Here is a 72,089-nt window from a genome sequence, read left to right as displayed (position 1 = left end):
CAGCACCAAGATACCCAAATCCAATGTTTTCAGATTTGAGAATTTCTGGGCAGAGCATGAGGATTTCTCGCAGACAGTGGGTGACAGCTGATTATCACCAACACTGAATTTGATTCAGCCAAGAACATCTCACTCAAATTCAAGAAATTAAGAGCTGATTTAAAAGATTGGAGTAGATATCTCTCCAATTTGGGGCTTCTTATAGGGAATTGTAACACAGTTATAGGTGCTCTCGATTCAATTGAAGATGCAAGAGGTCTTTTTAACCCAGAGACCAATCTGAGATCAAAGGTTAGAAAACAGCTGAAAGCTCTACTCCATTAGAAAAATATCTACTAGAAAAATAGATACACTATGAACAAAATTAGATTTGGTGATGAATGTATAAAGTTCTTTCATGCAATGGCTACAATTTCTTTTAGAAGAAACAAAATCTCACAAATTCTAAATGACACTGGGGCTTGGATCCAAGATCATGATGGAAAAGCAGGTCTCTTGTGGAGTTCCTTCAAGAACAGAATGGGAATTAGTAGAGACATCATAATGCACTTTGATCTTTAGAGTTTCACACCAACAGATAATCTACAATTGCTTGTGGAACCTTTTGAGGTAGAGAAAATAAACAATATTGTGAAGAAAATGCCCACAAACAAGGCTCCTGGGCCTGATGGTTTCGATGGACTGTTCCTGAAAAGATGCTGGCAGATTGTAAAAGAAGATTTCTATAACCTCTGCAATGATTTTTGCTCTGGAAACATCAACATGGAGGGTATTAATACTTCTTTCATTACACTAATCCCAAAGGTCACAAATCCAGAGATTGTCAATGATTATAGACCAATTTCTTTGTTGAATATTAGCCCCAAATTGGTGACCAAGCTACTGGCAGATAGACTGCAACTGGTAATAAAAGACCTGATTAACAAGAACCAATATAGATTCATCAAGTCAAGAACCATACAAGACTGTCTTGCTTGATGTTTTGAATATATCCACCGGTGCCACCATTCCAGAAGAGAAATAATCATCTTGAAGCTTGATTTTGAGAAGGTCTTTGACACCGTGGAGCATCAGGCAATCCTTGAAATCATGGAGCACATGGGCTTTCCTCGCAGATGGCTCATGTGGACTGAGCATATTCTTAAATCTGGCTCCTCAGCTGTCCTACTTAATGGACTGATTGGCAAGTTTTTTAAATGCAAAAGGGGAGTCAGACAAGGGGATCCACTTTCACCACTTCTTTTTGTGTTGGCTGTAGAACTTCTTCAGATTCTGGTGAATAGAGCTGCTTCATTGAATCTACTAACAGCACCCATCCCACAACCAAGTGAAGACTTTCCAATTGTACAATATGCAGATGATACATTACTTATAATGCAAGCTGATGCCAGACAACTCCTCTTCCTCAAGTCCTTGCTAAACTCTTTTGCTGACTCCACTGGACTAAAGGTTAATTATAAAAAATTACAAATGCTAACAATAAATGTGGGCACAAAGAATGAACCACCTGGCAAATACTTTTGGCTGTACCATTGGCACCTTTCCTTTCACCTACCTCGGTTTACCAATGGGCACTACAAAACCAAAGATGGAAGACCTTACATCAATGATGGGCAAAGTGGAAAGACGCTTGTCAGGTTGTGCTACATGGTTGTCCTATTCAGGAAGACTGGAAATGGTAAGCACAGCCATAACCCCAATTGTGACCTATGCACTTGGCACAATCAAACTGCCTAAGGGAGTCATCGACAACATTGATAGAATCAGAAAACAATGCTTGTAGAGGGGCAACACAGAAAAGAAAAGAGGGGTAATCTTGTTGCTTGGGAAACAGTCCAAAAGCCAAAGGACAAAGGAGGGCTTGGAGTTATCAACCTAAAATTGCAGAATGATGCTCTCTTGCTGAAACACCTCCACAAATTCTATAACCAAGCAGACATACCTTGGGTGCAGCTAGTTTGGCACAAATATTATCAAAATAAAGTGCCACATGCCACTAGAGAATTGGGTTCTTTCTAGTGGAAGGACGTTATGTGCCTAAATAATATCTACAGAACAATCTCAAGGTGCATTATTGGAAATGGGGCTACAACATGCTTCTGGGAGGACCAATGGGCTGAGGGAATCCTTGCAACACTCTTCCCGAGAATTGCATCCTTTGCAAAATCAAGCTCCACTTCAGTTCAAGAAATAATGCAATCCACTGACCTGGACAGTATTTTCTTCCTCCCCTTATCATCTCAAGCAACTGATGAACTTGAACAGTTACAGATACACATTCAAAACATCGACTATGATGAAGACACTTCAAATCAGTGGCAGCCAATTTGGGGAGCAGAGTACACCTCGAGAAAATTCTACAAACATGCCTTGGACAACTTAGAGTGCCATCCTGTCTTCAAATCCATTTGGAAGTCAAAATGCACCACCAGAGTCAAATCCTTTGCTTGGTTGCTATTTGTGGACAGATTGAACACAAAAACTATACTGACAAGGAGGCATATCTTTGTTCATAATGATAACCTTTGTGTGATGTGTAGCACAGGTGCTGAAGAAAAAACTGACCATCTCTTCTTCACCTGCCCTTTTGCAAGACAATGTTGGGAAAAAATCAACATTAACTAGAACCTCTCTCTTAGCTTGGAGGACAGAATTTCAGATGCGAAGCAAAGAAGTGGGCTTGACTTCTTTATAGAGGCAAGTCTAATAGCAAGTTGGGAGTTATGGAAGATAAGAAATGATAAAGTCTTTGATAGGCAGGACACTTGTTGTAACAGATGGTTTTGTAACTTCAAAAGGCAATGTCTTCTCCAATCTGTTAGATTCAAGGCAGATCTTAGATCAGACTTTTGCCTTTGGTTAGATGCTTTCAGCTAAGTACTATGTAAGACTCTCTGCTCTTCGGCTTTGGCCCCTTTTCTTCTATAAAATTGTTTTTGTACTGTGGGGAACTACCCCACAGTTTTGTTCAAAAAAAAACACCTAACACAATACAAGCAACCACATAGGATGTAGGGTATTACACGCCATGCGGCCGGAACCTGTCTAAATCCTTGTGTTCCTTGCACCATCGAGTTCCAGAGCTTGTCGATCCCTTGCCTGCAATCCTACTGCTAAGGGTATCCCTGAGCAGGCTTGGCAGCAAAACACTGACAGGGTGTCATGTTCAAGGATGGGAATGAGCTCCATATAGTTATCTGTTTAGGATGAACCTCGTAAGGTTACCCAAGTCAGAAAAATTGTGTGGAGTTATCCAAGTGATGTTACCCAGGTTGGACTTAATCCCTTAGTATTACCCAAGTTGGATGAACCCTATAGTCGACTATAAAGTAATCGCAATGATGAGTTGACTCCTGTTGGAAAATGCCAGGTGGGCTTGTGAGTATCATAGGAGTTCTTTGTCCTCAATAAACCAACACTTTATTAAGGAGAAGAAAACTGACACCTTTTGGTACAACTGGGATCAAGGATAAAACTTGTGTAAGTGCTCGATGTTCCAAGAATTGGGTACTTCATTGCCATCGGCATCAGTAATTCTGTAGGATCCTGGTCTTGTAACCTTAGAGATGACGAAAGGTCCTTCCGATCCTGAGTTGAGCTTGAGTAGTCCTATTTCATCCTGGATACGCGTAGCACCATATCTCCTATGTTGAAAGATCTTTGCTGGAAATTGCGGTCGTGGTAATGTCCGACTCCCTGAAGATATCTAGCCGACTGGGTCAAAGCATTGATCTTGCCTCCTCGACTGAATTCAATTCAAGTTGACGGGCTTCATCTGCTTCACCTTCCTGGTAGGCTTCAATTCCTGGGGATTTCCACATTATATCCACAGGCAATATAGATTCTGATCCATATGTAAGGAATAATGGAGATTGTTCATTTGCTTTGCAAGGTTGAGTCTGCAGCCCCCAGATTATGTGAGGTAGTTTCTGAATCCACTTGCCACCTTTCTTAGAGTTGGTGTTGTAGATCCTCTTCTTTAAGCCATCGAGTATCAATCCGTTAATGCGTTCCACCTGACCATTGGCTCTCAGATGGGCAACAGATGCATACTTGACATAGATGTAGGCATTGTCACAGAAGTCCCAGAAAGATTGTGAAGTAAAATTGGACCCCAAATCTGTGATGATCGTGTGAGGAAAACCAAACCGGTGTACGATGTCGGAGATGAAGTCGACTGCTCTATCTGTTGAGATCTTGACGATTGGTTTGTACTCAATTCACTTAGTAAACTTGTCAACTACCACTAGAATGTGATTGAATCCCCTCGCGTTGTAGTTAGGGGTCCAATCATATCCAGACTCCAACATGCAAAAATGGCCAAGGTGGAGGGATTGTAATCAGGTTGTGAGCTGGAACATGAGCTTGCTTACCGAAGACCTGACATCCAGGACATCTTTTAACGAGGGCTTCAACATCTGATACAACCGTTGGCTAGAAAAAACCTGATCTGTAGGCTTTTCCAACCAATGTTTTTGACGCGGCATGATTGCCGCATACTCCTTCATGAATTTCCCTTACAATGTATTTGCCTTCCTCTAGAGTGACACACCTCATGAGGATTCCGAAAGCAGAGCACTTGTACAGGTTGTCACTGACTAGAACAAATCCTTTACTCTGTCGTTTGATGCGAGCTGCTTCGATGCCTTTTGATTTGATACATGGTGGGAGCTTGAATTCCTTGATGAAGTCAATAAAGGGTGTCCTGCAATCATCCTCAATCATCAAAACCTCCCAGACTGTGGCCGAAGCCTCCATGTTGGTGGTTGGGTGATTTTGGAGTTTTACTGAAGGATGATGTAGTTCTTGTACAAAGACTCCTGGTGGAACATAGGCTCGAGTAGAACCAAGCTTGGAAAGGACATCAGCTCCCACGTTGTCATTATGATCAACATGGTGGATTTCTATTCCTAAAAACTTGTCCTCGAGTTTCCTGATATCTGCCATGTAGGCATCCATTGTTTCTTTATTGATGTCCAACTCCTTGATAACTTTCTGTATGACTAGAAATGAGTCGCCGAACACAAGTAGTCGCTTGATGCCGAGGTAAACCGCTAGGCAAAGCCCGTGCAGGAGTACCTCGTGTTCAGCTTCATTATTGGAAACTTCAAATAGAATCTGGAGCACGTACTTTGGCTATTCTCCCTTGGGGGAGATGAAAAGAACTCCAGCACCGCCCCCTTCAAGCTTGAGTGAGCTATCAAAATATATCACCCAATGCTCGGGAATATTGTGAGGTGCCAGAATCATGTTTTCCCGCCACTCTGCAAATAAGTCGACTAGTCCTTGTGACTTAATGGTTGTTCTGGGCTTGAGCTTGATCTCAAGGGCTCCCAGTTCTACTGCCCACATGGAAATTTGTCTAGTGGCATCCCGATTATGGAGGACATCCGCCAATGGGAAGTCAGTAAAAATTGAGATCTTGTATTCATCGAAATAGTGGTGAAGCATCCTGGAGGTGATGAGGATGTTGTATAAAATCATCTGAATGGAAGGGTATCTGACCTTGGATTCAGAAAGTACTTCACCGATGAAGTAGACTGGTCTCTATACACCATGAGTGCTACCTTCCTCTAGGTGTTCCACCACGATTGTTGTGCTAACTACATGATTAGTTGTGGCAATATAAAGGAGAAGTTCGTCTCCTGATAGTGGAGCCGTGAGGATCGGTGGTGACTGGAGATGCTGTTTGAGATTCTCGAGTGCCTCCACTGCCTCTAGGGTCCACTGAAATTTGTCTTGTCATTTCAGGAGCTTGAAAAAGGGCAGGCCCCGTTCTCCAAGTCTGGACAAGAACCTGTTTAGGGATCCCAGGTAGCCTGTGAGCTTCTGGACATCCTTGATTGTTGTCGGAGCATCCATAGCCATGATGGCGTTGATCTTCTTTGGGTTAGGTTAGATTCCTCGATGACTGAAGATGAATCCGAGTAGTTTTCCAGAGGGTATACCAAAGACGCACTTGGTTGGGATGAGTTTCCAGCGGAACTTGCAGAGGTTTAGATTTCTTCTAAATTAGTAATGAACTAATCCTGTGTCTTGGTTTTGACAATGACATCGTCAACATAAGCTTCAACATTGAGATGTAGCTGGTCAGCAAAACACTGCTGTATCGCCCGCTGGTAGGTAGCACCTGCATTTTTCAACCCAAAAGACATGGTCTTGTAGGCGTATGCCCCGTAAGGGGTGATGAACGCCATCCTAATCTGGTCCTCCTCTTTGAGGGCAATCTGGTGATAACCGGAGTAGTAGTCGAGAAAGGAGAGCAGGACACATCCTGCCATTGAGTTGATTACTTGATCTATGTGTGGTAGCCCAAACGGATCATTGGGTAGTGCTTGTTGAGATTCGTGTAGTTGATCCACATCCTCCATTCATTGTTGTTCTTCTTTTGGACATGTACAGGGTTGGCCAGCCACTCTGGGTGGTAAACTTCCTTTATGAACCCTGTTGCGAGTACTTTTGCCAGTTCTTTCTTGATAGCTTCTCGCTTGTCTGGGGAGAATTGTTGTAGCCACTGCTTCTTTGGCATGGCTTTAGGGTCTACCTTTAGTCCATGGTCGATCAACTCCTTGGGCACCCCTGGCATATCTGCTGGTTTCCATGCGAATACATCTCGGTTAGCCCTAAGGAAGTTGATCGACGAACTCAATTTCCTATTTGTCACCCAGCCTTGTGCTAATGGACTCATCTCCTTCTTGTAGTTGTATGGTCTTCGTGCCAACGTCACTGGTCGGTTTGACCGAAGACTGGCTTTGCTTCTTGGAGGGGATCGAGTCCTATGTTAGAGATAGCTCCTTGGCAGCTGCGAGTATTTCACTTATAGAGTTTGGAACACGGATGTTGGAAGCGTGGTTGACTTCTTCCTTGTCGCATTCGAAGGACTTGAGAAGATCTCCATGCAAGGAAAGTACCCCTATGTTGCCTGGCATCTTGAGGAGTAAGTAGACGTAGTGAGACACAACCATGAATTAGGCCAATGCTGGTCTTCCCAAATGGCATGCACTACTACACATGTCTCCTGCAATAACACAGCCCCTTTTCCAGTAATAATGGGCACTGTAGCAAGCGTTATTGCAGTGGTTGGAATGCTGATGTCATCAAGAGCGCCCGTTATTACTGTGAACACTGCAGTAATGGGCAACCATGACGTCAGCGCGCCGACTATTATAAAAAATGGAGGCGACACAATAATAACTGACAAAGCTAATGTCATGATCGCTCATTTAAAAAAAACTATTTTCAATAATGGGCACAACTTACGTCACTGACGCATGTTATTAGAAAAAGGATTTCTAATAACGGGCAAGGGTGACGTCATTCCCGCCCGTTTTTACAAATTGTGTCTACAACCACAGCCAGCGGATGATGTCATGCGAATGTTATTGAAAACAGTTTTCAGTAGCAGGCAGACGATGACATCATGGCGCCCGTTACTGCATTGCCCCCTATAAAAGAACACGTCTTCTTCCTCCTCCACGCCACCTCCCTCCCCTTGCTCCTCCGCCGTCCCACAGCTCCTCCCTCCCTTGCTCCACACCGCGCCGCCCTCTCCCCTGCTCCCTTCTCCTCCCCCATTGTAGCGAAAATGGCCTCTCATGCCATATTTCAATATAATGTTTTGGTGATTGATATAGACAACACAACACTTGGATGATCGTGAAGAAATCCAAGTCGAAAAGATCAAGACGAAGACAATTTGCTATCACCGGTTAAACCGATGATGAGCAAATTGCACTCATCGGTGCAATGAACTTAGCACCGGATTAACCGACGTTGAGTGTTTTACACTCACCGGTGTAATGGACTTGGAGGCAGAAGAAACAGCAGGAGTTTTACAGGCACCGGTTAAACCGACGATCAAGGCAAAGTGAGCGTCAGTACAGTTGTCAAGAGACTCCATTTTTTCGGGGGGGGGGGGGGTCTGAGCTTGCACTCACCGGTTAAACTGACGATGATTTCAAGAACGTCGGTGCAATTGATCAAGTAGCCGTTGGAGCAGTAACGGCTAAGTTACTGGGAAAATACACTCACCAGTTAAACCGGTGATGACAAAAAGTGAGTGTCGGATCAACCGGCATTAAGGGATTTCGTCAGCCTTTTCCCAACGGCTAGTTTGAAGGGTTGGGCTATATATATGCCACCCCATGCCTCATTTGAGATTGCTGGGGACTAAGGAAGCATAAAAGAGTTGAAGATCCTCTCCAACCACCTTAAAGCTTCATTGTACATCATATAGGCTTAAGCACACTTGTAAGAGTGCTTAGTGCTTGGTTAGGCTTAGTTCTTGAGAGAACTAGCTTGAGTGAAAGTCTTGCTGTGGCAAGCACCTTGTGTACTTGTCGTGTGACCCTCCGACTTGGTGTGGAGCGGCAACGACACTTTGTGCGGGGAAGGAGACCCCTCTTGGTGAGAAGCTCCAATAGTGAAGACGGTGCCGTTGGTGACGCTTCGAGAGAGACAGTGGCGATGGCCTTGTCTTGGTGACTTGGGGTCACTTAGCCTTTGCTTGCTTGGAGCCTTGGTGGCGAACGCAAGACGGTGATCATGCGAAGAGACTTGACATCACACTTGTTCTTGTTGGACAAGTGGCCGTGGAAGTAGGGAGGGACTTTGTGTCCTAACCGAACCACGTTAAATCGTGTGTCTTGGTGTCTTCACGGGAGTTTGCATATTCTCTCCCTTACCTCTTTACTTACCGTATTACGTTTCTGCATTTACTCTATCTTGCGTGGCTTTACTATCCTAGTTAGTTTGATTAGGATTGGCTATAGGTTGCAAGTCTTTTAGGGGTAAGTAGAGAGTAGCATAGATAAACCTTAGTCATAACTAGCATGTGTAGGACGTGTTAGGTTTATCTTATGCAAATAGATTGAGCCCTAGGATAGAAAGCGATTAGCGACCCTATTCACCTGCTCCCCCTCTAGGGTCAGACACCCCAGTGATCCTTACACCCATCCTCCGATCTCGGCGCGCCTCAAGCTCGGTAGGGCAGAGGTGGCACGATGGCGTGGTGGACGGAGTGGCACGGCGGCCCATCTCCTCCTCTCTCCTGGCGGCGGCGGCGGACCATCTCCTCCCCGGATCGCTTCCACTGGGACGGCCTGCGCGCGGCGTGGCGGACCGGGGCGGCTGGCGCGCGCCATGATGGACTAGAGTGGCCGCAACGATGCGGCTTGCGCACGGCGCGGCCCCGTGGTGGTGGCTGAGGGCGGACCACGGTGAGGGTGCTGGCGCGAGGGCGGATCTGCGTGAGGGCAAGCTCGGCTTACAGCGGAGGCTTGCGAGGGCGGTCAGGAAGCTGGATCCTGCCCCTCCCAGCCGTGACATCCTCCTCGTCGTGGATCTGTTGCAACTCCTCACGGTGAGCTTCTCCTTCTTTCCCTTTCCTCTCTGTCATACCTGGGATTTGGAATTTGGCACGTCTCATAGATTTAATTTAGCGGCCCTCACAGATTTCGTCCCATTGATTTTGCACCGTAAAAGTAGATAATTTACCTGCAAGCTAGCAGATAATTTACCTGCAAGTTGTTTGTGTTGGTGAGCTATGAGAGCACGGTTTGATTAATTTTAAATTCAGACTTTTAGCCAACAATCTCATATGCTAGTGCTTAGCCAACATAATACATTGTTTTTATTCAGACTTCTGAACCAATTGGTTACTTGAACCAATGCTCCTACAACCTCATTTTCTATTTTTCTTTGACTTTATTAAATAATTTTATATTATCTGATAATAAGTTAGTTCTATTATGATTATGTGATATGCTTTTATGAAGTATAAATGAACAATTCTTGTCTTCTGTTACCCAAAACTTGTATGCTTTGCATTGACAAGCATTGTTTTACCTTGCGAAGGAAAAAGAATTAAGGCAGGCAAGGTGATATTATTCTGTAACCTTCAAGGCACCAAAATGGTAAGCTGTCACTAAGAGAGCTCCAATGACTAGATATTGTGCATTTGATATGCTTATAGCTTTCTTTGCGATACCTAGGGATTAATAATTCAATGCAGTTATGGTAGTGTAATCAGCACTGTTTGGTAGCTATTGTGTTGTTATAGCACTGCTGCATTGTGGTAGTGTTGGCGTTCCTTATGCCCGATTAGAATAGATATTCTGCAAGCACACAGAATCACCGCTGTAGCACTTCACCTTGGAGTATTCTAGGGTATCGTATTTTTCCTCAGGGAAGCACTATGGTAAAGAGTATCGTAAATCGAATGATAACCGTACTAGCTTGATCGACCGACTGACTAGACGGGGGTAAGCCAGATAGGTAAGTGAGATAAATGGCCATGCAATGACCGAGTGACACACGGACATTCTAGTCCTTAGAGTGGTAGAGCGGGGAGGACAACGAGCGAGATAAGACACCTGATACACTTCTGAACTATCGAGCTAGTCTCTCTAGATCAGACTAAACACTTAACTAGTTCTCGGGAAAGCAGAACTTACTTCGGTGGCTGGAAGAGGAAGGACTTCAGAAAGGGATAGAGGGGAGTCCAATGGCAACCTACACTACTGCTTTGAAAACACCCAAACATGGTGGACTACAAAGGACAGATAGGGCTGTCACCACCTACCGACTACCACAACGGTTCTGTGGGGTGGAACACACTTTCTGGCTAACACTAAAGTCAGATACCACGTCTGCACTCGGTGTTAGGATTTCTCTCGAGGCCTTCGAGAGAAATCCCCCTCAACCTAGAGCACTAACTTGAGATACTCTAGTTCGGGCGAGAAAACCATAAGATAAGTTCCCGATCACTAAGAGAGATAACTTAGCCCAAGCTAAAGGACAACTTCCATGCTCAAGCTGAACCTCAGACTTGAGTAAATAGAAGACTACGGAAAGTAAAGCTGACTCAGATAAGTAAAGAAGATAACTTATATTAATAATGTCAAAAGAAAGATACAAGAGCTATACCAGACTTCCGACGACTCCGGAATCCCGAGCAAGCTCGACTCGACTCTAACTCCCAAGCTACTAACCTACTCTAGAAAGTACAAGTGAAAGAGAAGAGCTCCAATGGTGTGTGTCTTGAAGTGATGGATGGTGCTTCTATTTATAGCCCTCCCAAGGTCGGTTCTGGCGGTTATTGCAGGTAGCGTTGGTTCAAAGCAGGTAATACAATTGTGCTTAGCTTCCACGACAAGCCCCAGCCTAAGAGGCTTCCAAGTGGGGCCGGCCGGCCTCCCCTAGGCCGGCCGGCCTGGGGATGCCGCCATGTGTCCACCGCCTTTCGGACAATGGCTCTAATCCTCTCCTGGAGTCGGTTGGCCGTTGGTTTTGCTTCGCGGGTGTAAGTGCTAGGCCGGTCGGTCTAGGGGAGAACAGCCGGCCTCCCTCTGGCCCATTTCGGCCTCCTATTTTGCCGGTGTCTTGCTCCTCAGTTGTGCATTGTCCAGGGAAGTGGGTTGCTGAAATACTTCTGATCTTGGGCTGCTTTGTGGGTCTTTGGATAAATGTTAAAGCCTTTCGGTGCATCCAGTTGAACCACAGCCCAACCCTCGACTCAGAGCCTCATGAGTGTGTCTCATTGCCACTGTATCGAAGCCGGGGTCGTGTTCTTGGAGGTGTCAGGCCGGCCGGCCTAGGAGAGGCCGCCTAGCCTGGGTTTTTGCCCATTTCTGCTCATTTTTGGTACACCTACTCCTGCAATCAAAACTCATTCAAAACTTGTGGAACTCGTTAGAAATAAACAAAATATGAATGGAACATAGTGTAAAGCTCATGTTATTTCCGAGAAGTTGACGGCTTAGAATGTGAAATTATGGCCGTCAACAGGTAGCACTATAGACCCATAATGTGCTATAATTCAATGCAGTTTGAAAGTGTAATTCAAAATTGACATACTTAGGATGCTAATGCTATTGCTCAAGTTAGGCATATAAGTATACTTGGAAAATTCTGTACAAATTCATGTATGATAGTTGTTTCTTAGATATTCAGCTATCTGCTATAATTCTTGCTGGTCATTGTAATTCCAGCATTAGGTCCACGCACTAATTTCTTTTTATTTAATCTAACAGATTAATTTCACTTGGGAGACCATTCAGATAAGTATAGTAGGTAGATTTAATGGTATTTCCTTAGCTGCATTTTTGTTTTGTTCATGTATCGTCATCTAACTACTCTTAAATTGCAGAGGCTTTATGAGGGTTTCACAAAGAAGCACCTGCCGATCTACTAGCCCTTCTAGGAAGTTTGGATTCCTGTTCTAATCAGGTTAGAACATATATGCTATGCAGCTTGCAGAAATAGAGATTATGGTAGCTGAACATAAGAGGTACCTTCTCTATAATACTGATCATGCCACTGTTTTTACCATCCTTTTGACATTTACACAGTTCTGTTTTGTAGAAGTTGCATGTATAGATTTTTACTTGGTTCAGAGTAATGTGGACATACTTGGTTACTTATGGACTGGATAATTTTTTGAGAGATCAAACAAATAGTTGCAGCTAAATTGCTTGTCCTTTTACTTTCAGTTGTCGGTTGCTTCACTGCCAGATCTGTTTAGTGTATTACTATTACATCATAGTTTTCTAAAGATGGTTTATGATTTGATTTTGATGACTGGTATCTGTTTAACCATGCCATTTTCTATTAATTCTATTGACATGAGGTCTACAGGTTTTTCATGTTCCACCAATTATCCAGGTGCAGAAAAGTTACGGTTCAGTTAATCTCTTTGATTGTTATCTTACCTCTTGTGTGTTGTTTCCTATTTAATTCTCAACAACTAATAACCTGTTTGATTGCTGAATTCTGTACATGCAGTTTCCTTCAAGAAGGAAGGATGCTACATGGGAGAAGAGCTTTTGGAAAGGAATGGAAGGAACCTAGGTTCAAGAATTGGCATCAAACGAGCTATGCATGTGCTGCACTAGTATATAAAATTCTAGCTTACAACGCCTAAGCAATGTGTGTATGAATTATGTTGTCATGGTCTGCACTAGTACGAATGCATGAGCTATGACTTTGTATGAATTATGTTGTCATGGTTGCTATATGAAATATATTGTCTCTAATAAATATTGTATTTTGCTGTTGAATTATATTTGAATTTGTGGCCGGGGAACCAAATAAAATGCAAAAATTGGTTTCAGCCTGTAATTTACTACAGTAACGGCCAAGATGAAGTCATCGTGGCAGTTATTGCAGTTCGGGTCTTCAATAACGGCCACGTGACATCATTCCGTGTTACTGCGGTGGTCATTTTTAATAACGGGCAACATGACATCAACGTGTGTTACTGCAGTTGCCATTTTTAATAATGGGCATCATGACGTCGCCGCCGTTTTTGAAAATTGATTTTCAATAACGGTAACAATGACGTCATGGACCGTTACTGAAAATAGGCACTGCAATAACAGGCAGCTGTGCCCGATAGTGTAGAGAGTCGCCTGCAATGACGGGAACGTAATAGCGGCTGCTGTGCCCGTTATTGCAGTGCTTTTTTGCCCGTTATTGCAGGGCCCTATTCCAGTAGTGATGGTAGGATGATTCAAAGCTGGCTACTTCAAACTAGATGTCCTTTGTCCGGAAGTTCAGCTCCATACCAAAGGTGACAGGGAGAGTTACTAAGCCAATTGGTGTAGAGGAGTTTCCCAGAACAATGTCGTAGAAGGGGGCCTTGCTTGGAGTAAGCAGACTTATGTAACTGAGGCCCATCTTCCTTAAAGTACTCGCGAAGATTAGGTTGGGCCCACTTTCTCTGTCAATGAGTACTTGAGTAAGCTTTGTGCCTTGCACGATGGGTTCAAGTACGAGCGGGAACTTTCCTGGCTCAGAAAAGCTGGTCAATTGATCCTCCCTAGAAAAGGAGATCGGGACCTTGCTATACTTTAATGGCCTCTGGATTGCCGGCTCCATGGAAAGGATCTCGCGTAGGAGTAGTTTCTAAGCGCGCTTGGAGAAGCTTGGATCTCCCGCGAAGATGATGTTGACCACGTTGGCGCGTTGATAGAACCCATCTGGGTCTTTCTTACCATCATCCTGATCTTCCATGTCTGGTTTCTTCTTGGGCACTTCAGGCAATGGAGCACTAAGGATATTCCCGATGAGGGTGCACTCAAACATCAAGTGGTTGCTCTTCTGGTAGATTGGGCATCTTTTGTTGTGTAGGATCTTGTTGAACTGATCCTGTGGCTTGCCTGCATTCTTGACACGCGGGCTGCATTCGATAGCTGTTGGCACTTCTTAGCCTAAATGAATTACTCCGCAAGCGCACAAATCACCAGGGAGTATACCTAGATATCGAATCCAAGGAATGGTAAAGCTTCGACCAAATCCAGAACTATTCAGCCGGACACACCCAGGGTGAAAAGGTAAGAGGGAAGAGGGCCTAACTCTAGATAACTTACTACTCTGCCTAATTGACAAGCTAATTACTAACCTGATCTGCTTCGGCGGCTGGAAGAGGAAGGACTTCAGAAAGGGGTGAGAGGGGAGTCCAATGGCAACCTGCAACTACTACTATGAAAATACCCAAATGTGGTGGACTACGAGGGATGGACATGGATGTCACCACATGCTGGCTACCACAACGGTTCTGTGGGGTGGAACACAACCTAAGATAGCTAAGCACCTCGTTCACAGCTATGGAACTACTTGCTCTTACCGTGTACTTAGATAGAAAGCAACCTCAAATAAGTAGAACTTGCTACTTACGCAGACTCAGGATCCCACAGATCAAAGAAAGTAATTAAACAATTAACTAAGGCAGAAAGTAAAGCTAGCGAGAAACTGAAGTTGAGATGAGGAACTTACTCAAGATATATTCCTCTGAGGTGGATACAAAATATGGAATAAGACCGAGAGAACTCAAGTCTGCTCCTTTGGTTTGGTTTTCACCGAAGCTCTCACCTCACTCCCTATTCTAATACAAAGGGAGTAACAAGTGAACACTCTTCTCAAGTGGATAGTGTGTCTTGGGAGTGAGGAGTGGAGCTCCTTTTATAGGGTCTTGATGTTGGTGACTCGGCTGGAGCTTCACTTGTACGCAAGGATATCCTCTGCTCGACTTACATATGAATAAGGGAGGTGAGTGGCTGACATGTGGGGCCGGCCGGCCTCCCCTAGGCCGGCCGACCGGCCTAGGGTTGTCCTCAAATTTCCACCGCCTTCTCGTGGACGCTCCTGATCCAATCTTGAGGTCGGCAACAGTTGCGTAGCTCTAATGGTGATAGTTAGGGGCCGGCCGGCCTCTCCTAGGCCGGCCGGCCTGGCTCTGGTTCGCCTCAGCCGTCCTTTTTTCGGACTCGTTTGTAGTTGGTTGCATGTTGTCCCTCAAGTCGGGTCGGGTCCTATCTCTTTGGTTAGGCACTTCAGTGGGCCCAATTGGACTTGGTGTAAACCTTTCGGTCTTAACTTGTGTCAATTGTGCAAGGCACATGTTCTATGCTGGATCTTGAGTTCAGGACCATCACTGAGAAGTTGCATGACGAGTTTCGACAGGGGTAGGTCGGCCGGCATGGGAATTCTCCCTTTTTGGCTCATTTTTGTATATGTTGTACTTGAGTTCAAATATTCACCAGAGCTCGTGGAACTCGTTAATGTTAGTGATAATCATAGTAATATGGTCCTGAAAGTATGAAATCCGAAGGAATGTTGGCTGTAAAATTCATCAAAATCGACCGCCAACACACCCCTACACCTAGACTTTGCTCGTCCCAAGCAAAAAGAGTCGATATAGATCCTAAGGATCAAGCAAAGTCCAGGGTTCATGATCTCGGGTATGCATAAGAGTTATTTCAAAGCTTTCCCTTCATACCTTGGATTCTGGGTGGCTAATGCCCTTACATTCACCTATTGGTCTCCAGAATAAATCAACAAAGATCATGACCAGCTCCTGCTTCGCAGTACTTGGAAGGTTTTTGGTTCTTAAATAAATTCAAGGCATACTCCTTTGCTCAGGTCACTCATTCACTCAATCTATTCGAAACCTCATTGGCTCTCCAGAAGTTATTCCTATCTTTGAGTATATGGAGCTCAGGTAAAGGTTGTTGTATATCTACAGCATTATATTGCAAGTTCAAACCTAGAGTCTCCTAGCAGTCAAGATGTTCATCATTCGGGTCAAGTGTAAGTGTGAATTGAGATATATGTCCTTAGTGGTTTTGTGTCAAGCATCTTGCATCTTCCCCTTTTCTTCTCCTTTTTTTTACTGAACTGGCATGAACGCCATTCATATTTTTCTTTCCTTTTCAGAGGGATGAAGAGCTATTTTGCGGCCACGATTAAAGAACTTTGGAATGATGAACATGTATGTGAATGACCCAGAGAGATGAGCAATCCAAACTTTCTTTGGAGGCACTGACGTTTGAATGAGCTCACAACGTAGAAGATAGCTATAGGTTTGAACTTGTATGCATGTGTAAATGGCTCTAGAATGGGTATTGGCAAAGTTGAGCATAAGAGTTTGCCTTGTTTTGTGTTTTCGAAATGAAAACTTCCAAGACTTTGAATTAGGAACTTGCATGCCTTCATGTCATTATATCATAGAGGACAATAAGCAAATGATCAAGCAATCCTAATCATGAGGTCCAGAGATATTTCGGTACTTGCATAAGAAATAAAACTTAGCAAAGTCCAATCTCATGAAAAGATTTCAACTCTTCCTAGTCATTTCATTCAAGAATTTTTATTTGAAATTAATCAGGATGGGTTTGAATGAAAACAGGAAGGATTAGGGAGGAGAGGTACTGAACCATCACCTCACGAAGGCGCTTGGAGTATGGCTGACAGGTGGAGTTGGCTGGTCTAGGAGATGCAGGCCGGCCTGCACCTATGGCAAAAGTCCGGGATCTTTTCGTAGGCGTGCAGGCTCGGTTTTTGCTGCTCCGGAAAACTTGCGTTGGTTGAGATGGCGACGATCTTAGGCCGGCCGGCCTGGTGTAAGCCGCCCGGCTTGACTTTTGTCCTGAATTCTTTCCGTTTTCTCGGGAACATATGTAACGTCCTCCTCGTTTGAATTTGCTGCGCACTTGACAGAACATCAGAATAGGGGTGTGGTTGGCACACACATGTGCACCAAACACAAGGAACACAAGAAGGAACAAACTTTGTTTTTATTTTATTGAATTCAAATTGGGGGTGCTGCTGACTATAAGCAAATTTAACTAAACAAATGAAAGAATTGAAAGGGAAATTCAGCACCCAACCTAAACCTACGACTCGATCTAGACCTAGCATCTATTTTGGGTCCGGGGATCTGCAGAGATCCTCGTTCCCGGTCACCTTCGCAAGGCGTTTGATCTTAGAACAAACGGCCTTGCAGAGGGTGTGGACCTTATCCCCGAGTTCCATTCTATCAACCTTGGTCTCGGCTATGTGCTCATCGATGTTGTTGAGGCGTAGCCGAAGGGCGGCAAGCTTCTTGCGGAGAGATGCGATGTTGGTAGGCACGTCTTCCTCATCGTCATCGTCGTCACTAGTGTCTATATAGGCATGGATCTCCAATGGACCACGGATCGGTGGTGGCCTGAAGTGGCATCGCACCGAGTCTGGTGGGGAGTCCATACCGTTGCGATCCAGTGGAGGGGTCAGCACCTTCCCTCTGCCAACCTTGGCCCCTGTCCCGCAGTAGCGTGGTGAGCAAGGACTGGCGGGGGAGTACTCCAGAGTGTACGTGGACGAGTCCAGCTGCACTACTTGGAGTGTAGTGACTTGTGTGACACGTGCACCTCCCGAAGACGATCCCGCATGCTTTGTCACAACTTTCCTAGGGGAAAGGACCCCTATGGTAGGATGTGTCGGACTGCGCGCACGGGAACGCACAATGGCCCCTAATCCAGGGCCCTGGACAGAGCTCTCCACAGAATCTGGGGACGACCGGCCTTGGGGTGAGGCCAGCTGGCTTCCCTTAGGCCAGGCGGCCAGCTTGAGGCTGGTGCCCCTGGCCAGTCGGTGGTGGCGGTGAGAAGGCGGCAATCTCCAGAGGCTCCAAAATCTTAACGCTGCTCGATGATGCGTGGGATTGGTTGGATTTGGAAGGAGCTCTTGGGGTGGTTGTCACCATGGCCTTGGACTTGAGTGTTTTTGGTGAGGATTGTGAGGCCATGATGGTGATTTCAGTGGAGGAGAGGAAGGACGAGATGAAAACAGGTGGAAGGCTTGAGAATGAACAAATCGGTGATGCCTTCCAGTTTAAATCAAGGCTCTTCGCCCCGAACACTCAGGAGTGGAACGTTTGAAGTGAGTGTGACATTGCACAAGCGGATGAGGGCGAACGGGCTTGGAGCCAGGCCGGCCGGCCTAGGGGAGGCCGGCTGGCCCCACCTTGTTAGGTGGAGGCTCCGGTCTTCTGGAGAATTCGTCCTTCGTCTTTCCTTTTTTGGGTTTTTTGGTGCTTTGGTCCAGAAAGGGAAAGAAATAATGGGGGAAAAGAGAAGAGATATCTAACCTAAGATACGGCACATTTAAGGTATGATGACGATCGTAGATGAGTGTTCTAACTCGGATAACTCATAGACATCTACTTCTTCGAGTTCTGGTATTTCAGGTTCGAGGAATGTTTTCAATCTTTGGCCATTGGCCTTGAAAACATTCCCGTCATCGTCCTAGAGGGTTATGACGCCGTGGTCGGTGGCGTTAAGCACTAAAAAGGGCCCTTCCCACTTACTTCTAATTAAGCTTACCATGACCAAACAAACAAACGCCAGAGTTGAAAAGGAGTACCTTATCTCCCGCTTTTAAATTCTTGATCTTGAGTCGCTTATTGTGCCATCTTTTCGTGCGCTCCTTGTAGAGTTTAGAGCTGTGGTAGGCCTTCTCCCTCCATTCATCCAATTCATCCAGTTGGATTTGTCGTTTGACTCCGGCTGATTGGAGATCCATATTCCACCTCTCGATTGCCCAATGGGACTTATACTTGAGTTCAATTGGCAAATGGTAGGGCTTGCCATAAACCAGTTGATACGGTGTCATTCCTATCGGCGTTTCGAAAGCCGTCCGATAAGCCCATAGTGCCTTGGGTAACTTGCATTTCCATCCATTCCCCATGACATTGACTATCTTTTCCAAGATGTTCTTGATTTGCTTATTTGATGTCTCTGCCTGACCACTTCTTTGGGGATGGTATGGTGTGGCAACCCGGTGGTCTACTCCTAGCTCGCTGAGGCACTTCCTAAAAGTTTTGTCGATGAAGTGTGTGTCGGTGTTTACCGCCAAGCCTGCTCAGGGATACCCTAAGCAGTAGGGTTTGTAGGTAGGGATCGACTGCTCTAGAACTCGATGGTACAAGGAACACAAAGATTTAGATAGGTTCGGGCCGCGAGTTTTCGTAATACCCTACGTCCTGTGTGGTTTGTATTTCCTTAGGTGTTGATGATTGTTTGGAGGGGATCCCTGCCCGCCTTTATATATCCGGGGTGGGACAGGGTTACATGGAAAGTCCTAGCCGAGTACAGTTGGAGTCCTACTACAACACGATCGGGTAGTTTCCTTTGTACTGCAGCTAGTTCTACGCCTATCCGAGTAGTTACAAAAGAGGTAAGGCACATCCATGAGCTATCCCTTACTCTAGAACATTCTATGCCTATAAGTAGTCCCGCTGCCCCAGGTCTGACAAGCCCCCGAGCTCTTCGTAGCCGAGTCCTGCAGGCATCGAGTACTTGGTTGGGCGTCTTCAAGTACTTCAAGTGGTTAGAACATCCTTCTAGTTGCTTCTGGTCCTTCCTTCAGATACGTCGAGTAGTCCTTCAAGTACTTCTGTTTTCTTCGAGGCTGTGAGGTGCTCAGGCCCTGAAATCTTGATCATATATGGTGCGCGAAGTACTTGCGCTCCATATGGAGTAGCCCCCGAGCCTTAGGTTGAATCACAGAATCAGGCTGAGGGTCACTTCAGTCTTTTTGATTCATTATTTTCCAAAAATTTGAAAAACAAATCTTTGATGCCTATATCCCGCAGCCCCCGAGCCTTAAATCAAAATCCCTTTTGCTGCGAGTAGCCCCCGAGCGTAGATTTGGAATTAAGGATTTAAGACGTGGCATCAGATTTTATCCTTCAAATTATTTATAGGATTCATCAGATTCGGAATCCGAAAAGACCTCTTTTTTGGGTAAAATCCTAGAAAAATGATACAATTGGATCCGCCACACTGATTGCACCCAAAATAACTTCAGGAGTAAAACCCGGGATGTACGGCTCTTTATTCAGTGCTCACATGGGACATTACTGTTTGGAGAATCTGCATTATTGCAACTTTGACTGCATCCGTGAATGCTACCATGAATGCGTCCGTGAAACATGCACTGTTGATTCACGGGGTCTCCTCAGTAAGCCCCTTTGTGGCTATAAAAGGCAGGGAAGAGACCTTTGCCAGAAGCACCAAAGTGTAGCAGCCATGGCTTATCCTTGGTGCTCTTGCTCTCGCCCTCCTGAGATTTGTATAGTTTGTTCCAGCAAAAGATGCTAGAAGAGAACTTGTGAGTGACAAGAAAAGTCCCTGCTACCTCATCCTGCATCCCCAATGCTCTCATCGGATCCATTTTGGATATCATGTCCTTGCATCGTCCAATGAGGCAGATTTGGGGTCGCTGGGTTGAGTCTTGTTGTGTGACATCCTTGGGGTTTCCTATTTTTGGTGCCCAAAAACTGACATCTCTGGCGGGGAAGCTTAATATTGCCACAACGTATTCTAGGAGAAGGAGAAGTTTCTCCAGAAGATGCTACAAGAGGACTTGCGAGGTGATTACTGTAATCTGCCTCCATACTCTTGAAACTTTTCTCCCAGAATACGAGTATCATTATTCCCTTGATGGGAATAACAAGTTTGTACTTTGTCACGGCCTCGGGCCGATCTAGCTGCAACAGGCTTCTCAGGAAGCCATGAAGTGTGCGTGCAGACCCAAGTCATTTGTAAAGTTATGTAAAAAGTACTCAAATTGTAATATCGAGTAGTTGTACTATGTCGAGTACTTTTCCTAGTTCTGGAATATAATCCCAGTTATGGAAAGAAGACTCGAATAGTAGACTAGGAATGTGAGTGTTTTCTTTTTCCAGAATGTAATCTCAGAAAAAGGAATGTCTCTTTAAAATCCCGTTGTTTCCGCGATTTGCAACGGACTGTTGGCCTGCTGAAAGTTTTTACCATGCTGCCACCACAATTATAAAAAAACGGTAACTTAGGTTTTACCCCACCGGCCGCCACTTGTTTTTACTGTCTTAGATCTGTTTTCGCTCTCAAGCCCCCAGATCTAGAGTTCTTGCTCCCCTTTGCTCCCCACTTTCACCCTAGGGTTTCCGCCAGTGTATGCGCGTGAAGCGATCCGTAGATTTCCGGATGGCTCCCAAAAAGGCGACCAAGGGGAAGGGTGCGGTTCCGGAACCAACCCGTGATGAAGGCTGGAACACTAGTAAGTGTTCCCAATCTGACTTGGAATCTTTAGTGAAACAGGGCCTTTTGGTTCCCAAATCTACTGTCCAATGGCGTCCTGCCTTGGGAAGAGATCATCTGTATGAAAATACGAGGGAAGTTGTTGCTTTCACCTCATTCTTTGAACGGGGATTGGGGTTTTCTTGTTCTTCTTTCTTTTATGGACTCCTATGCTACTACAGGATCCAGCTGCATCATCTGACCCCCAATTCCTTTGGCAGCCCCGCCAAAATTAATCCGGCTTAAGTGCGCTAACCATCACCGAAACGGCAACCAGGATTAACACGCACTTAAAACGGAGAAATCCGGCAGTGCTGTCGGGTAAAATCCAGATTAAACCACTTGAAATAGGATCGACAAAGCAGTTCAGAGAATACAACATTCCGCAAATTTTACTGTACAGAGTATGAAACTGAATTATTATTACAAATCGAGTTTGAATTTATAAAAGTATAATAGAGTTCAAGTTTGACGAAAAACGAACGATAGTCTAGCGACGAAACCAGACGTCATGATGAAGCCCATACATGACGTCATCCACCATAATCTCAGATGTACTACCTGAAAAACAAAGCCACAAGCAAGGCTGAGTATACTAATACTCAGCAAGCCTTACCCGACTAATGGTATACTTAGCCCTTTATCTAGACATGCAAGACTTCTGGCTTGAGGGGTTTATTTTGCCGAAAAGCAGTAAGAGTAGATCCTTAATTTCAGGTTTTAGCTTTCAGGTTCTAGTTCAATTAACCATTCTAATTGAGCATCTATCCAACAGCATACATGGTGGGAAACAATTATCTTTCATCATCCAACCAACCATATTTATCATCATCATCATCTTTCACTTCTTACTCTATGTGGCAAAAGGGTTAAGCAGTCCCAAACCGTGAGAAGCGGACGATTCGAATCAAATTTTTTAACCTGCCCAGGCAGACCTAACACACACGTATGGGAACCAAGTCACCCACACAACTTTTCCCCTTTCTTTCCGGGTTGTGGATCAGGATCACCCACCTCGACTACAAGAATCCACGCCCCGCATGCGCCTTCTTGCACTCGCATGTGGCCGCATGAGAACAACGTTTAAAGAGGGTGAGGGAGAAGTCCACTCTCCGGGCCGATCAGGTACTTGAGCTTACCGATTACCATATTTCTCGGCATGTGGTTAGTACGTTCAAAAGCTTAACCACCACTACCACACACTGTGGCCTTATCAGCTTTCACTAAACAGACGGGGTATCACAAGTACCACAGCCCCGCCCGTGAACCTTATAGTTGCAGTATGTAGTAAACATTCAACTCCTATAATTCTCGCGAGTGACAGGAAATCACTCGACTTCTACCGAACCATTAGCCTCGCCATCTAGCGACCTACACATACTAGTGTTCAAGCATAGGTACCTAGGAATCATGCAGCTAAGGTTCCAAGCAACTCCATTAAACTTAAATGCGCAAGTAGATAGGAATAATAAGTTGCATAAATTTAAAATAGATAGGACATGCTCCGGGGCTTGCCTGGGATTAACACTAGGTTAGTGTTAGTTAGAGGATAATCGGCGAGCAATCTTCCTTCGGTCGTGCACATCGGGATCCATCCGTCCATCTTCTAGACGTGTCCACCATTCACCGTTTTCTGGCTCGTCTCCAACATCACGTTATTCAGGTGGTTCATCTATCGTACCTAAATGAAATGCAATAATGCATATGTATGAATGCATAGAAGTACAACACGCAAAACATTCATAAGGTACAACACACTAACATAAGTACCAGAGCTATTTAACTCAACTACAGCAACTGGACAAAGTTTCATATTTTTCTAAGCACTAGAACTATTTATCATGAAATAGCACTATTAACCATGGATTAAATCAAAACCAAAGCTAGAGAGTTGTGATGGCTCCTAAACTTTTATCATATTGTTCATTTAGTATCTAAAGCATACTAGAAAAGTTTCAAATTCTTCTATAGCATCATGGTTTCTAAATAAGGCTACAGTAAAAATTCCAGATCAATAAACATAGTATAACAACCAGAATAAATAAAGCTACCAAGTTCTGGTAGAAACCAAGTCTTATTCAAACCTAAGATTAAAAGACTCTAAAGCCCTATAAATTTCTACACAATGCTATCCTAGTAATGTGTGACATACTGTAAAAATTTCACAAGCACATCTTCACCATAACATGCTGAAAAATATATTTGCCATTTCCCTGCCTAAAACAAGATTTATCAAAAATTAATTCTAGGTAACAGTAGTGGGTCTCAAATTTTTATAATAATACTATAATCATATATACATCTCACCATAACAATTTCAGAGCATGACATGGCCCCAAGCATCAGTTACTAAAAGGGTAAGAACAACTAGCCTTTATATACTATTAATCATAAAGCTATTTTTGTATCAAAAACTTTCAACTAACACTCATCATATTATCATTCTACTGCATAAATCTACTAACAAGGATTCCAAAACATCTTCATTTGCTATTTTACGATTTTTCTACAATTTCCTATGAATTTTCAAAGTTTCAGCCAGTTTTCAAAAAGACCCTCCGCGACACTATTCATATGAGTCTATGACAATGCAGAAAAGCCCCTGTACTTGACTCTATTGCTGCACAAGGTCCGTGGTCGCAATTTTTCAGCAGAGGAACATGGAGAATGGCGATTCCGGCGATGGGATGCTTGCCGGCGGCGAGGAAGGGGTGGAGGAGCTAGAGGTCTGTGCGCACCTGTAGATGGTCTCGGTGGGGGCTGGGGTGGCATGTGGCGGTGGCTCCACGGAAGCAGGCGGCCGGCGGCGATGGCTGCTCGGCGCGGCGGCGCTCCGGTGGCTTGGGGCGGCAGTGGAGGGGTCGGGGAGGACCAATGAAGGCCGGGGAAGCTCACTAGAGGGTCGGCTTTCGGGGAGGAGGGGCGCAGGAGGGAGCTCCACGGCGGCTCAAGTGGGGAGGCGCCGGCCATGGCGTGGTGGCGCCTCCGCGCTTGCAGGAAGAAGTGATGGTCCAGCCTGGGAGCTTCATGGGGCAAGGGAGATGCTTGCTGGGTGCTGGGTTGTGGCAGGGGAGGAGCAGGGCAGGAGGGTTCGCAGTGAGCTTGACTCCGCGGCCATGGAGGACGGCGGCGACGTGGTCGTGCGACGGGGAAGAGGGGAGCTCGGCCCTGGGCTCGGCGCGAGGAGTGAAGAAGCGAAGTCGAAGTTGGCTTCGACGATAGCTTAAGCGGCGACGAGAGCAGCGGCACGGCGACGCATGGACGCGGACGCCGAGAAGCTGCGGCGGCGCGAGCAGAGGAGATGGAGGTGATGGCAGTCTCGTAATTAACTTGAAGTTCCAAAATGCAGTTTGTAAATTCAGTTTTTCTCATTCTTCCTGGCCTCAAATGAAAAACTCTTGAATACCAAACTTTCTTAAAATTTCGAGATCTACAACTTTCGTTTTAGGCATCTTTTCATTTGAATAATGGTTTGAAAGATAAAGTGCATTTGAAAAGGTCCTATACGCTTCGAAATTCAAATTTTTCTCCCATTTTTGTGTGGCGACTCGAAAAACTTTGAACACGTAAGTTGTTCGTCATTCGAAAACTTATAACATTGGTTTTGGGCAAAAATCCATTTAAGCAATGGTTTAAAATTTATTTTGAAAACCTATTTGTTATAATTTGAAAGATAATTTAAACATTTAAAAACTATGATTTGAAGAACTCGTCATTTTATGTGCAAAACTTCATTTAATGACGTATGATTTGATGCTAACAATCTGGGATTAGCTAGTTAAATATCTGGGCTGTCACAGCCTACCCCCCTTAAAAAGAATCTCATCCCGAGATTCCGATCGAAAGACTCTTAGGGGAAGAGGAACAGACCAACCATCAAAGCCAGCAGGACAAAGTCACAATAGAGAAGATTGATGTTGACGATATGATCCTTTGCAGATAAGAATTGGGAACTTAGAGAAAGTTTAAGAAGCAAGGTATAGGAAACACGATATCTCCTATGATTTTATCCGATTGGTAACTTGTCCAACTTTGCGTGTTTTATGCCCTCTTGTTCCAATGGTAATGGCATAAAGTGCTTGAGCATCTGGGCGGATTAAATAGAGTCCCTTGTCTACCACCTCTTGGAGTCTTCCCACATTCACATCCATTACCAGTTCCTTCGGAGATTATCCTCTTCGCATATTCAGAAGAAAGGCTTACTCGATTTGAGGTCCGATATATAGATCTCCAGACAGATAATAGAGACTGAATTGAGGGAGGCTCACGCGACACCTACGCGTGCCAAGTGATAGAACCTGGTGCTGGTTGTTCACAGAAGTCTCTCGCTCGTTTCTGTCGTAGTACTGCCAGTCATTACTAATAACACCACTAAGGAGCATATCTCTAACTAGAATTTCCGGTATGGCATTATGAGAAGGATGGATAGCGAAATAATGCATGGACGAGTATTATGAGAAAGATGGATAGTGAAGAGAAGGTATGGTATTATGAGCGGAAAAGATTAACTGTGCCACTGTGTGAACTAATCAAGTGTTCTTTTTTTTTCATACTAAAAAGTTCCAGGGCTTCAGCTTTTCGCCGCGAGTGACTGTGGATAACATATGTGGACACAATCACCACCAAAGTCGGCTGGAAAGGACCGGTGGACTATTCTAGTACCAACATATAGTAGGATTTTGCAGAGAAGAGAGGATCTAAGTCCTGGAAGAATCAAATTTTCAATCTGGTGGTGAATCTAGATAGAAAAGATATCAAGGTGAGTTTTTGGTCAAGGACATTCTTGCTCAAACTATTGATTCAATTAAATGGTATGATACGAGATACATATGCTCGATAACCATGATAGTGATGCACTCTTGAGATGTATGATTGCAATGCGGGTGCAATACAATGATGGAATTTTCCATGCGAATGAAATGGTGAATATGACATGATGCAATTGCCATGATGCTGGTCCAATGATGCAGACATTATGATGCAACGATGACAATGTTCTTGATGTATGCATGTAGGTGAGGCATAAAGTATGATGCATACACACGAGTTGATGATGCACATGATTCACACCTCATAACCGTTCTCTCATGACTAACACCTTGTTAGCTCTATACTCTTGAGAAAGGACAAGAAGTTAGGACACTTAAGGGTTGCATAAAAAGATATTAAAGTGAGTTAAGTCACACATACCAAGGCACCAGCGCGCTCCTAGTGGCTCAATCATGTGGCTGCAGTGCACACGAGAGTCTAGGTTCTGTCGCGGCATCATGGTCACGTGACTAAACACTACCACAACAAAAATCAAGAATAGCAACCCAACAGTGCCCGAAGCAACAAGATAGTTTAGAGGGAACCCAAGACAACCCACGATGTTATACTTGGACGCATTCCCGTTAGTCAATCTACGGATTCCCGATGACGATGCAACACCATGCATTGACCAATGATGTGAAGTGATGTTAATGCATGACTGTTACAATAATGAACATATAATAAAATATTATTGTCTTGAACCTTTTTAAATTTATACAAAATTAACTGAGCAAGAATGAAAATATAGGATTCATATGTGGAAATCCAAATAGCCAGCAAGATCAAGCATAACACCAAGAGGAATAGAATGATTTTGATGGGGTTTTTTAACAAACATCATGGCTTAGCCAGGGAGCCATGAAGGAAAAAGGAACAATGGTTTTGATAGGAATAGATTCAAGTCATTGATCAAGGGTTGGATTGATTAACAAGCTAAGATCAATGGTAAGGTTCATACAAGATCCAAAGCCTCTGAAGAAGATCTTCTCCACCAAAGTTAGCCTAGCAGAATGCATGAGTCCACTACTAAGTACACAAAAATCTAGGTGGACATTTAGGTAACTGTTATCACCATAAATTAACAGGGTTAATTAATGGGCCGCGAGCAAGTTGGGCTTAAAGTAGGAATTAAAGAAGGCTTGTGAATCGGCTCCTGTGTGAGTGTTTGGGCCATGTGGGCCATGTATCTTTAGATTTAGTTTAGTTTGGGTTAGAGATAGAGTCCGATTTAGACACATTGGTTTAGATTGTTTTCCAAGTCTCCGGACTATAAATATGTACCCTATGATATTCGTAAAAAGAAGAATGTTATCACGTCTCGCAACAACAATTCTCAGCGCACCGCCACCCCTAATCCTAGGGTTTCATCCAAGTAAGCGCCATGCTGCCCTGATCACTTCTTGCGATCAGGGCAGCATTGTTCTTTCTTTTACCTTGGTATTACTCGTACTGAAGCGTTTTTGATGGCGAGTAGTGCTAGTTATCCTGATGTTCGTAGCATGACCTTTAGTAGATTTATCATGCTCTTGTTGTTTATCATCTACGAATATCATGTTATCTCTCCATGATCATGTATTAATCTTACCCTAATTCTCATTGCATAGAGTTAGTCGCGTAGAGATAACACCCTGTTTCTTTTCTATCTAGTAGATCTAATCTATTATGGTTTGTTTTTATACTTAAGAATCGGCTTAATATTTGCTAGGTTAGGCCTTACAAATGGGTTGGACGATCCGGCGACGTATTAGATGCTTTGCCTTGATCTTAATATGGATTGATCCGGGAATTGGCTTTCGCTTATTCTTAGGCCTCTATTCTGGTTAAGCTTTGGTTATCTATTATGCTCATTAGGCCTAACTACGTGTAGGATGTTCTGATCTAGCAGTGAAGCTTTTACCGTCGTGGATTGGATTAGCTAGATCTAATTGAAGCTTTTTGCAGTTATTTGCTTTATCTATTAATATCCGGATATGCAGATCTGATCTGACACCGAGACTCGATCGGCTCTTTAAAGCCGATGCAAGAATCGTCCCGGGGAGCCGACCACGGCTCGGACTAATGTTTACACGTGTTTGTACATGCAGGCAAATCGTTGAATGCATGTTCGCACCTTCCTGATTGGGTATAGGTCAGGTGGCACGCCCTGCATCTCTGGAAGCGTTGGCGTGTGCCAGGATCTGGGCCGTTGACCGAGGGACCGGTAACAGCCGGCGCCCCGGCAGCCTCCCGGCTCTTTGTGTTGCCTGTCGCTACTTGCCGGTGGGTTTTGACCGACAACACATTCTGGCACGCCCAGTGGGACCTTCATCAGCAACAACGTCCACCGCCAGGATGACCAGACCTCAGAACCAAGCGCCGGTTCTGCCGGCCACCAACACTGTCACGTATGAAGAGCTGACCTCCGAACACCAGCAGAAGTATGATGAGGTCAAAGCCCAGTTCGAAGCCGAACTCATTGGCTCTTTCGAGAGGATCCGCAGCCACGGCATCAGGTGGAAGAGATTCTCACCCGAAGGCGCTCTCGACAACGTCGACCTGTCCGTATCGTCAGAGGAGCGCACCAGAGCCCTGCGCCAGGAGATGAACTACATGGTGGCTCACTCGCTTCATCGGCACTCAGAAAAACTGGTGAACGAGCTCGAGCGTGTGGCACATCGCGTCGTCTAGGAGGTGATCGAGAACCAATACTCCCCATCGGGACCAATCCTGGGGAGTCACAAGGGAGAAGCCCCACTTCAGTCCAGGCCGCCAATGCCATACTCGCTCACAACTCCCGGACCGTAGACTTCGCCGATCTACGTCATCTACAAGATCGGCGGTGATCCCGGGGAGGGCCAGTTCCTGAGCGAGCCACCTAAGGAGATCCCGCATGGCTACATGTGCATGTACATACCTAACAACATCAACCCAACACACACGGGATAGCTGGTGAGTACAGGAGCTTCAGGGGCAGATGCGGAGAAACATGCATGGCTAGCAAAGTACGCTACCGGGCCGAGTGCTGAGACCTCGGCCCCAGGAGTTCTTAGTGTGGAGCAGATCAGCACAATACTAAGGGACCAGTTCGGCATTCTGCCCAAGAGAAAGGCAATCGGCGATTCCAAGCCGTACCCAAGCGACTACGACTTGATCCCGTTGCCACCCAAGTATCGGTTCCCGGAGTTCACCAAGTTCAGCAGGTCAGAAGGGGCCAGCTCCATCGAGCATGTGAGCCGATACCTAATGCAGCTCGGGATGATTTCAGTATCGGATCCTTTGAGGGTCCGGTTCTTCTGCCAGTCTCTCACGGGCTCAGCTTTTGGACGGTACACGTCATTGGCCCCAGATTCGATCCACACTTGGAGGTAGCTGGAAGATCAGCTCCACACCCAGTATCACTCAGAGGCTGCTGAAGCCGGGATTGCCGACCTCGCCCAAGTCAAGCAGAAGTGAGGGGAAAGTGTGTCAGAGTACGTACAATGCTTCAGAGAGGTTAAGAATCGATGCTACTCATCGCGCGTCACAGAAAAGGAGGCAGTCGATTTGGCAGTTCTGGGGCTCGCTAAGCCGATTAAGGATCTGGCTTTTCAGTTGGAATCCACCTCTCTAGTGCACATGGTGCAGAAGCTCATGACGTATGAACACTATCACCCTGAGCTGTACCAGGAAAAATTCAAGCGCCATGTGAATATCGCCCAAGCAGATGACTCTGATGATTCTAGCGGGGAACAAGAAGTGGCTGTGGCAGAGTGGACCCGGGGGGCAAACCCCGTCCCGTGCAAGTGGGTCAAACAGAAGGGGCTTGTGAAGGGCTTTGACTTTGACGTGGCCAAGGCAGAGCAGATATTCGATCTATTGCTCAAAGAAAAGCAGTTGAAGCTCCCAGAGAATCACAAGCTGCCAACGACGCAAGAGCTACGGGGGAGGCCGTACTGTAAGTGGCACCACTCGTTCACCCATGCCACGAATGACTGCAAGGAGCTACGTCGGCAGATCCAATCGGCTATTGAGCAAGGCAGATTAATTCTGGCCCAACACATGATGAAGGTTGACAGTCAACCGTTCCCACAGGCTAACGTGGTGGGGCTGTCAGATCTTAGACCTAAGGGCCAGAATTTTGCGTTCCAGATTAACATGGTGGGTCGGAGCAGAGGAAAGAGGCCGATTCTGGCAAACGGCCCCAGGATGAAGATGAGTCGGAGTAGCAATATATTACTGAAGAACAAGTGCGTCACATCCGCAATCAACTCCCAGCTTCCAATCGGCTTCTTGAAAAATACGAGTATCAGTACAAGGTGCGTCGTCGGTATGAATCGGAAGAGGAGGAGTACGAGCACCGCACGAGGAGAATGCTGGGGAGGCGCCAGGCTATACGCGACCACTGGCATTGCCCGTTCTTCAGGTACTGTTGGAATTCCGGCATGAGCCGATTGCCTACTATCGGTGTTCCGACGCTTGGGGCCCAAAGCGCATCACGACGACCATGTTGAGCGGCCATCCAAGGATGATCTTGAGCTCAAAGGGGAGGATAAGTATCATCATCCGCAATGGTGTTCTGACGGACTCAGTCGCTCGCAGAAGTGCAGAGTGCAGCGCTTACGCAATCTCAAAGAGGCGGAAGCAAGGTACCTCGACGTGTTGAGGAAGGCACACCCGGATCTCGCAGGGCAAGTCAGGTGCCCGCAAAGAGTGGCAAGGAACCCTCCAAGGAGGGTGTGGCGTCCCAAGCATTTAAAAGCCGATGAGAAACCATCGGCTGATGTGAATATGGTATTTGTGATCCCATCGGAATTTTGAGCGCCTCATCCGGAGGAGCTGGCCGTCGCGCAGCAGGATCTTGGCCCACAGCCGATCATCTTTGAGAAGCCCAAGGAGAAAAGCTACAAGCACCTGAAGGGGTTATATCTCAAGGGTCTCATCAACGGCAAGCCTGTGAACAGGATGTTGGTCGACACGGGCGCCGCAGTCAATTTGATGTCGTATTTAGTGCTGTGCCGATTGGGTCGTTCTGCTGCTGACCTTATCAAGACCAACATAATGCTCAATGGTTTCAACGGGCAGCCGTCGGAGGCAAAGGGTGTCCTCAATGTGGAGTTGACAGTTGGCCGCAAGACCATCCCAATCTCGTTCTTCATTGTCAACAGTAAGAGTACGTACACAGTGCTGCTTGGGAGGGATTGGATTCATGCCAATTGTTGTATTCCTTCCACAATGCACCAGTGTTTGGTTCAATGGGATGGCGACGAAGTGGAGGTGGTCCGTGCAGATGACTCCAGCGAGGTTTCGCTCGCAGACATGAATGCCTGGGACGCAGAAGGACAAGAGCCGATCTCAGGGATTGCGCTGGAAGACTGTGATCGGATCGAAGCGACAAAAAACGGATTGAGGCTGGTCTTATGCACTGGCCTCACAGAATAAACACATCCTGGCACGCTACGGAGTTCAGCAGGTTTAGAGAGGCCGGTCCCAGCGACCGGCCCCAAAAAGTAGATAATTCTTATTTGGAGTTGAAACTGTTACATAATGAACAAACAATGGCCTACTCTGGCAGTTGGTTAGTTATTGAGTATTCAGTTTCGAATGGTAATACAGAAACGGCCAGCCCTTGCGCTCGGTCGAAAATTTTCTTTTGTTATCTCTTCGTGTTTGCTGTCGATGTGGCAGATGACGACGAGTTGCCTGCGTTCACAGTTGATTTTACAGGCGACGGCAAGTTGGGGTACGTGTTTACATCAGCTGACGATTTGGAGGAAGTTGATATCGGTCCCGGGGATAAGCCGCGACCAACTTTTATCAGCAAAAGGTTAGACCCGAGCCTGCATGAACCGATGATAGTACTATTGAGAGAATACTGGGACTGTTTTGCCTGGGATTATATTGAAATGCTCGATCTGGATAGAAGCATCATCAAACATCGGCTCCCTCTTAAGAAAGGATTTCGGCCATTTCAACAACGAGCACGACAGATGAAGGCCGAAATCCTAGAGGAGGTTTAGAAAGAGGTGCAAAAGATGTTGGATGCAGGGTTCATCAGGCCATGTCAGTATGCAGAATGGATCTCCAGCATGGTCCCTGTACAAAAGAAGGATGGCCGATGGCGAGTCTGCGTGGATTTCAGAGACCTCAATAGAGCAATGCCAAAGGACGAGTATCCGATGCCCGTTGCGGAAACATTGATCAATGCAGCTGCCGGTCACAAAATGCTGAGCTTTATGGATGGTAATGCCGGCTACAACCAGATCTTCATGGCCCCAGAGGATATAAGCAAGACCGCATTCAGAGTACCAGGCTCGGTTGGCTTGTTCGAGTACAAGGTTATGACCTTTGGATTGAAAAATGCTGGTGCAACATATCAACGCGCCATGAATTACATTTTTCATGATCTCATCGGCAAACTGGTAGAAATCTACATTGATGATGTCGTGGTCAAGTCCACATCGGCTGGGGGACATCTGGAAGATTTGCGTCAGGTCTTGGAGTGGACTCGGAGGTTTGGGCTCAGAATGAACCCGAAGAAATGCGCCTTTGGTGTATCGGCCGGTCAGTGCTTAGGATTCCTGGTACATGAGCAAGGAATCGAGATTAGTTTAAAGAGTCAAGAAGCTGTAAGGACAATGAGGCCGCCTACTACGAAGAAAGAGTTGCAGAAGCTCATCGACAAAATCAACTTTGTCAAACGATTTATCTCCAATCTGTCTGGGCGTATCGAGCCGTTCATGGGTCTGGTAAAGATCAAGTCTGAGGATGAGTTTCACTAGGGGGCAGAACAGCAGCAGGCTTTCGACGAAATCAAGGGATACTTCTCGAAGCCTCCAGTGTTGGTTACTCCTCAGCAAGACAGGCCTTTCTTCGTGTACCTGTCTGTGGGAGACACTTCCATCGCCTCGGTGCTGGTTCAGAAACATGACGATCAGGAGAGGGTTGTTTTCTACCTCAGCAGACGCATGTTGGATGCTGAGACCAGGTATCTTGAGATTGAGAAGCTTTGCCTTTGTTTGTTCTTTAAATGCACAAAGCGTCGTCATATTTTGCTCTCGGCAGAAACGATCGTTATCTGCAAGTCGGATGTCATAAGGCATATGCTGTTGGCTCCTTTTCTAAAAGGCCGACTCGGAAAATGGATGTTTGCGTTGTCAGAGTTCGATATCCGATATCAACCTGCAAAGGCACTCAAGGGACAGGCACTGGCGGATCTCATTGCAGACAGGGTCAACACTGATGTGGCCGCATTTTTTATACGTGCTTGGGCCATGTTTTTCGACGGATCGGCGTGTGATGATGGGTGCGGCGTGGGAATTCTTTTGGTATCGCCTCGAGGGGTGACTTATTCCTTTTCCATCAGGGTGACTACTCCATGCACCAATAATTTAGTAGAGTATGAGGCCGTTCGCAAGGGGATGGAATTACTCCTGGAAGCTGGCGCAGAAGCGGTGGAAATAGTTGGGGATTCGAAACTGGTGATTTCTCAGCTCACGGAAGAATATAGATGTGAGAGCAAGGCTCTTTTTCCGATATGGATGCAGTGCCATGAGTTGATGTTACAATTCAGGTACATTAATTTCCACTGGATACGTAGGACTTTGAACAATGATGCCAATGACTTGGCACAGATGGCTTCCGAATACAAGGAAACAGCCGATGGGTCGACGTAGAGGTTCAGTTTCTAGAACCTGGAGATTGGAGAGCCGATATCTTCAATTATTTGAAGGATTCAGCTCGGGGGGCACCCAGAAGGATAAGACTCAAAGCTATGAAGTATGTTCTGATAGGGGACGATATGTTCTACAGGACTTTGGAAGGACTGCTGCTTAAATGTCTAGGGCCTTCGGAGTTGAATCGGCTTTTGCATGAGGTTCATGAGGGAGCCTGCGGTACTCATCAATCGGCCCATAAGATGAAGTGGCTGATTAGGCGATCAGGATATTACTGGCCTACCATGCTTGAGGACTACTTTAAATATTACAAGGGATGTCAAGCATGTCAGAGATTCGGCAAGATTCAGATGGTGCCGGCATCAGTATTGAATCCTATCATTAAGCCATGGCAGTTCAGGGGTTGGGCCATGGATATGATTGGCCAGATCAACCCGCCATCCAGCAAAGGTCACCAATGGGTGTTGGCTGTCATGGATTATTTCACAAAATGGGTGGAGGCGGTACCCATGAGGTTGGTGGCATCAAAAGATGTGATCAGTTTCGTTAAAGACCACATCATTCATAGGTTCGGGATTCCCCAGACCATTACGACCGATGGAGGATCGGTCTTTATATCGTAGGAATTTAGGAAGTTCGCCGATGACATAGGGTTTAAGCTGATCAGATCATCCCCATATTAAGCCCAGGCTAATGGACAGGCTGAAGCATCCAACCAGAGCCTTATCAAGCTGATCAAAAGGAAGATCGATGAATATCCTAGGCACTAGCATGAGGTGTTGTCAGAGCCTTTGTGGGCATATCATATTTCGTGTCACGGATCCATCAAGCGTCACCATACCATCTGGTCTACGGTCAAGACGCTGTGTTGCCATGGGAGATCACGGCCGGATCGAGGCGTGTTGAGTTCCAGAATGATCTGTCGGCTGAGGAGTATGCACCCTTGATGAGCGGCAATGTGGAGGATCTCACAGAGCTAAGACTTTGGTCACTTGAGAAGATCAAGAAAAACAAGGCTAAAGTCGCTCGTGCATACAACACAAAGGTCAAGCCAAAAAATTTCCAGGTTGGAGACCTGGTTTGGGAGGCAGTGCTACCATTGGGAACTAAAGATAGAAAGTATGGTAAATGGTCTCCAACTTGGCATGGGCCTTACAAGGTTGATCAGGTCCTGCCTGGAAATGCGTACATACTTGAAGAATTAGACGGTGTCATGTTTCCTATAGCCGTCGATGGCCAACACCTCAAGAAATATTTCCCGAGCATGTGGGAAGGCGAATAACAAGAGCCGATGAAATCCATCTGGCTGTATTATAAAAGGCCAACACGTTGAGTTGGCCAGTAAAAAAAAAGGGGGGGACATAGGCCAACACGTTGAGTTGGCCAGCAAAAAATATATATATATATATGAGAAGCAAGGCAGCCGATGTATAACCATCGACTTAAGATGTTGTTAATAGGTACGAGTTTCAGATTTAATAGGCAACATTAAATGTTCTCTGAATTGTTCTACTAGTTAAGGAACCCTTCTATGGCATGGATGGCTTCTGTGCGTATGGTGTCGGCTTTTGCTATGATCTCTTCGTCGTCCTTGTCACCGCCTGTTACTATCTGTTGACTCAAGGTGCTTATCTCTGCGAACTCTGCCCGTATCTGCTCGGTCATTTCTTGGGCTTCTTGCTTGTTGTTTGCAATCGAGGCTTTCTCCTCTTGGATCAGTCTCTGGGTGGTACGGACCTTTTCTTTGAGTTCCACTAGTTCTTTCTCCAGGATATTGAGTTGCCTTTTACTCGCGGAGATATCGGCTTTGCCGTCCAGAGTTGCTTTCTTCTGGTTGAGCATCTTGCACTTTTGAGTGATGTCGACTTTCAGAGGAATTTGAGAATGACATAATTCTATTCTCTGTTGTGCTGCTTTCACCTCTACCCGAAAGAAGGGAAGATGGCCGGCTGGCTAGAGCTTGACCTGAAGTGACTCTGGGAGTTGGGATTCTATTTGCTCTAGGATTTTCTTTATTTTACTGGAATCGTCAACCAAGGTACTGATTGGAGCAGATAGCAGATTTTTGATGTGTTGAAGCTGATCCGCGAGGTCAATCGGCTGCCGTGATGATGGTACTTTTGATCCCGGGGCGATCAGACCCATTGATGCTGGGTCAAAGGAGAGCAAATCTGAAATATTGAAGCCAATGGAGTTGGAGTCAGAGGAGGAGGAGATCGCCATGGCTGATGTAGGTTTGGGTGTTCTGCACTGTTTGGCTATGGGAGGAGGGTGAGTTTGTGGTGAAAGGAGTCGATTCGGGGTGAGATTAAGTAATAACAAATGGAAGATGGATCGGCATTTTCACATTCTGCGAGTAGCCGGCTGCAGAGACGTTGCCTCTTCCATGGTGGTTGTAGTGCATTTTAATGAGCATCAACGGGAATATGAAGCAACGAAATGGTTTTAGAATTATCATTGCCAAAACCAGGGGGCATGTGTTATCACCATAAAATAACAGGGTTAATTAATGGGCCGCGAGCAAGTTGGGGTTAAAGCAGGAATTAAAGAAGGATTGTGAATCAGCTCCTGCGTGAGTGTTTGGGCCATGTGGGCCATGTATCTTTAGATTTAGCTCAGTTTGGGTTAGAGATAGAGTCCGATTTGGACACATTGGTTTAGATTGTTTTCCAAGTCTCTGGACTATAAATATGTACCCTATGATATTCGTAAAAAGAAGAATATCATCACGTCTCGCAACAACACTTCTCAGCGCACCGCCACCCATAATCCTAGGGTTTCATCCAAGTAAGCGCCATGCTGCCCTGATCACTTCTTGCGATCAGGGCAGCATTGTTCTTGCTTTTACCTTGGTATTACTCGTACTGAAGCGTTTTTTATGGCGAGTAGTGCTAGTTATCCTGATGTTCGTAGCATGACCTTTAGTAGATTTATCATGCTCTTGTTGTTTATCATCTACGAATATCATGTTATCTCTGCGTGATCATGTATTAATCTTACGCTAATTCTCGTTGCATAGAGTTAGTCGTGTAGAGATAACACCATGCTTCTTTTCTATCTAGTAGGTCTAATCTATTATGGTTTGTTCTTATACTTAAGAATCGGCTTAATATCTGCTAGGTTAGGCCTTGCAAACGGGTTGGACGATTCGGCGACGTATTAGATGCTTTGCCTTGATCTTAATAGGGATTGATCCGGGAATCGACTTTCGCTTATTCCTAGGCCTCTATTCTGGTTAAGGTTTGGTTATCTATTACGTTCATTAGGCCTAACTACGTGTAGGATGTTCCGATCTAGCAGTGAAGCTTTTACCGTCGTGGATTGTATTAGCTAGATCTAATTGAAGCAATTTTTGCAATTATTTGCTTTATCTATTAATATCTGGATATGCAGATCTGATCTGACACCGGGACTCGATCGGCTCTTTAAAGCCGATGCAAGAGTCGTCCCGGGGAGCTACCACGGCTCGGACTAATGTTTACACGTGTTTGTGCATGCAGGCAAATCGTCGAAAAGCACGTTCGCACCTTCCTGATCGGGTATAGGTCAGGTGGCACGCCCTGCATATCCGGAAGTGTCGGCGTGTGCCAGGATCTAGGCCGTTGACTGAGGGACCGGTGCCAGCCAGCGCCCCGGCAGCCTCCCGGCTCTTCGTGTTGCCTATCGCTACTCGCCGGTGGGTTTTGACCGACAACAGTAACGGTACCACATTTTTGAAGAACGACATAACAAGCAAGACAATCAACCAAACCAAGATATGCCATGATGCATGCACGTCCTATTCACCCTCACAAACAAAACAATTGCCAAATAGCTTCAGACTTACGGGGTTAGCGCCGGTGGCATGGCACAAATTACGTCTCTCCCTATATATAACTAGCCGAATGCTATTCGTTCTTAACCTATCGCAATCATGGTTAGCGTACCTACAGAGAATTGACAACATAAATATATATATTCATTGAACCTTTCATGCTAGCACTCATGAAAGCGTCCACATACATTACTGTTCACTATAGAAACGGTAGCCATACAATTTTCCGTCGTATGGCCAACGTTAGCATACGCCACCGAGATAGCGTATTCACGAGTTCCTTTACTCCCAATATAATCGACTGATGGCCGGTATATTGGCAGCAGCTCAAGTACGCCACTGCTTGAGCACAGCATTCGGTTCGCATCACCGACGGGAAGGTCAGACTCCCTCAGCTGACTGAGGATCCTTACCTTCTTACCTTAGCGTAGGTGCGTCGTTACAGAATTTAAGGGATGATTGTGCACAAAAGTAAGGTTTGACAGAAATGTAAAGTGCTGGAAGTCAGATATAAATAAACCATAAGTAGATAGCCACATAACAAAACTCCCATAATTTCCCTTAGGGATTTACGAACTATGCACAATCCTTAACGAACCAACGCATTTGCAAACGCGATTTTTTTGGTGATCAAGTTTTAAGAAAACATGTTTTTAAGGTTTGTTACACTCTCCAAAGTATGCTTTGCACCTCTGATACTAGCTGTGGCAGCCCCGCCTAAATTAATCCGGCTTAAGTGCGCTAACCATCACCGAAACAGCAACCAGGATTAACACGCACTTAAAACGGAGTAATCCGGCAGTGCTGTCGGGTAAAATCCCGATTAAACCACTTGAAACAGGATCGACAAAGCAGTTCAGAGAATACAACATTCCGCAAATTTTACTGTACAGAGTATGAAACTGAATTATTATTACAAATCGAGTTTGAATTTATAAAAGTATAATAGAGTTCAAGTTTGACGAAAAATGAACGATAGTCTAGCGACGAAACTAGATGTCATGATGAAGCCCGTACATGACGTCATCCACCATAATCTGAGATGTACTACCTGAAAAACAAAGCCACAAGCAAGGCTGAGTATACTAATACTCAGCAAGGCTTACCCCGACTAAGGGTATACTTTGCCCTTTATCTAGACATGCAAGACTTTTGGCTTGAGGGGTTTATTTTGCCGAAAAGCAGTAAGAGTATATCCTTAATTTCAGGTTTTAGCTTTCAGGTTCTAGTTCAATTAACCATTCTAATTGAGCATCTATCCAACAACATACATGGTGGGAAACAATTATCTTTCATCATCCAACCAACCATATTTATCATCATTATCATCTTTCACTTCTTACTCTATGTGGCAAAAGGGTTAAGCAGTCCCAAACCGTGAGAAGCGGACGATTCGAATCGAATTTGTTAACCTGGCCAGGCAGACCTAACACACACGTATGGGAACCAAGTCACCCACACGACTTTTCCCCTTTCTTTCCGGGTTGTGGATCAGGATCACCCACCTCGACTACAAGAATCCACGCCCCGCATGCGCCTTCTTGCACTCGCATGTGGCCGCATGAGAACAACGTTCAAAGAGGGTGAGGGAGAAGTCCACTCTCCGGGCCGATCAGGTACTTGAGCTTACCGATTACCATATTTCTCGGCATGTGGTTAGTACGTTCAAAAGCTTAAGCACCACTACCACACACTGCGGCCTTATCATCTTTCACTAAACAGACGGGGCATCACAAGTACCACAGCCCCGCCCGTGAGCCTTATAGTTGCAGTTTATGACAATGCAGAAAAGCCCCTGGACTTGACTCTATTGCTGCACAAGGTCCGTGGTCGCGATTTTTTAGCAGAGGAACATGGAGAACGGCGATTCTGGCGATGGGGTGCTTGCCGGCGGCGAGGAAGGGGTGGAGGAGCTAGAGGAGGTCTGTGCGCACCTGTAGATGGTCTCGGTGGGGGCTGGGGTGGCCTGTGGCGGCGACTCCATGGAAGTAGGCGGCCGGCGGCGATGGCTGCTCGGCGCGGCGGCGCTCCGGTGGCTTGGGGCGGCGGTGGAGGGGTCGGGGAGGACCAGTGAAGGCCGGGGAAGCTCGCTAGAGGGTCGGTTTTCGGGGAGGAGGAGCGCAGGAGGGAGCACCACGGCGGCTCAGGTGGGGGGTGCCGGCCATGGCGTGGTGGCGCCTCCGCGCGTGCAGGGAGAAGTGATGGTCCGGCCTAGGAGCTTCACGGGGCAAGGGAGATGCTTGCTGGGTGCTAGTTGTGGCAGGGGAGGAGCAGGGCAGGGGGGTTCGTGGCGAGCTCGACTCATTTAATGATGTATGATTTGATGCTAACAATTTGAAAAATAATTTAAACGTTTAAAAACTGTGATTTGAAGAACTCGTCATTTTCTGTGCAAAACTTCATTTAATGATGTATGATTTGATGCTAACAATCCGGGATTAGCTAGTTAAATATCTGGGCTGTCACAATTCCTTTGTTCATATTTCTATCTTCGTGCATTTGTGCGAAGCTTTCCTGGGCATCGAGCCCCATTTTGAGCTTTTCTGATTCATTTTCCATTTGAAGCCTCAACCCGACTCCTACATCTTAGATGTAGTAGGAGGTGCGGGTCTCCAACTTAGGCAATAAGGTGATCGAGTGGAAACCTAAGTGGTTCTATGTCGAGAACCGGTTAGGAAACTTTCCACCAATTACTCCAGGCCCTCCAATTTAGTGGCCTGAATGGAATAAAAAACCAGACGATGAGAGTCAGATCCCCCAACTTCTCGAAAGAATTGCCATTCTGAGGTAGAATATGTTGACTGGGGAAGCAGTCATGTTTGGCTGGATGAAGTGAAGAATTCAGCCATTGCAGGCTCGGGAATCGCTTGGGTTTCAGTACCAAGGAACAACTGATCCGTCAAGATTTTTGCAGGAAGAGATCTCGAATGATGTAGTTTTTAGTCGAGTACAACGACTTCTGAAGAATGTAAAGAAAATCCCAGTTGTTCCTAGTACATTTTCTGCTAGGAATCCTCCAATGCAGGTACTTGATAAGAGTAGTCGATACGTAGAAATCGAGTACTTTACCTTAGTGCGAACCTGATAGGATTTGCTTTCTGTAGGAGGACGTGGAGCACTTTAAAAGTAGTCCTTCTCTACTAGACATTTATTCGCCCTTTTGTTCTTCCAATTTCCTCGATTTGTTAATCAAATCTTTAGTATGCTCATTTGAGGTTTCATATAAACATTACTGATGTCTAGACTTAGTTGTGCAGATGAGGTAGCATCTGGGGAAAGGAGTGATGAGGAGCACAGCCCCACTCTGAGTGCTGATATCCAGACTGAGTGCCTAAGGAGTACTCGGTCAGTGGCGAGGAAGCATAGAAGCTCCTCCCACACTACTAGCGACAGGTAAGTAGCTAGTTATTTTGCAATCGAGTACTTTCTAGTTGTCGATTTGCAAGTTTTGATTTGTGTTTTTGCTTTTCCAAGTCCGGAGGCTAAGATGCCATGGACCTCAGCATCTGGGGATGATGCTGCGGTGGAATAGACTGTCCCCTCCACCACAGTGGACCCGTCGAGTGGGATTGGGGTTACTCATTCAGCGAGTAGTTCCAATGTAAATATTACCGGCGATGCGGGTAAGCGGGCCATTGTTGCTAAGCCTGCCCGCAGATTTGGCATCAAGGGGTTTACCCTAATAAGAGCTCCCACGTAAGTTCCTTAGAACTTGTAGCCATAGGATCTGTTTTTGAGTCTAGTAGTTTTTTAACTACCTCATCTTTGCAGAGATGCAGTCCTGGAAGAGGACATGGAGGCTGAGAGCCACTCAGCTTCCCAGTCGGGGCTGGAGAAGCCCCGGAATACTCCAGAGATGAGTGCTCGCGATGCGGAGGCGATGGCCAATGCTATGCTTCTGGATTCTCCATTGCTGAACTTGGAGAGGGGCAATGATGAAATCCCAGAAGGTGACGGAAGCAGCAAGCTTCCAGAAGGAGGAGAAGGCGAGAAGCTTCTTGAGGGTGGCGGTGATAAAGAGCCCGAGCAAACCCCTGTAGGTAAGCTTGTAACACATTGTATGAAAAATATCTTTTATTGCTCTTAATGTGATTAAGTAGCATGTCCTTCCTTTAGATTCCCATGTCACAGGGAATACTTTAGGAAGGATTGAGGAAGTGCTTGAGAGGGTTGTGGTTGTGGCGAGTACTTCCCAAGTCACATCGGGAAGTGACTTGCCGCGAGAGAAGGTGGAGCATGCTTTCAAGCTGCTGGAAGTAAGTAGTCGAATACCTCGAGTACTTTTTGTAGTAGATCGAGTGGTATACTGATCTTTTTTGTTTTTGCAGGAAGCGTTGGGACGAAAGGGTGGCCAGTCCCAAGATGAGACAGAGCTTAATGCCCGAAAAGAGAGGGTTAAAACGCTCTCGTCTGAAAAGACTGCTCTTGAGGGGAAGCTGAAGAAGCTCTCCCAATCGAAGAAAGGTTAGTTTTAGCATTGAATATGCATTCGACTAGTAGATCCGCTTGGTTTTTATAAGATATTCTTTTTAATCGAGTACACAGCTTGTGCCGAATCTTTAGAGATTCAGGAAAGCTTGGTACTAGATTTAAAGATTCTTATTTACCGAAACACAGATGAAATAGAGAAGCTTAATAAGATTAAGGAGGACTCTGACCGAGAAGCAGCATCAATGCTGCAATAACTCAAGACTTTATCAGAGTCTCGAGACTCGATGCAGCAGAAGCTCGTGGAGCTGAAAGAGGTCAGAGATGCCACCCTGGAGGTGACGGAGGCCATGGATATCCCACAAAAGGATGGAGGTGAGCCGCTAACACTGGCTGTGAGGCTTCGCAGGGTGCCTGGAGCCTTCGAGAGGTTTATCTTCCACATCACCCACCACTACGTAGGTCACGTACTTGGGCTGGTGAAATCTTATTGGCCAACCACTCGTCTGGACGCTCTTGGACAAGGAGCCAAGGCTAGCTGTACTGATGATCAGTTCCGTCAGTATTTGGCGGAAACTTCTTGGGTGGCTGATCATATTGTAGAAGCCTTGAGCAGGGCAGAGTCTCCTTAAGCTTTTCTTGTAATTGAGTTGGCGTGTGAGCCAGAAGTACTTTGAACAAATGTTGGATATTTGTGTAATGTTAAGTACTTGGTGGTAGGATTGTGGAATCCTTTGTTGTGTCGAGTGGTTGTACTCATGGGTCCTGAGTGTAGGCAGCATCGGGCCCACTCAGTCATAAAAGTAGATACAAGGAATTGTATCCATAGGTGCCTTGGGTGGCAAGATTTTCTCGAATAGAATTGAGTTTGTATGGTTCTGAAACCATGGTGCTGACCGGTTAGGATTGAATCCCTCGGGATTAACCAAGTGGGAATAGCACTAGAAGATGAAAGAAGCTGTAGCTAAGAATAGATTTCCTTTTTGGAGGAAAATTTTAAATTAGCACGCGGCTAATATGGAATTTGTTGTCCAATCGGCGGGAGAACTCTTATTGAGTATTTTAGGAGGTATAATAAGTTTCTTGATAGATAAGAAGATAGGCAGCTCTCGACAACAACTCAGAGTTCTAAGGGAGGACAGGGGTTCTTTTTGAACCTCAAGCAAGCGAGTAGTACCCGTCAAGTACTCGAGGCAAAAAGATTATGTATCGAAGATTCCCATAGTAAACTAAGCAAGCGGGAAACTTGTGTCGACTTATTTTAGAGTATCAAGAACTCATCTGTACTCCTTGAAGGGTTTACGTAGTTGACCATTTAGGATAGACCTTGTTTGGTTACCCAGATAGTATGCAACTATTTGCGAGAATATCCCAAACTACATGATCGTATCGAGTAGTATGTCCTATTAATGGACTGGATTGATTTCTAGAATAGGACTGTTAGGATTGAACTCCGTCAAGTTAACCAAGACCTACTCGAGCCGGCGAGTAGGGTCTCCTTTAACCAAGGACTGGAGTAATCCGTAAGACAGAACTGTTAGGTACGAACCCCGTCGGGTTGCCCAAGACGTAAATGTCGAAGGGATATCCAAAACTTACTCGAGCAAGGCGAGTAAGGTGTCCTTTTAACCAAGGACTGGAGTAATCCGTAAGACAGAACTGTTATGTACGAACCCCGTCGGGTTGCCCAAGACGTAAATGTCGAAGGGATATCAAAAACTTACTCGAGCAAGGCGAGTAAGGTGTCCTTTTAACCAAGGACTGGAGTAACTCTTAGGGCAAGTCTGTTAGGTACTAACCCTGTCGGATTGCCCAAGATGAAGGTGCCGAAAGAGTATCCAAAACTTACTCAAGTAAGGCGAGTAAGGTGTCCTTTTAACCGAGGACTGGAATAACTCTTAGGGCAAGTCTGTTAGGTACTAACCCCGTCGGGCTGCCCAAGATGAAGGTGCCGAAAGAGTATCCAAGACCTACTCGAGTAGGGCAAGTAGGTTGTCTTTCCGGAGGATTAGAGTGTCTTTTAGGACAGAACTGTTAGGTACGAACCTCGTCGGGTTGCCCAAGACATAAATGCCCAAAAAGCACTCGAGTATGAACCATAAAAACTACTCGATAGCTGTTCTAAAGCTGAGCAAGGCTTTCAAGATGGGGTATTTGTTGTGTGAGCGAGAGCCAAGTAGTCGATATATGAGAAATCAACTTTATTTGGATTTGTCGAAATTACGATAACTATAAAGTGACAGACTCTGACTCTTAAGACCTACCCCTTGCTCGTTGGATGTGAGCAATGGTTTACATGACTGAATTAAACTTTATTTTGTCGATATGATGGTTGACTAAATTCGAGGTAGAACTAGTCGATGCATAGGTCGACTAGATTATTGGTAGGGTCTCCTTCAGAGGTGGTGCCCCAAGGGCCTTGCGGAGTGAGTCACGCTAGAAGATCGTGTGAGAGCTCTTTGGGTGGATAAAGCACTTGCGTAGCAGTACTTTGTTGATCCTGTTTCCACTCTGAGATGATTCACCTTGATGCTGGGTGCATGGTTTACCCTGAGGACGGATACTGATGGTTGCCGGCTTGTGCATCTTGAAGGATGCGGAAGCCTTTGACTGGAAGTGGTAGTTGGAAGAAGGGTTGTATGCCTCGACTTCCTCCTGTTCCTTTCTCCTTGAGATGATGATGTTGCGCGCATCGCACCCAACGTTGATCACACTGTGGAGGTCACAGTTGGAGTAGTCATAGTTTTTGCCTTGTTGTTCTTGTAGGGTGTTAGTGAGGCACTGACGCTTGAACGCCCTCTTCTGGTTGAGCTGGCGACGACATTCGTAGAGGTCTTGTGCTGGATGCTGCTCGTCCAGTTGGACAGTGATGTTCACCGCTGGAGGAGGGGGAGGAGCAGGTAGATCCTCCTTAGTAGCAGCTTGAGCTTCAGTGATTGTGGGGGGAGTAGTTTCTATGTTGTCGGAAAGGTACTCGTCAAAATCTTTGGAATTGTAGTCATCAAGGTTGAGACGCTCTGTGGGATCGCCCTCAGGTTCTTCAGAGATGCAAACCGTGAGGATTTCACGGTAGAGGTCTTGAATTTCCTGGTCTTGTTTGCTTGAAGATGGGTCTAATGGAGTGCTCTGTTGGTAGGGAAGGTCCGCTAGCTGTGAGGTAGAAGTGTTGGGATCTCGTGCCTTCTTGAGGTGCACTGTCCATCCTTGCGGCATTGCATATATAATCAAGTTAGTGAGGGAGTCCTGATCGGTACTTGAGGTTCTTAGCTGAGCTGGACTCGACTTGTTTACTATACTGGATTAGGTCGTCCAGCTGTTCCTCCGGATCGGAAGAGTACTCGGATTCGGAGTCGGTTAGCCCACGGATTTTTGAGTATGTATGCTTTGGGTGAGCGAGAAGTAGTATGCCCATCTCTATATGGAGGGCATTCTCATTCTTCCAGTGTAGCCATGATTGAGTACGAGTTAGCCCCTCAGGCTCCTTAATCCAGGGTTTGTCATAGATTGAGTCACTGGATTGTTCTGGAGCCTTGGTTTTTCCCTTTTTAAGCTTGGCCAGTTCCCAAAGAGCATCAGCGTGTTTGGGTGGGCTGGCCATAGCGTCCATGAACAGCTCGATGTTGTCTGACCATTCTTCGAGATCGTCGAATGGTCCAAAGTTCTCGAGACCGTTCATGAAGCGATCAAAGTCCTGATCGAATTTGAACTCGATTAGTTTCGGAGTCCGAGTGTGAGCACGTTTCGGTGAAGGGCTCTGAGGTATCCTGGAGATAGATGGTCCCATCCGAACAAGCCGGTGGTTTGTCTCACCAGCTCCCCCGCAGATTCCTCATCCCGCTTTTCTGCTCTTTGTTTTGCAGAGTGCTTTCAGCCATCTTAATGCAGTCGGCAAGCTTCGAACTCACCCGATCGATCCCAGAGAGCATATCACCCGTCCTTTTCTGTGGTGGGTTTAACGCTTTGGGGATCTTCCACGATGTAGATGAGTTGAGAGCAGTTTCTGCAAGTTTGATGCAGCCCTTGATTGACCGTGAAACTTGATCTACTCCAGCGAGTGGTTCTGAGTTTTTGATCTTATGGCGTTTGATCGTCTTGAGATGAGCCAGGTATTTTCCAAGAGTTTTGGAAAAGTGAGGCTTTTCGGAATCAGAATTTGTGTCGAACTCGACCAAACCAAGAGTTCGGTTTTGAGTTGTCATGTTTCCCGGGTTGTTCGAGTCGAGTTCGGGTGGAACTCTTTTCTTGTCGAGATCCGCGGACTCGCGGATGTCGGCGAGTTGGGAGTGGGTTTTCGATTTAGGTGAGTTAGGCGTGACAAGGTAGCTGGAGAAGCCTCCCGTTCTGTCAGTCGTGTATGCCCAAGAACCGAAAACGAGGGTTGTGCCTTCCGGCATGTCATTGACGTCGCTTGATACGGCCATCGAATTCATTGGTGAACTCGCCAAATCCCCTACCTGGCGCGCCAGCTGTCGGTGTTTACCGCCAAGCCTGCTCAGGGATACCCTTAGCAGTAGGGTTTGTAGGTAGGGATCAACTGCTCTAGAACTCGATGGTACAAGGAACACAAAGATTTAGACAGGTTTGGGCCGCGAGTTTGTGTAATACCCTACGTTCTATGTGGTTTGTATTGCCTTAGGTGTTGATGATTGTTTGGAGGGGATCCCTGCCTGCCCTTATATATCCGGGGGGGGACAGGGTTACATGGAAAGTCCTAGCCGAGTACAGTTGGAGTCCTACTACAACACGATCGGGTAGTTACCTTTGTACTGCAGCTAGTTCTACGCCTATCCGAGTAGTTACAAAAGAGGTAAGGTACATCCATGAGCTGTCCCTTACTCTAGAACATCCTATGCCTATAAGCAGTCCCGCTGCCCCGGGTCAGACAATGTGAGCCTGTATCGCTGATCACGACTCTCGGAACTCCGAAGCGAGGAAATAAGATTTCCTAAAACATTTTCTTGGAGCTCTTTGAATTGGTCGCAACACAAGGAAGTGCTTCAACCCACTTGGACACATAGTCCACTGCTACCAAGATGTACTCGCACTACTCTGACATTGGGAAGGGACCCATGAAGTCGACTCCCCAAACGTCGAATATTTCCACTTGAAGATTGCTCTTTAGTGGCATTGCGTCTGGGGAATTGATGTTCCCATGCTTCTGACATCTTGGGCAATGCCGCACAAATTCCTTAGCATCTCCATACATGTTTGGCTAGAAGAATCCACTTTGCCAAACTTTTGCATGGTTTCAGAAAGCTCCGTAGTGTCCTCCATAGGGTGAGGAGTGATAACGCTCCAGAATCTTGCGGGTCTCACATAATGGGATACAGCGGCGGAGTAAACCATCAGCACAGACCTTGAATAGGTATGTGTCATCCCATAGGTGAAATCTGCTGAGGTGTATCAACTTCTTCTTGTCTTCTCCTAGAGGTATATATCCAGTCACCATAAAGTTTACCAAGTTTGTATACCATGTACTGGATGTAGTGACCTTCAGGAGACTATCATCTCTCAAATAATCATTGATCGGTAAGTCTGACCCTTGTACTTGCACTCTTGAGATATGATTTGCCACACAATTACCTGCTCCTTTTCTATCTCTTATTTCCAAATCGAACTTTTGGAGGAGCAGAATCCAACGGATGAGTCATGGCTCGGCATCGTTCTTGGTTAGGAGGTACTTCAATGCTGCATGGTCCATGTATATAGTCACTTTAGCACCAACCAAGTAGGATCCGAACTTATCCGTGGCGAATACCACCGCCAGGAGTTCCTTCTCTGTTGTGGCGTAGTTGAGTTGGGGTCTGGTCAATGTCTTACTGGCATAAAATATGACATAATGCTGCTTATCTCTTCACTGATCCAGTACTGCGCCCACAACATAGTTGCTTGCATCGCACATGATCTCGAAAGGAAGTTTCCAATCGGGAGGCTGAGTGATGGGTGCGGATATGAGTGCCTTCTTTAGGGTATAGAAGGCTACGAGGCATTCCTCGTCGAAGTTGAACAGGGCATCTTTTGCCAGTAAGTTCGTCAGGGGCTTGGCTATATGGGAGAAGTCCTTGATGACCCTCCTGTAGAAGCCAGCATGACCCAAGAAACTTCTGACTCTCTTGACATTCGTCGGGGGTGGCAACTATTCGATAACATCAATCTTTGCCCGATCAACTTCTATCCCTCTTTCAGACACTCTATGCCTGAGGACAATGCCTTCTCTGACCATGGAATGACACTTTTCCCAATTAAGGTTTAAGTGTGTCGCTTGGCACCTCTTGAGAACTTTCTCCAAGTTTGCAAGGCATTGATCGAAATCCTTGTCGTAGACTGAGAAATCATCCATGAACACTTCCATGATGTGCTCAATCAGGTCCAAGAAGATCACCATCATGCATCTCTAAAATGAAGCTGGTGCATTGCATAGACCAAACGACATTCGCTGCTAGTTGAACGTACCATAGGGCAGGTGAAGATAGTCTTATTCTGGTCATCAGGATGAATAGGAATTTGATGATAACCAGAGTATCCATCGAGGTAGCAAAAGAATGAATGTTTTGCCAACCGTTCAAGAATCTCATCAATGAAGGGGAGAGGGAAGTGATCTTTTCGGGTAGCCTTGTTGAGCATCTGGTAATCGATACACATTCTCCATCCAGTCACTGTCCGCTGAGGTATGAGCTCATTTCTCTCATTTCAGACAACTGTCATGCCTCCCTCCTTCGGGACCACTTGAACTGGGTTGACCCACTCACTATCTTGCACGGGGTATATAATACCCGCGTGTAGTTGCTTTAGTACATCTTTCTTGACTACCTTCCTCACCGCATCATTAAGCCGCCGTTAATGTTCTCTTGACGACTTATGTTTTGGTACCATAGGGATGCGATGGGTGCATAGGTTGGGGCTGATCCCCTTCAAGTCTTAGAGAGAATATCCAATGACGGATCGAAATTTCTCTAAGACTGCAACGAGCTGTCGAGTCTCACTCTATGTCAGCTTATCACTGATGACAACCGGCGTGGTTCTGTTGTTGTGGAGGAATGCATACTTCAAACCAGGGGGCAACGGCTTCAGCTCAGTGAGAGGAGATAATGGTGTCTCCTCTTCATTGAGCTTACTCTTTGTCGGTGCTTACCGTCAAGCCTGCTCAGGGATACCCTTAGCTATAGGGTTTGTAGGTAGGGATCGACTGCTCTGGAACTCGATAGTACAAGAAACACAAAGATTTAGACAGGTTCGGGCCGCGAGTTTGCATAATACCCTACGTCCTGTGCGGTTTGTATTGCCTTAGGTGTTGATGATTGTTTGGAGGGGATCCCTGCCTGCCCTTATATATCCAGGGGGACAGGGTTACATGGAAGGTCCTAGCCAAGTACAGTTAGAGTCCTACTACAATACGATCGGGTAGTTTCCTTTGTACTGCAGCTAGTTCTATGCCTATCCGAGTAGTTACAAAAGAGGTAAGGTACATCCATGAGCTATCCCTTAATCTAGAACATTATATGCCTATAAGCAATCCCGCTGCCCCGGGTCTGACACTCTTGTCGCCCGGATCTGTCTCCTGGATGAAGTGTGAGACATCTTCTTCAAGAATAGGCCAAGTTTGCTCTTCTTGGATGATGTTCACTGCTTCCTCTAGTGGGTCTTGCTCCGGTCTAGCCTCTGCAATAGTGTTGCATGAATGGACTAGACTGATCGGGATTCTTTCTTTGCCAACCTTGACCTCGAGGGTTGCTCGGTCTCCATTTGGGTTGACAAGTGGCTCTATTGGCTGCCCTACCAAGACAACTCTTCACCTTTCGGGATATCGAAGACGTGGAAGTCTAAGAGGACCTTGTTACGCCCTATTTTTAGGGACTTAGCATAAAGAATTCCCTTACTTTCCACTATCTGGCCGTCGATCCACTTCAGGTGTTTACGCGAGACAGTCAGGGGTTAGTCTGAGACGTGATCTGCCAAAGTCTTGGACATCACGTTCACCCTGATCTTCGGATCGTAAAAGGTCTCTTGTGGTTCAGCATCCCCAATAGTGCAGAGGAGCACTCTCGGATTGCAGTAGATTTGGATGATGCTACTGCTGGCTTCCGCTTTTTCTATCCATTCCTTGCTTATGATCGCAGAAAGTCCCTCAATCTCAATGAAGCTTCAGGAATGAACGCCTCAGATCTTGAGCATATGTATTTATGCTCCTTCAGCATGCTTGCAACATTACCAAGTTCCAGGTACTCTTCTTCTGTGAAGAAATCGGGTATGAACATAGGCATATCTTCTGTGAAGAGATTGGGTATGAACATAGGCACTGCAGGTGGGCCCAATTGGACTTGGTGTAAACCTTTCGATCTTAACTCGTGTCACTTATGCAAGGCACATGTTCTTTGCTTGATCTTGAGTTCAGGACCACCATTGAGAAGTTGCATGAGGAGTTTCGACGGGGCTAGGCCGGCTGGCCTGGCCTAGGCCGGGCGGCCTAGGAATTCTCCCATTTTGGCTCATTTTCATATTTGTCGTACCTGAGTTCAAATATTCACCAAAGCTCATGGAACTCATTAATGTTAGTGATAATCATAGTAATATGGTCCTGAAAGTATGAAATCCGAAGGAATGTTGGCGCTAAAATTCATCAAAATCGACCACCGACAATAGCCCCGACGACGTCGTCTGGCTTATGCTTGCGCATAGGGTCCTGCTGGCTACTGCTGCCACCATGGTCGTTATTGTGCTTTCCATTGTTGTCATTGTTGCGGCATGGGAAGCGGCTGTGCTCCTGTTCTTCCTCATTTGTCCGATGCTGCATCATGTCGCGTAGTTTACTAATGACTCCGGACGATTCCGTCTGGAGTCGCGGTAGAGAGATTGCGTGGTGATGCCGTCGTGAAAGTAGTCGATGACGTCCTCATCGGAGACATTCGTGATGGTAGCACTTGTGTCGAAGAACCGCTTGACGTACGACCTCAAGGTCTTGCCTGGCTCTTGTTTGCACATTGCAATAGCGTGGCGAGTAGCCAGACGATGCAAGGATCCCTGAGAGTTGTCAACGAAGACCTCCTTGAAGTCCTCCCGTGAGTGGATGGACTTTGGCTTCAAACTCTCGAGCCAAGAGTGAGGTGTGGGCTCCAAAACAATCGGGAAGTAGAGGACCTTAGTAGAAGTGTCTCCTCCTACAATATTGATGGCAGTCGAATATAAACAGAACCATTGAACAGGATCTTGCTTACCGTCATACTTATGGAGATTGGCTGGTTTGAAGTCCTTCGGGTACTGTGCATCAGCAAAGACACTGCTGAGGACTGGGAAGCAATCAGAATTGTTGGAGAGACGTCCTTGACGCTTCGCATTGACAATGTCTCGGGCGTCGATTCTTGATGTTGCGATTTCTTCATTGTTACGACCATGGTCTTTGTTCTGACCATGACGGCTGGTTTTCCAGCCTAGGAACATGAATCTCCGCTGAGCGCTCAGCCTTGGGGCGTTGGGCACTGGTGACTTCTTGTTCCTCGTGGGCTCTCGATTGATGTTGTGGTGGGGGACAGTGGCCACCTGGGGTCTGGCTGGCTTGAGGTGCTGCTGAAATTGCTGCCCTGGAAGATGTGCCACGTATTGAGGAAAAAGGATTTTGCCGCTCAAGTTGTGTAACGGCGATGCGATTTAGCTCTATTATGCGATCTATCTCCATGTTCCTTGGCATCTGGATGAGGTGGATGGTGGCTTGGGCCATTGCTGCGATGGGAGTGCTGAAGATTGGGTCAGCCGCATTGTTGAAGTCTTGGTTCAGATCGCACGGGTTGATACGCGCACGATCGGTTGCTTGAATTATGCGCTGGGCCCTTCGTTCATTCTTCCACCTCCATGCCGTTCTCCTGATCTCATCTTCATCTTTGGGGGCATTTATTGTGAGATCATCCTGGGAGATCTGATCCGGAGCTTCATTGGGGTCATTGTTGATGCTTGTTAACGACCAATTTCAAGCGTCAATTTTATCAAAAATCTTTAGATTTTGAATACTTCATATGCATTTTTATCCAAAATAAAGTAGAAATCCACTATGCTCCTAGAAATTGTGCAAAGATGGAAAATGGGACTAAAGTGCAGGTTTTGAGGACCTTATGATCCATGGGAAAAATCGTAGACCAATCAGAGTGCAAAATTCAGGCTCACATGGATCAAAGGGCCCACATGCAGCACCAAACCGACTTACCAGAAGCTTAAGCATGTGGGAAAGGAACAAAGGGACATGTGGTAGGCCACCAGAGTAGAGGGGGGCCGGTGGGGCTGACCTGCCAGTCGGCCGACCATAGTGGTCGGCCGAGTGGGCCCAGGCTCCGCCGACTTACCCCCTCTACAGGAAGCTTCCTACAGCCTTTCCAAGATTGGTTTGGGGTGCCACATGTCAAGTAACCAGGCGCAAGCAGCACATAGAGCTCTCCCTATAAATATGAGAGGGGGGTAAGAATGGGGTAGAGAAGACAAGAAGCACTCATCTCACTTTCTCTCTTGAGTAGTTCTAAGGTTAATGGAGCTTAGGTGAAGTAGTTGTCGGGTCACCAGACATTGTTCAGGGAATAGGTATGGGTTCTCTACTAGATCTCTTTTGTATTGTTCGGTTGTGTATGCTTGACTTATCTTACAATTATTTATATTTGCATGATTTATGCCCTGCTGTGTCAGACATAGATTTCATGATTAGTTTACTTTGTTACTATATGCTTTGCCTGGTTAGAAACATAGTTCTAGTTAACTTTTACATGCTACAGTATTCGTATGTTTGCCCTAGTGTGATGTCTGTCCATTCGAAGGGTGGGGGCTCCACGCGAGATACTAGAGTATCGCTTGCTATTGTAGACATGGTGTCTAGGTTAGTTAAGTGTTGCTAGATGTCGCCCTTTCCCACGGTTTGTAGAGGTAACCTTCAGGTGGTGACAACCTTGTTTAGTGCCATCGTAATCCTCCACATTCGGTTAGGGTTGTAGGAGGGTATAAATGTCTGTGATGCCTTGACAGTCATATCTGTCAGCTATTTTGCACAGTGCTCCCGTGTATTAGGAATAACTAGATAGAGACTAATCACATTAAGTGTAAAGTATAAAGTGCTAGTAAACGGTATAGATAATTAAAAGAACATTAGATAGACCTTGACTAACTAACTTCTGCCTAGCTCCCTGCCTTCTTTTACCCTTTTGTTAGAAATAAGAGTTACCTGTCTTCCCCACTACCTTTACCCAATATTTATCTTACCCCTCTTTATGCATTTAAATATTCCATTGAGATAAGTTCATGTTGCCTACCTACACAACTTAGTTGCCGCCTTCCCAGTGGATTTATAAATGACACCCCGGTATACTCACTGTGTAAAATATTGCACCGGTTATTCCATCCGCTTGCGGAATGATTCATGGTTCGTTAGTTTGGTCATCAGTAATTGCTATATGAAATGGCGAGGCATTTGTTGGCGCTGATACTGGGCATTTCTAAAGCCTTTACCGAAACCAGACTGAACGACCCTATTTCTGAAGTAGGCGTTTGTTGACGCGAGAGATCGACACACTAAGCCCGAGAGCACCGTTCGCCAAGCTCATACTGGAAACACTTTCAAACCGAGGCATGCCAGTCAATTTGACTTGTAAATTGACAAGGAATAGGTAAACATTAAATTCGAGAGCGTATCGGCTAGATTTCCGAATAACTCTCACGCAGTGTATCGGTAAGGCACTGCCGATACAGAAAAGAACACATGAACAGGGATAAAGTAGAATTAAAAGCGATCTATAGGGAATTGGCAAAAACTAACGATACGGGTAGCAACAGTCGGCTAGATCTAATCGACACATGCTAAAAACGGTGCACAAGACTACGAATGTGTAGACTTGAACACGACCACGCTCAAAATAGATATAATCGGCTTCTCGAGATTTAGAACAAAAACAAAGAAATTATCAGCCGATCAAATATACTCTCAGCAAGATAGGTTTGATAAAAGCTAAAACTATGGGAAGAACCTATAGATCTAGCAAATATCGGTAAATTGTGAAAAAATCTAAACGAAGCAACAACAATGCGCCGGTTGAACTAAAACTTAGATTAATTTGGTAAACATGAAAGCTTACCAGCAAACCAAGTCGCTCTAATGTGAGATATCCTTGATTGGCTCGAAAGAAATTGCCAAAAAAAGGGGTAGCGAAGTCGCCGAAAAGAAATTAAAAAGTACAGGAAATTGTAAAGGTTTGTTGTATTGGATGTGCATCAAACTTTCTACAATGACCAGGGATACATATTTATACCCTGCACTAACAGAGTCCTAGCCGATCACGACAAATACAATCTTGATGCAAAAGGAAAACTATTTCTAAACAAGATATTGCATGTCAAATCGGATCCACTAAGATTTGGTCAACCTTATCTCCCCGTCGGCCAACAGGATCTCCAAATGGCAACGAACCGTCAGGCGATCCTCCTTGCCAAATCTGACGTTGCTCTCCAAACCAGCAAATTTCTTTTCTTCCAATATTCCTTTTGACGGGTGTCCAAAAATGGCATCAACAGCGTTACGAAATACCAACAACCATTTTTGGCGCCGTTGCCGAGGAAGGCATACGATAATTGTGTAGCGAAGATCATGAATAAAAGGAAATGGAATATTCATTTGCTAAATAGGTTAACTTGGCTTACTTTCTCCTTTGTTGTGATGAAAACAGGGTAGTGTATTGTGGCAGAGCCACCCAAAATATACTGGATTGAGTGTGGTAATCATCGTTGCTAGGCAACTCTGACCAAAAGACCGCACTACACGGTAGTTCCTCGAGTAAAGTCTCGATTAAAGCCACACTAACGGGATCAACACAAACAGCAACACACATGAAGGCAAGTCCAGAGTGTACAACACAGAACATTTCTTACAACTCAAAGATGTGCAGTAGAATTTAAATTCATTACAAACCATTGAAGTAGAGTAAAGTACTACAGAAGTCTTAACTAATACAGTTCATCAGAGTTCATTATTCAGCGGAAGAGAAAAAGTACGATGACTAGCAATACATTTGATGCCACACTAAAGCCCGTATGCGACATCACTCAGTAGGAGGGGTATCAGCACACGCTGAGGGACCGTCCCACTCAACAGACCAACCCGAAGGCAGAGTACAAGGCCAAGTCAAACCAACAAACAGATCCTCAAAATCAGTACCTGAAAAATAGTGCCATAAGCAAGGCTGAGTATACTAATAGATAGCAAGGCTTACCCATCATCTGATATACCTTAGTCCATTATCTAGACATGCAAGGCTTTATAGGGCTCTAGGTTTATTTTGCTTTAAAGCAACAAAGAGTAGGTCCTTATATTCAAGTTTTGGCTTTTAGATTCTAGGTTGATTAACCATTCTAGGTCAGCATCTTACTTCTAAACATGAATGGTAAATAAAGCAACACTTCATACAACAAGATTACTCATCAACAAATTCCACTTGTTACTTTGTGTGACAGATATTGTTAAGCAGTGTCAAACCGTGAGAGGCGGACGATTCGAATCGAGTTTGTTAACCTGGCCAGGGGAATCTAACACACACGTATGGGGAACTTTGCCACCCACACAACTTTCCCCCTTTCTTTCCAGTCCATGGATCCGGGTCATCCCCCTCGACTACAGAGTACGGCTACTCTTGTAGCCGCATGGCGCGACCATCCTGAACAACTTCAAAAGAGGATGAATGATCGTTCCACTCGATGGTCCAATCAAGTACTTAAGCTTACCGATTACCATATTTCTCGGCATGTGGCTAGTACTTTCAAAAGCTTAAGGAAATGTGCCACACACTGCGACCTTAACATCTTTTCACTACACAGATGGGGTATCACAGGAACAACAACCCCACCCGTCATCCTTAAATTCTTGCAGAATGTAAGAGCATTTCAACTCCTATAATCTCGCGACTAGCAGGAAACTACTCGACTTTTACTAGCCCTATTAGCCAAGCATCTAGTCGAGGTAAACCGGGTAAGCATTACATTGGATCCTAGGAACATGCATCTAAGGTTACAAACAACGCCTGAGACTTAAATGCGCAAATAAATAAATTATTACAACACATATACACTGAATGAATAGATAAAAATATAGGATTAAATGCACCGGGGCTTGCCTTCTTGGGCACTGTCAACCTTGGGCTCTTCTGGACTTTGGCCTAGGTCTTGATTCAGTTCAATAAAGTTTACAGAGGCACTCTCCAGAGTGGCAGTATTTGCAGGAACTAATTCGTAATCGCTGCCGATCAGATTTACCGTTTCTATCAGCATGTAGAGATGATATTGGTTACAACATGATGTCACTTATTCTTTCCTTCACTATAAAGTTGTAATCCAACAAAAGAAGCGATTTCAGTGATTAGCTTGTCAATTCAACTTACTGGGCAGTCATTTATATAGTAGTAATTATATATACTTTACTACATAAAATGAGCTGGGTGGCAGTTTTTTAATCTCTAGACTAGAAACATAAGGATACTATACAAAAATTTACCACAGAAGCTATAGAAACAATATGGTGCTGCAAATTTTACATCTAGCATATCAAATACTCTAGAATGTACAGTAAAATTTTCAGCAAATAACAGTAATGTATCTAAATATGAAAAATCATTAACTCATAATAGGCTAGGAACAACATAATTTTGTACAGAAGGTTGTGCATGGATTATGGAGCTCAGAATTTTATAGCAACATCTATATAGGCTATTCTCAGTACTGTAATTTTTCTAGCATCAATACAAGCATATAACAGGAGATATAAAATTGACAAATTTAACATGCAGTTAATAACTTTTATTTCTACATGGAGTTTTACAATGTTTCTGGGTACCAAAAGTTTACCAGGGCTTAGATTCTACCTAAACGTGCTTCAGTAAAAAATATAGAGCATTTTAACCAATAGTACATTTACCAGTGAATAAACCTCTGTACAAGCATGCATAATTATTTGAAAATAAACTATCTAGTATAGTATGATAAACTTTTTCTACAGCATTTAGATACACTGATTAGGCCTGAGAGCAAAAATCATGAACATTCATGAATGACTTTAACCAGAACAAAAATAAGAACTCCAGTCATGGTATAACATGCATAAAATGTAACTATATTTCTTTTCATCTAATGGATCTCAAATTTTGCAGACATGAATACATAACCAAAAGGAAGTTCCACAAATTTGCCCAGATTTTTATAAGCACATGAACAATTTACCAAATATAAGGATTACTTAACAAGCATTAAATCAAATATATAGTTAAATGCATCTAAAAATTTCCAAACTTATGCAACAGTAAGGATTTAGTGACATGCATGCAACAAAAAAGTTTCGGGCACAGAACCCTAATATTTCTACCATAAATAATATATTAAGTATACTACTAGATCTAGGAATCTTGGAGTTTTGATCTAGTTATTTTTACTAGAGACTAGAAACAGTACAAGACACATTCTAGCCAAAAACCAGCTATAGCTACTGAGCACAACTCCTAAAACAATTATTCTTCATTTAAGCTTCTATTTAACTTAGAGATAAAAATATCAAGAATCTGTCCATGGGTCAGTGGACAACTTTGTAGATCTTCTCACAAGGATTCCAGAACATATAAGTTTGCATTATTCCGATTTTTCTACGGTTTTTTAGGCAATTTCAAAGTTTACTGGATTAAATCTAAAAGAGTTCATGTGTTTTTTCCCTTAAGTCCCTTGAAAGATCCTAATCCATTAGAAATAGGTCCTTGGCCGATGGACACTCGAGGAATCCGGCTCGATTCCGGCGAGGGTCGTCGCCGGCAGCGAGGGGCGTGAAAGGATCACGGGTCTCGGGCGAACCTTTTGGTGGCCGGGGCTTGGCTTGAGGTGGCTGGAGGAGGCGGCTCAGTGGCGGAGGAGGAAGCTCGACTCCGGCGAGCTCCAGCGAGCTCAGGCCGGCGCGATCGAGGACAACAGCTTCAGTGAAGCTGAGGAAGGAGGGACGGTGCTCGGCCGAGGCAATGTGGGGGTGGAGAGGGCTCGTCGACGGCAGAGCAGAGCTCGCCGGCAAGGAAATGGGTGGCGGAGGCGGCGTGCACGCGCGCAAGTGGGGGCCTTGGGGTATTTATTGGCGCCAATGCTTACTGGTGAAGGGAATGCAGGCTAGGGGAGGCTTCACCTGTGTGACACCTCAGGTGTCTGTACACTTAAATACAGATCACTGTACCCAAATAAAACTTAAAAGAAGAATGTGGGAAATTAATTCAAAAAGGAAAGGTCAAATAAAAGTCAAACTACACAAAAGAAATAAAAGGAGAAAGAAAAAGGGGTGAAAAACTACTCAAAATCCAATTCAAAAATATGCACAAAAATAAGTTTGGCTCATAAGAGGTACTTTAAATGACATGTGCTCAATTGAACTTTCAGCCAAAACCCTCCAAAAGCTGAATGAAAATCAAAGCCCTTTTGTGCAAATTAGGCAATTCAAAATAGTTCAAATTGTGGGTTTCAAATGAAAATTTGCATAAACAAAAGTTGTAGATCTTGAAAAGTTATGTAAATTTGGTATTCAACACTTTACTTTTGAAATTTGCAAATGAGTCCATGTTTCCCTCTCCCCTCTCTGCTTCACCGCCGCTCGCCTGTACGCCGCCGGTGGACCTCGTCCACGGTGCGTCCGCGGCCAAGTGGACCCGAGGGAGCCCTCCAAGGCCACCTAGCCTGCCCCTTGGCCCTTCCTCGCGCAGGCACGCGTCCCCGACGCCTCCCCAAGCCGCCACACCGCCCCGCCATGCAATCCACCGCTGCTCCCTCTGCCACCTCGCCGTCGAACCGTCCCGGGCCAGACCGACCTCCCTTAGGCGCCAATAGCTTCGCCCAGGAGCCCGCCAGCCTATAAATAGGACTAGAGAGCCCGCCGTCGTGCGACCCCCTCTCTTCTTCCCCTTCCTCCGCCGTCCGCCATGGCTAGCGAGATCTAGCTCGCGCGGGCAGGCCACCCCAGACCCACATTACCCCATCCAACCACCCCAGCAGCCTCGATTCTGGTCACCATTCACCCGAACATCGACCTGGGTAGGTGGTTGTCAAACTCCTTTCTCTCACGCGCCTCCCCATTGCAGCCCCGGTAAGCCCTGCCTAGCAGAACACCACCGGCAAGATGCAACGGCGGAGAAGGCCGGTGAAGGTCCCAGTTGTAATTTCTTTTTTTTTTGTTCGAGGGTGTGTTTGCAAGTTTTCTAGGGTTAAGCAGTGAACTTCTAAAATGCATAACAAATCACAGAAAAATCATAAAAATGCAAACTCAACTGATCTGGTATCCTGGTAACAAGATCTACAAGTTTTGTAACAACCAAATCAGCAAAAACCCTACCAAATTTAATCTATGAAAAAGAATAAGAAAACCACCCAATGCATGTTCAGGAAGTTCTACTCAACAAATGGCCATGATTTTTGGGTATGTTGGCTCATGATAAAAATATTGCACCCAACTAAAACTGTTACCTTGTTAGAACAATCAAGATTCTCAAATCTATTGATGGCATTCATGATTTAATGATGGAAAACATATACATGAACTTGCTCTGAAATTTTTGCTACATGCAAGTGCAACTGAATCCATGTTAATCCATAAATTTCAGGACTGTTAGAGTTCATTTGCTATATACCATGATTAATGCTTGTTTAATCAACTTAATTCATCTTATATAGTTGTTATGCTCAAAAAAAATCTATATTTATTTTTGAAGTCTCATTGTGGTTATTCAATCATTGCTGTAAATTTTGAGCTATAGGGGGTGTTTAGTTCATTTTGCAAAATTGTGTAAAGATGTAAAGAGGGCATTTGAAGTACTAAATGAAGTCTATTTGCAAAACTTTTTGCATAGATGGGTTGTAAATCGCGAGACGAATCTAATGATGCTAATTAATCCATGTTTAATCAATAATTAGCTGATGGTTACTGTAGCATCACTGTTGCAAATCATGGATTAAGTAGGCTCATTAGAATCGTCTCGCGATTTACAGCCCATCCATGCAAAAAGTTTTGTAAATAGACTTCATTTAGTACTTCAAATTAGCAAGATTCCATTTCACTTTAATGCGTTTACGGCTTTTTTGCAAAAACCTGTAAAGATCTAAACAGGGCCATAGTCACTGAGTATTGCTTCAGTTAAAAATCATACTTGGTATGTCATGACTAAGTTTGTTATTTTTGTTCTGAGCAAACTAAACCATATTTGATCATGATTTTTGGACATGTTCTTAGTTCTGGTATATTCTTACTAGGATAAAGTTTTCACTTGCAGTACTGATCACCTTGAACCTCGAATTAATAAGCCATCTTATATAGAGTTAAATGCCTCATTAATTCTTCTTATAAATATAATACTTGAGAATTTTTCTGAAACATGTGTAGCTCACGAATAGGCTCTGATAAAAATTTGAGAACCATATCCCTAGTATACCTCTCTGTAAAATTAATCTTAATTAATAGCTTGCTGTTCTTGTCCATTTCATAACCTCTGATGCTTATGAAAATAAAATCTTCAACTTTTACAGTGCTGAGTAGATGCTATATATATACTTCAGTAAAATTTGTAGCACCAGAACACTTGTCAAACTTGCTGTGTAAAATCGTGAATTAATTAGAGCAATCTGCTTAATTAATTTTTCATGAATTAATGTTCCATGGTTAGACGCTGAAATTTACTCAGTATATGCATTATTACAAGTTCTGTCCTACATTAATTTTTCACCAATAACTTATGAGTAGAATTGCTGTTATAAAATTATGAAACCATACTATGTTTTAATGTTAAAAATGAAAATCAACCCCTACACTCATTATGAAGAAACATAATAATAAGTACTACTCCATAAATGACTGCCCAGTAAATAATCTCACAAAGATCATTTCTAAATTATTTTGTTGGACTACAATTTTATCGTGAAGGAAAGAAATCAGTATCATGTTGTAACTCATCATCTTGCACTGCATATAGAAACGGATAATCTTGCTGACGGAGAATACGAACTGGTGCCCGCGGACTCTTGTGTTGATCAGGAGGTTAATTTGAACTGCACTAACTTAACTCAAGACCGGGGCCAAGCCCCAGAAGTTTTTCTGCCTGACAGTACCCAAAAAGGCAAGCTCCGGTGCATAATCCCATTATTTTCAGAGTTATTATTCATCTAACTATTCATAATGTGTTTAATAATTTTATTTCCTGCATTTAAGTTTTCTAGGCGTTGATCGAAAACCTTAGATGCATGATCCCAAGGTACCTATGTTTGATATCCGGATCTTTTTATCGATTAGTTGCCCCGCTAATTAGGAACGGTAGAAGTCGAGGGGTTTCCTGCCTCTCGCGAGTTATAGGAATTTACTGACTTTAAATTCCTGCTGAAATATAAGGACAACGGGCGGGGTTGTGTAGTTGTGATACCCCGCTGGTGTAGTCAAAATTTGCTAAGGTCGCGGTGTGTGGCTCATTTCGTTAAATGTTTGAAAGTACTAGCCACATACCGAGAAATATGGTAATCGGTAAGCTTAAGTACCTGACTGGACCAGTGAGTGGAACGATCTCGCACCCCCTTGGTAGCAGTAGGTTTATTTTTGTCCGGACGTACAGGTGCAGAGTGGTCGGACTCTGTAGTCGGGGTGGGTGTTCCGGATCCACAAGTTGGAAAGAAAGGGGAACAGTAGCGTGGGCGGGAGCGAAGTCGATCCCCATGCGTGTGGTCTAGGTTCCAATGGCCATGTTGAAATTCGATTCAGAATCGTTCACTTCTCACGGCATGAGATTGCTTACTGATTTCGGTCACACAGAGTAACAAGTGGAACAAATGTTGATAATGCTACTAGATGATTAAATGTTTGCTCCACCATGTGTTGAGTAGAGATGGTTGTAAACTTAGAACGGTTAATCCAACTAGAATATGGCTAAGTAAAATCTGAAAGTAAGGATCAACTCTTAGTGGCATTTTTGGCAAAACAAACCCCACAAACCAAAAAGCCTTGCATGTCTAACTATCGGACTAAGTTATATCCGGTGATGGGTAAGTCTTGCTGAGTATTAGTATACTCAGCCTTGTTTGTGGCACAGTTTTTCAGGTACTAACTTCGAGGATTTGATTGCGAGTCTTACTTGGCCTTGTACTTTGCCTCCGGGCTGGTCTGTTGAGTGGGATGGTCCTTCAGCAGGTGCTGACCACCCTCCCGCTGAGTGACGCTTTCATACGGGCTTTATCGATGCATCATTTCTTTTCGCTAGTTGTCTTTTACTGCTTCCGCTGAACAATGAGACTTGAATAATTTGAGTAGATGGAACTCTATAGTACTTTACTTTTCTGAACTTGGTTTGTAATAAATTTATCTTCCTCTGCAATCACTCTGAGATGTATGAAGTGTTCTGTGTTGTAATCTCTGGGCTCACCTTCATGTGAGTGTTGTCTGTGCGATCCTGGAAGAGCGTGGCTTTTAGCGAGGCTTCACTCGAGGAACTACCGGTGCGTGCCGATTGGGTCAGAGTTGCCTAGTAACAAAGATCAGTGCACCCGGGCCTAGTTAGTTTGGGTGGTTCCGCCAGAACCTGGCCTGGGGGACTCGACCGATGAGGTGGCGGTGCTAGGGTGCCTCAGCGATGGCGGGCGGGCGGCATGGCGCGTCCACAACTGGCTGGGGGCACGTGGTGGCAGGGGAAATAGATAGGGCGGACAGCGGGGTGCCAAAACCAGGGGCGCGCGGGGCCCAGTTGGCCGGGCATGCACGGGGGACGAAGTCCACCGGCGGCGTACGACGCCGGAGAGAGGAGGTGGGGGAAAAACAGAGTAGTGGGACCTTTCTGTGATCTAAAATTTTCTTTGTCTTAAAGGACTCAAATGAAAAAAATTGAATACCAAAGTTGTGTAAATTTTCAAGATCTACAACCTTTGTTTCATGCACTTTTTCATTTGAGATTTGTTTTTTAAACTATTTTGTAATTACCAAGTTGCATAAAAGGGCTTTATGTTTTATTCAATTTTTATTTGTATTTGGCTGAAAGTACTATTAGGCAGTGTACTACAATCAGCACATTGTTGTTTTTGTGTCACATTTGCTTCATAATTTTGAGTTGAATTCAAGGTTTTGCACCCTCACATGAGTTATTCAAAATTGTGTTTTGAATTTAATTTCACCTTTATTGCTTTATTTAAATTCTTCCCTCACATTTTTGTGACAAATTAAATTGGCTTTACTGAATTTTACCTTTTGAACTCCTAGGGTGTCACAGCCTACCCCCCTGAATAAGAATCTCATCTCGAGATTGGATGAATGAAACAAGCCTACCCCCCTATATAAGAATCTCATCTCGAGATTGGATGAATGAAACAAGGACAAAGATAGAGATACCTGAGGTAGAGCTAAGAAACCAGGAAAGTGTCGATTGAGATAATCCTCCATCTCCCAGCTGGCCTCTTCTTCAGTGTGATGAGTCCACTAAATTTTATACATTTTCACCACCTTTCGATGGGTGCCACTTTCTTTCTGATCGAAGATTCTTAGAGGATATTCAACATATGAAAGATCTGGTTCCACCGAGATTTCTTGCTACTCAATGATCTCCGTTGGAACTCGGACACATCGTTTGAGATGGGATATGTGAAAGACATCATGGACTGAGGCAAGTTGCGAAGGAAGTAGCAGTCGATAAGCCACTAGTCCATATTATTCGATGATTTCATATGGTCCGATGTAGCGAGGAGCTAACTTCCCTTTGATTCCAAAGTGTTGAACGCTCTGGATGGTGAGACCCATAAATAGACCTAATCGCCAACACTGAATTTCAAAGGTTTCCTCCGTTTATCAAAGTAGCTCTTTTTGCCTGGCCTGAGCTGCTCTTAGATTTTTCTTGTACCACCTTTACTTTCTCTTCAGCTTCGACCACTAATTCAGGTCCAAATATTTTACGCTCTCTAGTCTGGGGCCAACTTAAGAGAGTTAGACACCGTCGACCATACAAGGCATCGAAAGGTGCCATTTTCAGACTGGCCTGATAGCTGTTATTATAAGAGAACTCAGCCAGTTATAAATATTTGTCCCAATTCTTGTCATAATGAATGACGAAAGCTTTAAGCATGTCTTCTATAATTTGGTTTACCCGTTCAGTCTGCCCATCAGTCTGTGGATGATAAGCAGAACTTCGAATTAATTTAGTCCGATAGCATCTTGGAGCTGCTCCCAAAACCTTGCCATAAACTGAGTACCACGATCAGAGATAATTATTTTGGGTACACCGTGCAGACAAATGATGTGATTGATATAAATCTCCGCATATTTCTTGGGTCAATATTCAGTATGCACTGCAATAAAATGAGCTGTTTCTGTGAGTCGATCAACTATGACCCAGATAGAATCATGATGTTGAGATGTGGTGGGTAAGCCCACGATAAAATCCATACTAATATCTTCCCATTTCCAGGATGGAATTGGCAGAGGTTGGAGAGTTCCAGCAACCTTCAAGTGACTAGCTTTCACTCTCTGACATGTATCACACTCTACAACATATTTAGCAATTTCTCTCTTCATTCGAGTCCACCAGAAATATTGCCAAAGACCTTGGTACATTTTGGTGCTACCCGAAAGTATGGAAAATTTAGAGAGATGTGCCTCGTCTGGGATTCATTTTCAAAGTTCATAATTTTTTGGAATGACTAAGCGATCCTCGAACCACAAAATTCCTTTATGATCCAAATGTAAACATTTGTACTTATTTTCTCCTTCTAGCAATTTATTCTTGATAATTCGAAAACCTTTGTCATGCAGTTGTGGCTTTGCCCGGATGATAATGAACCTCCAGGTCATAATCTTTGATTAATTTCAGCCATTTTCTTTGCCTCTATTTAGTTCACTTTGGGTGAAGATGTATTTGAAACTCTTATGGTCGGCCTAGATATTGCAATGAGGACCCATAAGATAAAGTCTCCAAATCTTGAGAGCATGAATAACCGCCGCTAGCTCAAGATCATGAGTCGGATAATTTAGCTCGTGTGGTCGAAAGGCTCGGGAAGCATAAGTGATAACCCGGTTGTCTTGCATTAGAACACAGCCAAGACCAGTACCCGATGCATCATAGTAAACATCATAGGACTTACAGTTGTCAAGCTGAGCTGAGACTGGTGCTGTGGTCAGATGTGCTCTTAAGGTGTGGAATGCATCATCTCACTTTGCATCCCATTTGAATTTAACATCCTTCTTTAGTAGTTCCGTCATTGGTTTCGCGATTCTGGAGAAATCCAAAATAAATATGCGATAATAACCCGCCAAACCAAGAAAACCGCGGATCTAATGAACTGAGGTAGGAGGTTTCCAGTCCATCACTTCTTGAACCTTGCTGGGATCTACTAATATGCCCTCACTGGAAATAGTGCGACCTAGAAATTTGACTGTGTCCAGCTAGAATTCACACTTCGAGAATTTAGTGTACAACTGATGACCTCGGAGACGTTGGAGAATGATATGCAGGGGCTGCTCATGTTCTGCCTTATTTTTGGAATAAATTAATATATCATCAATGAAAACCACGACGAACTTATCGAGTTCAGGCATGAATACCAAGTTCATGAGATACATGAAATAGGGAGGAGCATTAGTGAGTCCAAACGACATAACCAAATATTCATCAAGTCCATATCTAGTTGAGAAAGCTGTCTTCGGAATATCACAAGGTTGGATTTTAATCTAATGATGCCCCGAGAGAAGATCAATCTTGGAAAAGATTTTAGCTCCGGCTAATTGATCAAACAGTACTCAATGCGAGGAAGTGGATATTTATTTTTCATAGTCACCGCATTGAGAGGCTGGTAATCAAAACACAACCTCAGACTGTCATCCTTCTTCTTCACGAACAGGGCTGGGCAACCCCATGGTGAAGCACTCGGGCGTATAAAACCCTTATCCAGAAGTTATTGCAACTGTATTTTCAGCTCTACCAGCTCTTTGGGAGGCATTCTATACGGCCTTTTAGAGATAGGTGCCGTACCAGGCTGAAGTTCAATAATGAATTCGATATCCCGGTCTGGTGGCATTCCAGGCAAGTCATCCGGAAAAACATCGGCATACTCACAAACCACGGGAATATCTTCTATACATAAATCTTTCATGGCAAAGGCACAAGAGTTGATGCATTCTTGATGAGGTAAATATAGGACTGAGTTTCCATAGGTTGGAGAATTTAATTCAATAGCTCGAGAAGAGATATCTAAGATTGCACCATGTCTGTTCATCCATTTCATTCCCAGAATAACATCCATCCCTTCTAGTGCTAGCAGGATTAAATCATTTGGGAAAATTTTACTACCCAATTTATGTGGTACACCTCTAATAATTTGATTACATGCAATTTTTCCACCCAGAGTAGATATTATGTAGGAACCTTTGGTGTGACAAAAATCTAATACAGCCTTTGCTCCAAATTTAGCACTACTGAAACTATGAGATGCAGCAGAATCAAATAAGATAACTGCGGGTCGATGGTTTATAGAGAATGTACCTGTCATCACCGGTGTGTCATCAAGAAGTTTAGCTTGACTGGTGAAATTAATTCTGCCTTGCCTGCCTTGCACAGTTTGTTTCTTGCCCTTGTTCTGATTTTTTTGTGGAAACCCTACCCCTTTGATTGTCCCACTTGGGGGCACGCATTGGCAAAGTGGCTCGGGCTCCCACACTTGAAACAACGGTTGTTGTTACCAGGGCAAGATGCTTGCTGTATATTCGGCCTTGGGCCGGTCTGCTGTTGTTGCTGAGGTGGCACAAAGCGAGTCTGCTGCAGCTGAGGTGGTGGTGGAATAACTCAACGCCCTTGCTGAGGGGCTCTCTGAGAGGGTGCAGCTAGAGCATTCTGCATAATACGATACCTCGGTGCTTGGGCACTTGAGGGTCCAACAGGTGCCTTTCTCTTCTTGTCAGCACGATGAGCTAGTATGAGATCCTCCTGGGTGATAGTCAAATTTACCAACTCATTATAAGAATCAGCATGAAAAAGATTTAGCCGCTCCTGCAGCTTAGTGCTAAGTTCCCGATGGAAGCGATCATGCTTCTTGGCGTCGGTGTCGGCATGATACCCAGCATACTATAGTACAATGCGATTGTCTTGAGTTAATGCCAGAAACTCATTAAGCTTCCGATCAAGAAGACCAGCCGGCTTATGTTGAGCTCTGAAGACATCCTTGAACTCGTTCCAAGAGACCACATGATCAACAGGGAGCATTCCATGGTAGTGATCCCACCACATACAAGCTGGACCACGGAGCTGCTGCGCGGCATAACGTTCTTTGCTCGCCTCTGAATATGGGACAGATAGCAAAGAAAACTTGGATTCGAGTGTGCGAATCCAAGCGTCCGCGTCGAGTGGTTCCTCTGCCTTGGTGAAGAGCATGGGCTGAGTGCTCAAGAAATCTTGATAGGTAGCCTCCTATGTGTGGTGAGCATTGTGCCCACCCCTCTGCTGCTGAGCCTGAACCAGCTGCCGAAGGATCTCTGTCTGGGCTGCAAGCACTTCGGCAATGCCCGGCGGTGGAGGTGGCGGGGGTGGTGAGCCACTCCCTCTGGCTCCAAAGCCACTGGATGTGCCTCTCGTTGATCCAACCATCTAAAACATGAGTGATTTATATTAGACACAATTTTCAAAGCTTCAAATGGGAATAAACAACTTAAGGCATGAAGTGAACAATAGGAACTGCATGCAATTGGATTACACAGGAACTGTTAGTACTAAAAGGATATAACTGGAGTTCTGTTTATCCAAGGGACTTGAAATTTTTACAGGAGTTAGATAATTTCATGAGCTACAACTTTGGTAGTCAACTCAGAGTCTAATTGCCAGAGTAAGGTAGTCGAAAAATTCAGTTTCTACTCCTCTAGTTTTGCTGTTTTTCAGAAAACAGAGCCTCTGTAATCTGCGAATATCTCCAGCTGTAGAAGTCCAATTGAGCTGAAATTTTGTGAGCATTTATATGATGAAATTTGGAACAACTTTGGATTCAATGCATGGCTCAAAACTGAGGGGAAATATTGACGGAAATTCGAATTAACTGCTGCCTTTAAATTGACTGGCTGCCACGACATATATACATCCTTTCACAAGTGTTTTTACATTGATCCCATCTCCACTTATCTTACTGCATTTTTACATCTAATCATCAGAGATTACTCAACTCTAAGTTATCCTAGTAGTCCACCATCCAAAATTTAGGCTACACTAAGTGGAGTTCTACAAAAGCTTTCTAAATGCCAACGGCGCCTAGTTGTGAACTGAGGCAGTGCTCTCGACCAGAGAGTGAGGCGCGATCAGAGCGGGCTGAGGGTCGTGCTCCTCGAAGTCAATGTCAGAAATGCTCTCCATCTCCTAGGGCTCCTCCTCACCTTCCACCTTCATCTCGTCGGGTGGGACATGAAGAGCGTGCTACTGGTGGTGGAGCTGTACGTTGGCGTTGTCGAGGTCGAGCTGGAGATCATGGAGTTGATCCCCTAAGAAGTCGAGTTCGCATCGCGCTCAGCAAGAGTGATCTGCATCTCCTGGACCTGGCCCTCAAGTGTGCCAATCTGAGCTCCTCTGTCGGCTAGCTCGTCACTAGCCTCCTGCATCTGTTCGTCTCGCAGCTGCAAGGTCATCTGCAGAGTCTGGGCCTGGTCGACCAGCTACGCAGTAGCCTGACTCTGGAATGTCTGGAGCTGGTATAATGCATTCATGCACTGTGCCGCTGTCCTCAAAGCGCCAACAGGATCCAAGTCAGCTACAACGTGAATGTGGTCCATCCTGTTCTACCACAGGATATCACCCTCGTCGGGGCAACGTCCTGCGCAAGAAGCCAGGAAGGAGAGCAAGGGGCCTTTGGACTTGCCCCTGCCCGAACCTTTGGACTTGCCTGATGTTTTGACCACTCTGTCACGTCCTTGTTCTCCAAGCCGCACAACTTCTGCCTCTGCTTCCGCTAAGCCGAAGACCGAAGAAGAAGGAAAGGAAGACCTGTCACAGCCAAAGATGGAGGAAGAAGAGTCTCGTCGTCGTCCACTCGCCACGCCCTCGGACCTCTGCTCTGCCCTTTCCTTCCCAACTCTTGAACCGAGCCCGTTCATTCACCGTGACCTGAATTGCACGTGTTTGCACTTTGGCGATGCCCAAGGCAATACTTTGGCCTCGCCGTCAAGCTGTCGCCGATCTGACCACCTTGTCAGCCCTGAACCTTAACCTGCCTTCACCGTCGCATCGTCGCGGACCAGGAATGCACATTCTCCGCGCGTGAGCGCACACCGGACCATGCCCTACCTCGTCTCACCCTTGATCCAAGCTGCCGGCCGTGTCACGACCCAGGCTTCCTAGGTGTCCGAACACTCGTTCACGCCCAAACCGGATGAGCTCAAGGCTATGCCTTGGCAGTGTCGAGCAGAGCTTGCCACCTTTGTTCTTGACGCATGCGCGGTGATCGTGTACACCATCGAAACCCGTGCACGAGCCCTGCACCATGCGAGGCCGTGCCGAGACGTGCCGAGCTCGCCGCCATGGTGACCCTAGCCTTGCCGCTCGCGTAAACACGTTCGAGCATGTCGCTACCCAGAGCAAGCGTCGTGGTATGCCAAACCGAGCCCCTTCGAGCATTCGGTCGAACACCAGGTGAGCACAAGTTCCTTGACACACGCACACACACACACACTTGGCTCCGCACCAGATCTAGATATCACACCAGATCCCACCTTAGGCTAACACCCAGGCCAATCCTGTCAGAGAAGAAAGGACAAAGGGAAGAAGAAGAGAGAGAGAGTGATGTCCCATGGGACCAACTTACAAGACGTGCGGGCAAGCTTTGGCAAAGAGAAGAAAAAGAGAAGGAGCAGTCCCATGGGACCGCTTGCTAGAGATAACAGAAGCACTGACGCCTGGAAACCATAGTGTATAGAGAGGAAGAGGAAGAGCAACACAGATAAGGTAAGAGAGATCGGAAAGAAGAAGAAGGGAGAAGAGAAGATGGCTGGGCCGAGCCACTACGAGAAGAGTTTGAGCCGAGATCGCCGAGTAGCCTGTTCGCAAGACTAACCCGAGCACTACCCCGGCCTGCTAACTGATAGAGCCGTGTTGGACCGATTAGTCACTTTTGGCCCAACTACCCCTGGAGCACAACCAACCTTTTAATTTTCTTTAACCATCCTGACCCGTGGGTCCCACCTGTCGGTGGCACTGCATGACTGACATGTGGGCCCATAGAACCGTAGAACCGACTTGACGCACGGGTTCCACCTGTTAGCCACTAGGTGTGATTAGCTAGTAGGGCCCACTGACCATGGACCCCATGTTGATCCCGTTGACCCGTTAACCCTTGACTGTTGACCAAGTCAACGCTCATGTTAGCAGGACCCACTGCTGACGTCATCCGAGGGCTAACCCCGTGGTGACATCGTGACGATGTCATGCTGACATCATCGTGACACGTGGCATGCCAAGAGGCTGCCATGAGTCACTGCTATGTCTTTTCTTTCTCCGATAATCATTTATTAGCTTTAGAAAAAGGTTTAGCCATAGAAAATTTATTATAAATTAACAGGACTTTTGATAATTATGAAACCAGTCCCATATTTTAAAGGTTTAGCAAGAATATCAAGAATGGAGGTGAGGAAGAAAGGAGGAGGAGAGGATCATTTTAAAGGCAAAACCGGGAGAAAATTTCCGTTCTGCAGCCCGGCACATATGGAAATGAGAAGTAGTCGTTCTAGGGGGTTTGAATACAAAAATTGGAGGGCTGGTTCTGCCAGGTGGGGTCGGCCGACCCAGGGGTTCGGCCAGCCCCACTTGGGCCCCGTTGTCTCTCATCTTTCTCTCACAAGTCGGGGGGCACATGGTGGCCCCCATGCAAGTGGTTTTGGGTTTCATTTTTTGGCTGAGGAGCTTGAAATGTGTCAAATTCTATTAAATTTATAATATCAAACTCTTCACTGGAGTTATATGGCATATGAAAAACTTTTAAACGCTGGCCATTTACCTTGAATAACTTACCTTCGTCGTCTTGGAGTGTGACGGCTCCATGTGATGATGCGTTGACGACGATATATAGCCCTTTCCACTTGCTTCGGAGCTTGGCTTTGCCGAAGAGCTTAACCCTGGAATTAAACAATAATACCTTATCTTTGGGTTTGAATTCCTTCGGCTTGATCCTCTTGTCGTGCCATCTTTTTGTTCTGTCCTTGTAAATCTTGGCACTGTGGTAAGCCTTCTCTCTCCACTCTTCCAACTCTGCCAGTTGGATCTGTCGATTCTTTTTGGATTTCTTCAAATCCATGTTCCATTGCCGGATGGCCCAGTGGGCTCTATGTTCTAGTTCCACTGGCAGATGGCATGTTTTGCCGTAGACGAGTTGGAATGGGGACATTCCGATGGGGGTTTTGTATGCTGTCCTGTATGCCCAGAGTGCATCAGGCAACTTACTTTTCCATCCCTTCCACATCTCGTTGATGGTCTTCTGTAGAATATTTTTGATTTGTTTGTTGGAAGTTTCTGCCTGACCGTTTGTTTGTGGGTGGTATGGGGTGGCAATGTTGTGCTTGGCTCCTAACTCCCGCAGGTAGTTCCGGAAGGTTTTGTCAATGAAGTGTGATCCCCAGTCACTTATGACCATTCGTGGAGTTCCAAATCGGGGGAAGGTGACTTCCTGGAACATCTTCTGGGCGTGTTTGGCGTCAGCAGCTCTGCATGGCAGTGCTTCCACCCACTTGGATACAGACTCCACTGCAACAATATGTACTCGCAATCATAGGACTTCGGGAATGGTCCCATGAAGTCGATGCCCCAAACGTCGAATAGTTCGACTTGGAGATTGTTTGTGAGGGGCATTGCATTGCGAGTTGTTATGCCACCCAGCATCTGGCATCTTCGACATTTTTAGATGAATTCTCTGGTGTCTTCATACATTGTTGGCCAGAAGAAACCACTTTGCCAGATTTTTGCTTGAGTTCTGAATGCTCCATAGTGGCCTCCATATGCTACAGTATGGCATTTCTCGATGATTTGT

Source organism: Panicum virgatum, chromosome 9N (assembly GCF_016808335.1).
Source record: "Panicum virgatum strain AP13 chromosome 9N, P.virgatum_v5, whole genome shotgun sequence".
Classification (NCBI taxonomy): Eukaryota; Viridiplantae; Streptophyta; class Magnoliopsida; order Poales; family Poaceae; genus Panicum; species Panicum virgatum.
The sequence above is the reverse complement of the archived record's forward strand: the minus strand, read 5'-3'. Positions refer to the sequence as shown.